The sequence below is a fragment of the Caretta caretta genome, chromosome 13 (assembly GCF_965140235.1).
Source record: "Caretta caretta isolate rCarCar2 chromosome 13, rCarCar1.hap1, whole genome shotgun sequence".
Taxonomy (NCBI): Eukaryota; Metazoa; Chordata; order Testudines; family Cheloniidae; genus Caretta; species Caretta caretta.
Genome location: NC_134218.1, coordinates 4,316,755 through 4,379,958, shown reverse-complemented (window position 1 = coordinate 4,379,958; position 63,204 = coordinate 4,316,755). Strand labels below are relative to the sequence as shown.

The following is a 63,204-nucleotide window of genomic DNA, read 5'->3' as shown; positions in this document are numbered from 1 at the left end:
GTTGCCTCCCACCCAGGTTTCCTCATGGGCCCTCCTTCCCTGCAGTGAGACTTGCAGGTCACTCTTCCGTTACCACGTGGGTCAGTCTTTCCCCCGCACTGTAGGTGCTGCACAGAAATAGTCTCCTGGAGCGCCCCAAAGCCAAGAGCCAGGCCTTGAGCTCAAAAGTTAGGGAATGCCAGAGTTAAGGCAACATGGGCAACCTCAGTCTGGCCCCCTTGTGTACTTGCATTGTGGTACAGTCTGTAATTACGTGCTGTTTTTCCCACAGGAACCCTGCTGCCTCTAGGGCTTCTCACCCTTGTACTTTGAGGCCCCCCCAACATGCTATAAAAACTCCACGGCCCACCTGTGTCTCAACAACTGGTTTTCTGCATAGAAAAGCCAGAGCCAGTGTTACGGGGTAGCAAGCAGGGCAATTGCCTGGGGCCTCGTGCCACAGGGGCAAAGCTACATTGCTTAGGCTTTGGCTTCAGCTCTGGGTGGTGTGGGGCTTAGGGCCTGGGCTTCAACCCCACGCGGCAGGGCTTCGGCTTTCTGCCCTGGGCCCCAGAAAGTCTAGTGCTGGCCCTGTTGGTGGCCCTTCCAAAACCTGCTCGCAGCCCTCCAGGGGGCCTCTGACCCCTGGTTAAGAACCACTGCTCTCGTGGACAGGACAGATGGACGTGGAGTCTGGATTAAGGGGGCATGGGCAGTTGTAAATCTAGAATTCCCTAAATGTTGGGGACTTGGGTTTACAGCCGAAACATTCTTCATGGAGTTTGTGTGTGTGTGATGTGAGACCTGTAGCCTGGAGTTTAGAGGGCCGGGCACTTGCTGCTATCCTCGATCGGTGAGCAGTGGAAAGTGGCCCAGAGCTGCTTGAGAATGCCAGATGGGCAGAAGCTCCGCAGGGTAAAGAGCTCTCTGCTGCCATCTACTGGTGAACGGGGAGAAGAGACTGAATTAGCCAGGCCTCATTTGCATTTTTGTTATGTGAAAGTTTTAGTGGTGGTGGTGAAAATTGTTTTTTGGGTGAAAGGATAATGAAATGTTGTTATCCTTGCTGGGTGACAGAAGGCAAAAGAACTACACCAAATGTGCCCTGGGTGAGCGGTCACCCTAACCAATCCTCTGTCTGGTATGGCTGGATAGTGAAATATGGACAGAAACCAAAAGGGCAAGTTTGTTCCCTACTATACTGAAATTATCACAGTTGAATTAAATGATGAAGACTCAGGACCAGACTGCATAGTGTTTCCCCTAGGGGTTGGAGATAGGCCTGCTGAATTCTGGACTTTGCTAACCAGGGATAATCAATGATAAGTGGAGTGCAGTAGCAGAGGGGGAAGGTGACTGTGACAACCAATCAACAATGAGAGGGTGTAATGGAAGAAGGAGAAGGGGATAGAAATTGTTAAAGGGACATTTTCTTATCCTGTAACACACCAGCCTTTTGGGAACTGAGCTGAACGTCTGCCAAAGATACCATGGGCGTGGGTGATTTATTTTATACGTACACACACATGTTGTTACGGTTCCTGATTCTGCATCCCCTTTTCCTTGAATACAGTTTTCTTTGTTTCCTACTCAGACTCCATGCTTGCGAGTGGGGAAGTATTGCCTGTTAAAGATGCCCAGGGAAGGCATTTAGTTTTCCCAGGTTTCTGGGAAGGGGCTTAAGCTGGTATATGTTTAATTCTAAAAGGAACCCCTAGATATTTGAATTGGTTATCTGTGCTGCTGACTACTCCTGGCAGAAGGGGTACACTAACATAGTCTAGAGTAGACTTTACCCTTTTTCATGTCAGTATAATTTCAAGTACCAGTTCTCCTCCACTGCCTGGATTCGGAAGTGTGGTTTGGTACATTTTAAAGCTGGTAAGCATTTTATTGTATGTTAAAAAGTGGCTCTAATCTAACAAAACATGGAGAACACCCTGAGCAAGCAAAGGAAGTGACAGTATAGTGCCTGCAAGTCTGTCTTTAAATACATTTGGGGCTAGGTTTTGCCCGCTCATTACTGCTGTGAAGTGTGTTCCCTCCTGTACGGGGGACACATACCCTGACCCCATCTAGATACAATACACACAGTAGGTAAAATGCGCAAGAACCCCACCAGCTCGTCCTTCGAGCTGAACCCTTAGTTGCCTGGTGTAGCGGTACCTGCCGCTCTCTAGGAGGTTTGGCTGCTGCTGCTCCAGATTCAGGGTGGTGGAAGTGGGCCGAGGGAGAGGAGCCCTCACGCTGCCGTAGCTGGGGGGAAATACACAATCTCCTACGTGGAATGAACAGAGGGTGCAAAGGGGCCCAACATCCTGCTCCTGGAGTGAGCAGTACCCTGGGTCTCGCGGCAGCCACATGCACAGATGACTGGGGCTTTGGCAGGCGTGCATCCCCAGATGCAGTGACGGTGTAAGGGAACAAATGGGTACAGCATGCTGCACTGCTGGGCCCATCTGGCTGGGGCCCATGCCCAATCAGGCATTCACCCCCATCCCTTTCCCCACTCAACCATGGGCAGCTGTCTCCTATCATGCCTAGCTGCTCACCTGGCCGCTTGCACGCCATCACTGCTTCAGCATAGCTGCCACAGGCTCGCATGGTGGTATACACTGGGACACGGAGGGAATGAGCAGCCTGAGACGGGGGCAGGATGAATATCCCCCGACCACCACCCGTTTGCTCTCACTAGGTCTTGGCAGGATCCTGTTCACCAACAATGCTCCAACTGAGAAGGGTGACATTATTTTCCCAAAGGGAAAACAGGACACAGCACAAGCCTGCAGCCCACAGCTTCCCCCCCCTACACGCATGAGCCTGCCCTCCCTGCCTTCTGCTGGCACGGGTCTGGCCTGAGGGCCCCCCGCCCTTCCTCTCCCCACACGTGAGGCTGGCACGAGGCCCTGCTCCCACCCAGTCAGCCCAAGCCACCATGCCACCCACATGGGGCTGACCCAAAGGCCCCCATCGACCCACCACCACCTGCATGGGTCTGGCTCAAGACCCCTCCCCCCCGCTGCCTGCCCATGCACGGCTGGCTTCGCCCAAGCCGCTCTCCCTCCGATGCTGCCGCTTGCCCCCCCCCGGTCCTCTGTGCCCCACAGGCCGGGGGGGTCACACCCCACCCCACTTTTTTGGCAAAACTGCATTTGGCCCGTTTGCTCTTGCCAGCTGGTGAGCAGTTGGCTGGGACAAATGCCCAGTTTTGCCAAACAAGGCGGGCCAGCCAGGACAGGGCTTAAAAAAGGGACTGTCCCAGCCAAAATGGGCCATATGGTCACCCTACAACAGAGGTGCGTTTGCAGGGGAGTGCGAGTATGCGTGTGCGCACATCAACACCCCCCCCGCCCCCCCCCTTGCACCCACAGGGCTGGAGCGAGGCCTGCGGTACAGGAGACCAGCTGGGCCAGGCCTGCTGTTGGCCCAGGAGTACCCCTGAGGCTGCTGTTGGCCCAGGAGTACTCGGGGAGGGGGGAGAGAGTTTACGCTTATGCCTGCGGGGGGGAGGGCCTGCAGCCTTGCTGTGCATTTCCTCCATCCAGGAAGCGTTTGTACCACGCCCCCCCCCCCTGCCCCCCCACCCCAAGGCCGAGCCCGCCTTGCTCTGGTGAGGAGCGGAGGGTGGCCTGCTGTGGCTCGAGCTGCAGTATCGGGTGATGGGCAGCAGGGGGAGCCCGCACGCCACCTGGTCTTGTAGCAACACGCGTGGCCGTGGCAGGGCAGCTGAGCCCTGTGGACACGCGTGGGGCCAGGGCCAGCTGAGCCACATGCACAGCAGGGCTCCCACGTGCACCAAGGGGGCAGCATGTCAGGGCTTGGGGGAGGGGAATTGGGCCTGGCTCTGCCCCATGCAGAGCCAGCCTCGCCCTGGCAGTTTGCTTTGGCTTGTGCCCAGCAGCAAGCGGTGCCCGCTGTCTTCCTGCTCGGGTTGCTGTCAGCCATGGCGGGGAGGGGTTGCCACAGCCGGCACCTCCCCTGTCGGGGTGCTGCACTGGACGAAGAGGCTAGGGTGGCCCACTTTCTGCTTGCAGAAAACTGAACCCCGTCCCCTGCCCTGAGGCGAGACCCCCCCCATCCCCCCCAGCATTTTCACCAGAATGGAGCGGGTGGGGGCTCTGATTGGGGGGGTGCAGGCTCTGGGGTGGGGCCGGGGATGAGGGGGCGCCGAGCTGAGGGCAAGGGGTTCAGAGTGCGGCCCGGGGGAGGGGGTAATGTGGGCTCTGGGAGGGAGTTTGGGGGTGCAGACTCCAAGTGGTGATTACCTCAGGTGACTCCCGGAAGCAGCCGGTAAGTCCCTGCAGCACCTAGGCAAAGGGGTGGCCAGGGTGCTCCATGCGTCGTCCTCGCCTGCAGGCGCTGCCCACGCAGCTCCCATTGGCCACGGTCCCAGCCAATGGGAGCTGCGGAGCCGGCACTCAGGGCAGGCCCAGAGCACGGAGACTCCTTGGCCACCCCTGCACGTAGGGGGCCGCAGGGACATAGGAGCTGCAGGGTTACTGCCTTAGCCCCGCTACCCCGCCGACTGGACTTTTAGTAGGCGGTGCTGGGTATTCCAGCCAAAAACCGGATGCCTGGCAACCCTAGAAGAGGCTCAAACTGGAGGCCCAGCTGCTGTGTTCGAGGGGGGAGCTGTGTACGTGCCTGACGGGTTAAAGGGAGAGAGTGCTGTGCCCCCAGAGCGGCTGACCCTTGCGCTGCTGTTCAGGAAGCGGGAGGGGAGGAGGGGGAGTCTCTGAGCCTTCTGCACCACAACCCCGTCACCTCGGGGGCTGTTGGAACGCGCTGTCTGGGGCGGGAGCAAGGGGCGGCTTACAGCCCGCTGCCCCCGGCTGGGATGAGAACGGCTCCAAGTGGTGGGGGCACTGGTTGAGGGGCAGCGTCATGTCCCAGTCTGAGCCAGGCTGCCATTGTTACGCAGCATCAGTTAGCACAAGCCCCTCTCGCCTGTTGCTGGGACCCCTGTGCAGACCCCTAGCCTGGTATCTGGTGGGGCAGCAGTTCCCTTTGACTAAGTTACATCGGTTTTCAACCCGCGCTCCTCCCCGGACCGCTGGGGCTGGCAGGCAGCGGGGGCAGCTGAGAATCTGGTCCCACTTGTGGGAGAGCCCCTGGGGAGCTGGCCCACAGCACTGGCTGCTCCTCCTTGTTCCCAGTCCCTCAGTTCCACCTGTAACTAGCCCTGCAGAGACTTTGCCAGGGTTCCTTCTCCTTGGTAGCTAGTGCCAGGGTTACAAGCAGGGGATTGGGGGACCCTGACAGGTGGGGATACAAGGAGATAATCCTGGCACTGAGAATTTGACAGCGCCCCAATGCAGAAGAGCCGTGGGTTTGCTTATGGGGCCTTTCTGCGACCCCATCCTGCCCCAGGTAGAACGTGGCCACAACTCACCCATGTCAGGGCCTGATTAAGACAGAAGAGGCGGTGGCAGCTGTAGGAAAAGATGGGTTATAGAGCAGCAAGCTCAAGGGGCACGAGCTGGCAGCGCTCCGTCCGGCCACGGTGGGATTTGTGATAGACAGAGCTGGCGGCACCAGCCTGCAGCGTAGGCAGAGCTAGCCCAGCAGAGCTGCGCGGTTGGCACCATGTTCCTTGGAATAAGCCGCGCTGGCAGTTCTGTAAGCCGTGTCCACACCAGGAGTGCGTGGTCCGTGGCACATAGTGCTTTAGCCACGCAGGCAGAGCTCTCCTCAGGACCTGCTCCCGGTTCTCCGCTGTGGGGCAGCCAGCTGCAAGCTGAGTTTTCAAACTAAACAGCTGCATGTCTGCCGGGGGCCTGGCTGCACTGGTCCAACAGCCAGGTGCAGGCTCCTACCACGGCTGGATGGAAGCTTCAGCAGCTCAGGGAGCAAGCCCCACTTGTTCCATTCCCCATGCTCCGTTTTCCTTGGGACTGCAAGCGGGGACGATGCTGGAAGCACCCAAGGGGCCATGGCTGCAAGTACAGTTTACCCCAGAGGCACTACGTTCCGTGTTTCACAACCCTTTCGATCCCAGGGCCTGGCTTGCTGCCTTCCTAAACTGTCAGGGAAACCTCTGGGACCGGCGCCGACCTGCAGACCCGGCCTTGAGAAACACTGCACTAGCCAGGCCTGGCAAATGCAACAAGCTGGTTCAGTGCATCACGTGGCCCCTGGTGGCGGCGGCTCCAGCCACACGTTTACGACTCTGCAAGTTGACGGAGTCACTCCATCGGTGGCAGGAGTGGAGGCCGCAGCCCCTAGGCACCGATCCAGGAAAGGATTTGTGTACACGCCTGACTCCAAGCACATGAGCAGTCACCAGCTCCCATGTTCCATTCCCCGCTGGTGAGTACTGGGAATGGGTCATTACACACCCAGCTCCCAGCAGCCCCACGATCCAGCAGCCAGGGCTGCCGCCCAGCCGCCCCACCCAAACTCTCCCCCGAGCCGGGCACAAAAGGAGACGGAGAGGAACGACTGAAAAACACAAATCTTTTATTTTTTTTGTGTGTCTGACAAACCCTCCCTTCCATGGGCACATGATTCCGGGCACAAGAGGGGCCTGAGCGAAGCACACGTGTGACAGATAGCATCGGCCCAAATTCCACTTGCAAAATCCTGGAAGAAAATTTTAAAAAGGGGCAACCCCAGCAGTGCCCACTCCAGCCGCACCCCTCCTGCCAGGAAGAGCCACAATCCCGGGTCACAGAGTGCAATTCCCTGGCGGGTTTTGTACATTCTAGCCCAAGTAATTCAAAGCCGGTTCCACTCGTTCCGTTTTGTTTTTTAATTGCCACTTACAAACACCCTTTTACACATTGATTTTCCTTTTCAAAGCGCTGTTTGGCTTCGTTACTTTTCCCCGACCTAGCCTGGGATCCCCAAAGGCCATGCTTCCTCTTCGTCTCAGTCTGCATGGAGCCAGCAAGCTGGGCCGGTTTGTGCAGTTGCGGGAGAGATGGCATGGCCTCTTACTGCCTTCCCCACCAACTGAGCACAGCCTAGCGCACGTCCCCCAGCTCTGGTCCTGATTGACGTGAGCAGGAGCCTCACCGGTGGTAGGAGTGCAGGAGGACTGCCTAGGCTGCAGGGCTCCTACAAAGTGCATGACCATACCTTCCCCTTCACCAGTGGGGCACCGGGGGCCCTGGCACGTGGTGCCTCACCCCCCCCCTTTGCGATACACTCTGCCCTCTTTGGAAGGAAGTGCTGGCTCAGCTAATGCACGGGCACTGGTGATTCTTCCACCGCAGAGCGGCTTTCTGCCAGGGCACTGGGGCTAGTTTGCAATGCAGAGGCTCAGTACCAGTAATCAGCAGTGGACAGGGTAGATGACAAGGGCTGGTCCGACAACTGTTCCTGCCCAAGCTTTGTGTTATTAGCCAGGACCTCAGGTTCCTAGAGGGACCAGCGCAGGCCAGACAAGGGACAGGAAATCCAAGCAGAGAGACCCTCATCCCAACCCAGCTTCAGTGCAGCTGCAGAAAGCATCAGTACCTACAAAGATCCCTAGTGCATGAACCTGTCAGAGTCCCACAAGGTCAGAGAAATGGGTAACATCACACAGCTCAGGGAAACAAACAAGCTACATTCATTGCCTGATGGCCAGCAGGTTCACAGGTCAGAACTAAATTCACCTCTGGAGAGGGGGGTGGCTCAATTCCCCTGAATTGTGACTGCCTGTACGGAGGGCATGCGGGAGTTCGGAGTGTGGCTAGGGCATAGCACATCTTTGGTCCACCCAGATATCTCTTGTGCATTCCCTGTCCATCTGGCTTTAATCCTCAAAGAACGTGTCCATTGCACTAGGAAACCACACGCATGCACACGCCACTCACTGCAACCAGTTACCTTCCCCCCTTGCACAAAGCCCGAGGCGACACCTCTGTGAGCAGCACCAGCGAGGCCAGAATTGGTGAAGGGGCCCAGCAGGGCAGGGAGCTGGTGGCCAATCTCTGGGGTGAGGGAGGCACTGCCAGCCAAAGCCGTTCAAAACCATGAAGGAGCAGCAACTTGTCTGTATCAAGTGCAGCTCGTCTGTATCAAGTGCAGCCAGAGAAAGGAAAAAGGCCACCAGGATTCCTTGGGCAGCCACCTGCACCAACCCTCCCAGTGCAGGGACCCCACTGGTGCTGCAACAACCTGGAGCCGAGAGCAATTCCAGCCAGATGCATCTCACAGCCCAAAACCCCATCGCACCCATGGCCCTGCCAGCAGGGCCCCATCGCCACTTGATCCCATCACAGGCTGCACGCAAGGAGCCAGGGAAACCACGGGCTCAGCCCCCTGCACAGCAAACCAGAGGGGTTTTCCCACTCGGCAGGGAAGAGACTCTTCTCTGCTTTATAGCTTAGGAGCACCATCAGCAGCCATGGGATGACCCTGCTCCCTCCGGCCGGGGCCGACCTGCCCCCTGCAGGCCGTTCCCATGCTCAGTACATTCGCTTTGGGCAACGTTCCTGCCACTTCTCCTGAAATACTATTCCCAGCGTCCAGTGGACGCACCCGTTGGACCTTTAAAAGACACCAGCGGAGATGGAATCTGCTGCTTCTGAGCCGCCGGCCAGCATCTGGGGATGTAGGATTGTCATATCGCTGAGACCTGCCACACACTCGGACTGCAATCCCACCAGAACCAGCCCGAGGCCCAGACAAGCTCCCCTGGACCACAGCCGGGAGAAATCCTCAGGTGCAGAGCTGTCACCCCGGGCACTGCTGGGATCCCACCCTGCTGCCATCGGGCTGGGAAAGCAGGAACTGAGCCCTACAAGAGGAGGTCCTGGGAATTTGTGGGGAAATCTTACAGCAAAAGGGGATTAACATGCTGAAGAAAGCAATGAAATGGTCATTAACGCAACAGGCCTAGCGGTGCCAGCAGGACCGACCCTGCTGTTTGGGCAGCCCCTTCCCTGGGATTACACTTCTCCGCTTTGCCCATGGCTGCAAGGGGTGCACCCCTCCCCTCCCCCAATCATTTGCCTGGGGAAATCACAGTGCAAATTTGCTTTCTTAAGAAAAGTGAGTTGTGTGCTAGTGAGCAGGGCCAGCCCCAGGCCCCGAACTCCCTGATTTACCCTCAGAATTGGCACACCACAGGTAGGGCACGTCCCTTCACACTCCACCCCTTCCCCACAACAGAGCTCAACCCTGAGGGTGGGGGCACCATTTCCATGCTTGTTCGGGCCCTTACCACGGGGGAAGCTGCCAGTATTTGCAGAGGGTTAGACCCTGCAGTCCCTTCTAACCCTCTGACTCTATGGGACACCAACCACCAGGAACCAGACTTGGGTCCCAGGCCACTGGCCAGCCCTCAGAGACTTCTGGTGACTACAGACCAGCGCCAGCTTCGAACCCGTGCCCCTGGCAGTGGACAAGGGTTAGTGCTGGCAGGTCCTCGCTATGCCATGCTGTGTTCTACCCTGAGAGAAGCCTGGGACATGCGACCCTCCAGCCTCCCCTTGGTGCTCCCCCAGAGACAGCGGGTTCTGCAGGATCCCGTAGCTCTGAGTGGCTGGGAAGCTCAGTAATGGTGGAGCAAGGGGCGAATATGGACCCCTGGAGCTTGAGAGGGAGGAAAAAGGCTTTAGGAGGAAAATAGCCCAGAACAGCAGAGCTCAGAATGATGCGTCCTAAAGCGCGGGTGGCTGAGCTCCGTTCTATAGAACTGTGCTGGGATACTGCCCCCCACAGCGCCAAGAGGGGGGGCTCTCACTGCCCCACAGAATGGGGCCCACTGCATCAAGCCCCACATCACCTTGCTCTGAGTCTGAGCACCGGAGCTGGCCAAGGAGGCACCTGGCCAGGCGTTCCAGCTGGGGATAAATAGGGGAATTCTCAGAAGGGCTTTGAAATGCTGGAAGTGGCGGGAGATTCCTATGATCCTGCACGACCCCCGATCGGCTGAGAAATACAGCGGGCACCAGCTAGATCTGGGGTTTGCATCTCAACCCCTCTCCCCTGGAAGGATCCAGCGTAGGCCCATGGCTAGTCAGAGGCCCCGCTACAAAGCCACCATAACACTACCTCTATGAGCTACTGCCCCCTCTCCACATGGTCTGAGTCAGGAGATCAAGAACAACTGGACCAAACTGCTATGAGCAGTCTGAAAAGAACCATGGACAGCAACAGCTGAGCAACCAGCAGAGAGCTGCAGACATTGAAGTCTCTCCGGCCATCTTGGGGAAGTCTTCAGGGGCAGTAAAAGATGGCGGCAATTCTGAAATCGGGCTTTCCCAGCCCTCCCCTCAGACTGTTGGACAGCAGAACGGGCAAAACTTCCAACCGAGTTTTCGGCAACGTTTTTCAACAATGGGAAAATACCACCGAACGTTCAGAGAACCATTAAAATGCTTTAAAAAATTCTCAGGATTATTGGTTTTTACTTAAAAATAAACTGAAAACCCAAAAAACAGATCACGTGGGTACTGTAGCATCACCAGGCTAGGAATTCCTACAGCTCACCCCCTGCTCAGTCACCCCTCCACACGGACAGCAGGCCAGGAATCATTGGGCTAGGTACTCCCACCCCACAACCCTCCCACCAGTTTTCTTCCTGTGTTTAGGACTAATCAGAGCTATATTACTGCTTGGGGGTGGGGTGGGGCCTGTTGGTTTTAAACACACCTAAACAGGGCAGGTTTGTGCAGGTGATTTCTACACCCCAGATCCTAGAGTTCCTCCATGGAGACAGGCTTAGGGTCACTTCCCAGCCAGATACATGAAACTAACACTCCCAAACTACGGCCCTGACTCCCAGTACCTTTCACATTCAGGAGCTCCCCCCACCCAGGGGCATTCACACCAATACACACCTGGCCCAGGCTCCCTTTCCCCCACCTTAGTTACAAACACACACGGCCTGTCACCACTCCTAGCCAAGTCTTCAAGCACCATACACCCACCTGTGAATTAAGTCTCATGTTACCCTGGAGGTAGGCCAGCATTATCCTTGTTTTACACAGGGGTGAGGTGCACTGTATCCTGCTCCCACTGAAAAAGATGCAGTAGGATCAAGCCCCATGTTAATTGCCTAAAGCCATGCAGCAAGTCCGTGGGTGTGGCAGGAAAACAACCCCGAACAGTGCCCCCCATCAGACCATCCTCCCTGGTTACAAAAGGCCCATTCCCAGCCCAGCACTATGCCAGGCCAAGCCCTCACCTCGCTGGAAACAATCAACCTGCTGAAGCAGGCCTGCGGCTGGCAGCTTTGAAAGCCCAGTCCGAGGCAGGGACAGGCCTCGCACTGCACAGAAGGGAGGCGGCGCCCTGGGCGACAGAGCAGTCTCCAGGCATCGCAGTCCCAGGCAGAAGGTGGCAAAGTCCCTTCACTTCGGTCTGTTCCAAGAGACCTCGAGACGCTTGGTGTTTCGGCAGGGCCTTTGCCCCGGGGCCCTCAGTGCCACCATGAATGACCCAATTCATGCCTGGCACGTGGCACTGGCCCAGTTCCACAGCAGGGCGGAAAGCACAGAGACCAGCCAAGAGCACAGAGCAAGCCTGGGGGCAGGGAAGGGGAGAGCAAACGTTTTTGAAAATTACACAAAGTTCCCACAATTTAATCGGTCAATGATTCACCCACAGCCTAGCACCAAGGGCTAGTGGCCATGATCAACTTACAAGTGGAGGGGGGAAAAGGGGGACGGGGGGGATGGACAGATGGGGCGTGTGGGGGTATTCAAAAGGGAGAATATAACCTGTGTCATGAGTGTGAAAAAGCCCTCATCACCTGCCCTGGCGAGGCAATATGGATTGTGCCCAAAGGGAAACTGTCAAATCATTTCTCATTCAAATACCAGGAGAGAGCCCATTATGAAAATTATTCAAAGCCTAGAAAGGCCAGGGGCCAACGTGAGCTACCTCAAGAGGGGCCTGGGTTTTCAGTGCTGAAAAAGGGCCCAGGAAGGCAGCTCCGGTCAGATACCCAAAAATTGCGGGTTACTCTCAAAAGCCTTGTCCTTGCGATTATCACTCTGCCAGCCTGAGTCACAGCCCAAGTGCGTGGCCACACTAGGAAGAGAAGCGGGAAAACCTGCCTCCCCGGGCTGTACAACAAGTCTCTGCAGGTGCACACGTTTAAGCAAGAGTGGCTGTTTGGACACCACCCAAGTCCCACCTACACTGTGGGCATACGTGGGATTTCAGTGATCTCCTTAGTGCCACTTACGTACTTAAATTAGACACCTGCCGAAGCACCCTGCCGAGGACCATAACCGGAGTATTCCCCCTGGCATGGACCGTACTGCTCAGGCACAAAAGGCAGCAGAGGAGTATTCATTATACATTCATAATAGGGAGCTTTTTCCATTCAAATCTGCCTTAGTAGGGCCACTTGGTGCACAGACAATTGGTTTTGTTTACAAAAAAACCAACAACAACTTACATAGAATTGAGCCAGGCTACAAACATTGAAAAAACAATCTTACAAAATACGGCTTCGTAAACACACGCACACACACGTGCATGCACACAGGGACTCGTGTCTTTGCATCCAGCAAATGGATTTTGGGGTGGGGGGTGAGATTATCTCAGACATTAACGATCCAGGCAAATTCCAATGGACGTTACCCGGGTTGTTGCAGTCAAGACTGCAGGACGCACAAAAAATGCACAAAGGGAAAACTACATTTCCCAGCAACCAGTGCTGCTTGCTTATAAACAGGGTGTTCAAAGGGATGGGGGGGTGATGGGAGAGAGAAAGGATTCTGGGAAATATAGTCCCTACAGACACAAATCTGGAGACGTGCTTTTGGAAAGCAAGGAGATGAGGGTTTTCTCCATCTCTCTCTCTCTCTCGTGCCCAGGGAGGGAATATTTAAAATACGACCTTTAATATATTTTATTAAAAAAAAAACCACACACACAAAGAAAAGAATAAAGAAAACTCTTTGTGCAGTTTGGCTTAGTGCAAATGGGCGCGTTGACGCAGGCACTTCCGGGCGCTCTCGTTGCCACGGGAGCGGGTTTTTTTTTTTTCCTTTATAAAAAAAAAAAACAACAACAAAACACTTGAATCCCTCATCCTGGGTGGACGCATGTCCCCCGTCTCTGCCCTCTGCACCCAGGGAGCCGGGCTCCACCCACAGAGAGGCAACAGAACAGGTGCAGCTGGGGGGAGGGGCAGGTAGCGAGCCACATTTTCCACACGGAAAAGAACGACCAAGAGATGCCGCATTTTCCAGGCACAGCTTATTCTTCGGCATCGTTACCCCCACCGCCGCTTTCCCCCCACCCCGTGTCCATCCCGGACACAGAGCTCACAGATCTGACCACACACGCGTTTTCAAACAGTTGAGGCATCTGTTGCTGAGTCCATCTCCCTCCCCCTCTGCCGTCCCAAAATCGAGAATTCCCTGGAGGAGATAACAAACAGCACCGTCCCCCCTTGCCCCAGGGACGCTGGGTGTTTTAGCCCACCAGAGTCAGGACGCAGATCGGACGTAGCACTTTAAAACCAAGAGATAAAAAAGAAGGGTAGAAAACAGCTGCTCGGAACCTCGTCACATCCCCGTGGGCTGCACCGGCAGGCCGGGTTGGGTCCTTTTCTTGGTCTGAAGTCCATTTCGGTGGCGAACTGTGGTCGGTGAGATTCCAAAGCAAAAACCAAAAGGGAAAGGAGCTCGCGGCTTCCTGTGCAAGCACAGTACCAGGTCCGCTCCCCTCCTTTCCCACAGCGCGAGACGGAGCTGGCGGTTGATACTGGCCTCCCACTGCTGGATCCCAGCGCACAGACATCCCTGGCTTGGCCGGATCCCTGACGGCAGTCAGACAGCGGGAGGGAGGGGAGAGGAACGTAGTGAAGGAAGAGAAAATAGCTTATTTCCAAAAGAGAGTGATCAGAAAAGCTCCGTGCGTACGTGTGCGTAAAGTGTAAAGCTTCCAAGAGACAAGAGCATGACGCTGGCGGGGAGGAGACAGGATGAGGCGCCGCAAAAAACAAAAATACAGCGCCAGACGAATGGCTCTCAGGGGCCGGATCCTGGAGGGACCCGGATGTAAGATGGTGTAGGGAGCCGTGTTGCACCAATGGGGGTGGAGGAGGGGGAATGAGTTTTTCCTTTTCAAGGACAGCCCCTTCCTTTCCCCCCCCACGCCTAGAATCACCGCCCTACAATTCCTCAGAGCAATTGCAGGCCAAGGGGCTCCTTTTTCCTGAGTCTGAGGCAGTTTCCGGCTAGCCGCAGCTGAGTCCCTGGGGGCCCGGAGGTGGGGTCGGGGCTCGAAGGCACCTGAAGTGCAAAACGTGCAAGAAGGAAGCGTTGATGCTGACTTTCCAGAGCTGGGAAGTTCCAGTGGAGCCAGAGGGGCCCGGGCAGCGGGGCCAGGCGCGGGGGGAAGGAGGCGCTCAGTCGACGAACCTCTGACAAGCTTTCTTCCACCGGCAGGCTGTGCACCACATGTCCCGGTTCTCCATCCCATACACTTTGCGGCACTTCTTGGCCTCGCCACGGGGCTTCCTAGGGGAGAAGAGCAGATGGGCCCGTCAGAGCGGGGCTCTGCCTCGGAGAAGGGAGCGCGAGCAGCACCCTCAGCGCAGGAGACAGGGCTCAGCGGGGACGGAGGCCGATGCACTCCCGGGGCGCTGCTGTACCAGCGGAGCCAAGGCCTCTGGCCGGGAGAGGCGTGGCCGGGCTCCCTGAGACCCGACGGGGTAGGACTGATTGTGGAGTGTTAGCACGAGCCCACGGGCTCCCAGCACAGGGAGTTTCTGCATCTTTAGAAGCAGTTAACTGGCACGGTCCTGCCCCGACACGCGTTCCCCCCCCCAAGTTGTGCGGCAGGTGAAAGGGGCGAGGAGACGGTTAGACACCAGGCCTCGGAACGTGGTATCCATTCAGTGGGGTGAGACGACTATCTAAGGCCTTCCCCAGCTGGTGGCTCGTCCTCACATGCCCCCTACCTCCCCTGTCCCAGAGATGCCTTCGCTGGGCACGCTCACGGCACAAGCCGCACATTAACCTGGTGTCACGATCCCTTGAGCTGCCAAGAGCACTCCTCGTCCCGGGACTGGGCCGGAGCACCGCTGGGCTGCCTCCCCGGGCAGCACACAGCCACACTCGAGACATGGGTCCCTGTACCTGGGCCCCCAGGGACTCCCTCCCCTCCCCTCCTGGCCTGCGAAGAATGGGGAGACAGGCAGCTAATGGAGCTGGGGAGGGATCTGGCTCCCAGAGCAGCCCCAGGTGGCCTTTTCTCTCCACCTATGAGATTAAATGCTCACGCACCTGAAGTGTCCAGCTGCCCCTGAGCCTGGCTCCTTCCCAGGCTGGCAGCACGGCTGGAGGGGATGGCTCAGGTGTCTATGCATCAGGGACAACTTCTCCCTAAAGCCCAAGGTTCCAGCCCCAGGAGGATCGAGTCGGGCTGTGGTCGGGCAGGAATGGGCTGTTAGCACCGCCCCAACTCACCTGGTGCCCGCAGCCAGCTTTGGCACAGAGGGGGGCGCTGCGGTGATGGGCGGGTGAGGGATCTGCGGCCGCTTCTCTCCCACGCCAACGGGGCGGAGCGCCGTCAGGCAGCCCTGGGGACGACACAGACCACTGTGAGACCCTCCTGTCCCAGCCAGCACTCACGGGCCTAGCAACCACGACCCCGCCAAGGCAGAGCGAGCATGGGGGCGAGAGCAGACCTGCACCCTCTGGGATCTGCCCTCTGGAGATACTAGCCAATGGGAGGACAAGGAGTCTTCAGCCCACGGTCCCCACGCTGAGACCTGGGAGCCGAGATCTGGGTGGCAGGCACCAGAATGCACCCTATGCCCTTCCACCTGGCATGGCCGAGGAGGCCTCACAGGGCTAGATGGAAGCAGTGACTGTCCATTTCAGCCTATGGCTGATGCTGCAGCTCCCCTGGTTCTGCAGGTCTCACAACCTACTTGTGTCCTGCCAAGCGGAAACAGCAGCTGAAGAGAACGGGAAGAGTGAGCCAGAGCCAGAGAAGAGTTAACGCTTGGGGTGGGGGAACCTGGCTCTGCCTCAAGGGTCTGGAAAAGAAGACCAGTTCCCCTCTTGTGGTTAGGTGAAAATCGCCACCACCTGTTTCGTGGCCTAGTGATTAGAGCTAAACCCAGGGTTGTGAGTTCAATCCTTGAGGGGGCCATTTAGGGATCTGGGGCAAAAATTGGGGATTGGTCCTGCTTTGAGCAGGGGGTTAGACCAGATCACCTCCTGAGGTCCCTTCCAACCTTGATATTCTATGATTCTAGTTCTGCCACAGACTGAGCGAGCTTGTGAAACTCACGGTGCCTCTGTGCCTCAGTTTCCCCATACGTAAAAGGAAAACACCACCCGACCTCAAATGGGGCTCAGGCAGCTTAGCATGTGTGTGTGAAGTGTTCTGCAGTCCCTAGGCAGGAGGCACCAGGCAAGCCCAAACATGATAACTGAAGATCTAGGAAAACAGGGAACTTTTCTACCAGGGACCATTTCACAGCCCAAAGTTTTCCACTTTTCACACCACACCCTGAAAGGCAGAAGCTTGCTCCAGTGGCAGCTGGAGTCTCTGCTCTAAATGCAACCAGGTCCCAATTTCCTGCAAAACCAGCCCACGTTCGAGCCAAAAACATCCTGTCAAAGGCCACAGGCTTGTCATGAAACAGAGTTTGTTTTTCAAAATGGAGACAAGACCGATGCAAACCCCTGCAGCGCACAGCATTCCAGATCAGAAGCCAGCCTGCATGGCACACGCACTTCCACTGTCTCTGCTGAATTCTAGCCAGGAAATTGCTCTGTGCCTCCCTCCTTTCCCTCTTCTGATGGACTTGGAGCATCCCTCCTCTCAGAGAGCGTATTGTGCTTGGCACCTCAGGGACAGGGACCCGTAGACGGGACGGGTTTGGGGAATGATCTGGGCTGTTTTAGCACAGTCATACGTCCCATTGAGGTACCAATATGGGCCATTCTAGGACTCCAGCTGCCTCTCTCCTGCCAGCCAACACAGAGGGTGGGGGGACTGTCTGGTTACTCACCGGGGACCCTTTAAAAACAACTGGTGACTGTGGCGCTGGGGGCGGCTGCCAGGAGATGCTGAAGCCCATCCCGCCAGGCAGGGTTTTCGAAGCAGCTGAGATGCTGATGGGAGCCATCGCCTGAAAGCCACAAATGTAACCAGGAGAGGATGAGACGCATCTGGGCACGAGCACGGGGGGGCGGCCAGGAGAGCTGGGGAGGGAGCTGGCTCCCGTCGCCCCAAAGTGGCAGCAAAGCCCGGTGAGACCTCCCCGGCGTGGGGCCCAGCTCCGGCTAACACTATGCCTGCATTGCCCAGACGGGGCAGAGCTCTGGACAGGCCTGACAGAGAGCAACAGTGCCGAGAAATGTCACAGGCATCCGAACAAGCCCCTGCCGGGCCCCCACCTGCCCATCTGGCAGGCGTCGTCTGCCCAGCTGGGCAGGGCCACCACTTCATCAGAACGCTCCAGCGGAACGGGGGGGTGGGGATCGTCAGGAGAGATGAGCAGAGGGAGTCCAAGTCCAGCACGGTTTTGGCATTAAATACGCTCTCAGAACCTTCCTGCCACGGGATGGTTCGGCTCCCAGGTCTGCGTGGGGCTTTCGCACTGTGTGTACGAACATAAGGGCTGCCCATTCACTCCAGTGTACTGCCTCCCACTGGCCCATGCCACACACTTGAGAGCCCCCCAAATACCACCCGGGGTGGGCAAGGAGGGACCATCCCCAAAGCCCAGCTGCTGAGAATTTCTGCCCCAAAACACGAGGCACGACAGCCCTGGAGCATTTCTATCCTGCAACTGCAGCTGCTGCTCTCGTCTTTTGTCCTCCCTGAAATTTCCCAGATCTTCAGCTGGCCTCAGGCTGGACTCTGACTTTACCCCCATTTTCACACGCATCCCTGGCTGCGCCTGCAGAAGTGTCCAGGCCCCCACTCAGTGCATCCAGATCAGGCAACCTGGCTCCAACTGCCTGACTCACACAAAACGAGCAAACACACTTCTGGGAGCACTGCCAGTCATGCGAGCAAAGATCAGAGGCCAGACTGTCCCCCTAGGCAAACCTGACTCCTGCAGCGGTGAGTTCCACAGGCTCGCGGCAGCATTTCCCTCCCGACATGGCGAGGGCCATGCTCCAAAGGCACCTCCTATACCCCAGCCACTGCCTCTTCCACAAGCACCATCTGGGAGCCTTGTTTGAAAACATTTGCTGCACAGTCTGAGGCTGCAGCATGGCCAGGGCAGCAAAGATGCACCCTGTTCTAGGGACACTCGTCAGGGCGGACGTGGGAGACGTCAATGGATTTGCACTGGGCTGAGCCTGGTATGGTTTTAGCTCAGGGACTGAGGAGCCCACATGTCCCAGCATGCATTACTCCACCATTTGTGTCCTCCTTCCCCACCAATGCGGTCTCACCTGCTTTTCCACATGGCCCACCTGATAGGCGTGGTCGGTGTGGACATGGCACAGGCTCGTTGGAGCTGAATGACTCAGAGGAGACTCCACGGAGTCCTCAGGCTTCACCAGCACCGGCGGGGTTCGCTGCACCTCCAGAACAGGGAAGGCCGGGGGCACCGAAGAAGTGGGTGACACAGGGGTCAGGCTGGACAGTCCATCCGTCAGGGAGTCCACGTTGACGTCCAGCTCCGTGTAGTAAAAGTCCTCCTCGCCGTCACTCTGATCCAGGTCGGCTTTCCTGCTGCACAGGGAAAACGGAGTCAGGCGCTGGAGACATTTCCAGCCCTGACCCAGCCACGGGGGCAAGGACAAGGGTCCTCCCTACCACCTGAGAGCATTCCACATGCGATTGTGCTGAGTGATCACAGCACCTGGAGCGGTTTGCTGCTGGTCACTAGCAAGGCATTGAGAGAGACAGCCCAGGCTGGAGAGAGCTAAGGGGGCACAGTGGTCCCAGGCTGCACCCCAGGGATCCCGTCACAGTGGCGCAGCGAGCAGGGTGAAATACACAGCTTGTTGTGCTGAGCAAGATTTGCACTTCATACACTGGTGTAAAGATTTTAAGTGAGGCTTTAAGTGTGGGTGCTAAGAACAGTCAGGAGGAGGCTACCGGTTTGTTATTTTCTGTTTGCTTATTTCGGGAAAGGGAAATAAGGATGGAAAACGAGTGCACGCAGTGAAGCTACTGCGAAGTTGGAATTTTTTAGACTGCAGGTTGCAGAAAAAGAAAGAACACGAGAGAGTCTTGGTACTAAAAAAACTGGCCACGGAGAAGACGGAAAGAGAGAAAACATGAACTGGACCTTCTAGAGAAGCAGAACCAGAAACCACCGACTCCAATCATTGCCATCACTCCAAAAACCCACAACTGGGACCACCTATGGCCTGTATACAACAAGGACCCTGCTCGCTGCGGCACACCCATCCTATCCAACAACCCTGGAGGGCCAGCAAGGGAGCAAGAGGGATTCCACGCCTGGCTCATCCCACCGATAGGGGCTGGGAGGGGATTGCTCAGTGATCTCTTGGGCTGGTTAAGGGAAGCGATGGAGTGGATGGACTCCAAGACAGGAGGCTGTAATGAGAGGCTTCCTGAATGGCAGACGTAAAGGCAGGAGCACGGGGAGGCGAGGAAGAGAGAAGTAACCTGGAAGCAACCAAACACGGCTGCAAGAGATGTTGGGGAAAAAATTGGGGGAGGAGCTTTGGCAGAGCCTGCCCTGCCCGTAGGACGTAATTCCTTCCTTCCCGGCCCTCATCCTACAGCGCAGGCTGCCTAGTACCACCCAGAGCACTGCAGGACCCAGCGCACCCTCATGCCTACCCGAGGTGGACGGTTCGGATGTGCTTCTGCATCCCCGAGGAGCTGCTCAGAACCTTGCCACAGCTTTTCCACAAGCACTTGAACATCACCTTGGTGGAGTTCTTGGGGAGGGGAGAGAGAGAATGAGAAAGAGAATGAATGAGGCCCAAAGCTCCCACTCGGGCACAGGCAGCCCCACTCCATGGGGCTCAGATCTCCACCTGGAAAGGGGGCCAAGGCTCTTAATCCCACAGGCTGGGCCGAGTGTGCGTGGGGAGGGAACATGGTCCAGTGGTTGGAGCAGGGAACAGTGAGACTTGCCCGTGTCACCACGTCCCTCTGACTTGGGTGAGCTCCTGAACTGCTCCCCCAACTGTAACATGGGCCCAGAGGTGCCGGGAGGCTCTGAACTGCCAGGCCCAGAGGTGCCAGGGGGCTCTGAGCTGGCATAAATTAATCACTAGTGCTAGAAGAGGGGCTGCAGACCATTCTGCAGTGGGGAAAGCCCTGCTCGCTGCAGGGACGCAGCTCAAACTCCTCGGGCTTCCTGTTCACACCCGCGTGCCATGCGGGGCACTGGACTCTGAAGTTCAGGCCTGGCTGGAGAGTCAGAGGCCCCTCACTGTTACTGTAATTCAGCCCCCACCGGGAGCGCCCCTCGGCCCTGCAACCCGCTCCCCAAGCCCGTCCCGAAAAGCGAGTACCGTCAGCCTTGAAGGCACAGCACAATGCCCAGCTCTCCTCTCCAGCCTGGCAGGGAGGGCATGTGGACGAGGAGCAGAGGGGGAGCAAGTTGATTATTTGGGGGAGGAGACAAGTCTTTTTCTCCTGCCTGCAGAGAGGCCCCTTTCTCGTCATTTTGATGAGTCCGCTTCGCCCCCAGCACTGCTCCGGCCCCACCCCCAGGGACGGCCCCGAGCCTCGGTCCCCCTTACCCCTGTCCATGCCCTCCCACCCGTCCCTTGAGCTGCGGCCCCACTCCCAGCCTGTTTCCTGGGGTGGGGCGCAGACCATGAAAAGTTTGGGGACCACTGCTCTGCCGGACCCCCGGGACTCTCCCCCCCCCAACCACCTTCCTCACTGCGCTGCTTTTGGACCGGCCCTGCAGCCCCATCGTTCCAGCTCCCATCCTCCGCACCTTCCTCTTCCTGGGAATGGGGTCCCCGAAGAGGAAGTGGGTCGCTTCAGTCTCCTCGCTGCCGTCGTCCAGCTGGGGGGCCGGCAGGAAGCTCTTGGCCACGTCGGTGGAGAGCGGTGGCGACGGGGTGGAAGGGGTGGAGCGGTCGCTCGGCAGGTCCCAGCTCCAGTCCCCGCTGTTGTTGCTACTGCTGCTGTAGCTGGAGGACATGGCAGGACCCTCCTTCCAGGCCTCGCAGCTGGGCTCTGCTGCGGGGGCGGGCGGGCAAGAGAAGAAGAGGAATTCAGTCACCCACTGGTCACAGGGGTCAGCCCCAGGACACGCAGACGTCAGCCCCTTCCAGTGCTCTGGCAGATAAGGCACCTGCTGAGCGGAGCTCTGGGAATCCCACAGGCAGAGCCAGCCCAGGGGGGCATCCGGGTGAACCCCCCAGGCAGCAAGCGCCGTGCCCAGCCTGAGCTCTCATGCGCCATCAGGGCAGGTTTCTCCCCCGGCACAACTCCTGCAGCAGTGGGCTTTGTACAGCAAGGGCTGCCACGCTGGATGGGAACCTCAAACCATACAGGCCTCAACACTGCCCGCCCCCCGCCCTCCAGGTCCTTTGTTACGTGTGGTGTGGTGATGGAGGGGGTGTCCCAGAGCGCTAGCTGGGAACAATGCCTCTAGTGGTAGTGCCGCCAGGGCCCCTCATCAGCAGATCTCAGAGTCCTTGACAAAGAGGCCAGTATCGGTATCCCCATTTAACAAATGGGGAAACTGAGGCAGGGGGAGGGCAGTGACTTGCCCAAGGTCCCCCGGCAGGCCAGTGGCTGAGCCAGGAATAGAACGTGTGTCTCTTGAGTCCAGTGCTCTAGCCCTAGGCCATGCTGCCTCCCATTATTAAGCCAATCTCTATTGGAGACGAGGATGGGATTTCATGGAGGGGGGCAGATTATCGCCTATCTGCTGTGGCAGGGTTCTTACGCCTTCCTCTGAAGCATCTGTCCCTGACAGCCACCAGCACTGGGACACAGGGCTAGATGGACCTCAGGGCTGACCCAGTCTGCCAGTTCCTATGCTCCTACAAGTGGACTCGGGGGCCTGAATTCCGCTCCTGGCTCTGGAGGAATTCCCTACATCACACAGGATTTACAGAGGTGTAACCGAGAGCAGCACGTGGCACGACACCCCCGCTAGCAATTCCGCCTTGCCCATCTCGGGGCTCAGCATCCCATCAGTACCTGGGCTGAGGGTGCCAGGCGGGTTGCCAAGCACTAGAGGGCTAGTGGACAGGCTGGTGAGAACTGCGGCTGCCATGACCTCATCTATCCCCGCCTTGCCCGATAGCTTTCTGCAAGACAGAAAAACGGAGAACACAGCAGTTAGATCCAGCTTAGAAATTCTCTGGCCATAACCCCGCCAAGCGCCCCAGAGCTACCCCGCAGCAGCGGGGCAAGCAGATGCCCACACACCACCCTGACATCAGGTCCCAGTCCCAGGGCGCAACGAACCAACGTTCAGTCCACCAAGAAGCCTACTGAGACACCCCATGAGGGCAGACACCCGTCTGCAGGCCCCTCCCAATACCATGGAGCGCTGCGCGCCGAGCACCTGGCAACCATCTCCAGTTACTGCTGGCTGAACCAGCCACCTGGAGGGCAAAGGCGCTTTTACACCGCATAGGATTCCCACTTCCAATCCGGGCTTGTGTGGCTCCTACTAGCGACATGCAGGGGACAGGGGCAAGACAGTGACTGCCATGGTCATTCCGCTTCAGGTCTTTTCAAGCCACGCCGGCCGCGCAGGCTGGATCGTATCATACCCAGAAGAGCCACTTTGGGCAGGGGGGCTCCCACCCAACCCTCTGTCCGACGCCCCTTCATCCTGCTGAAGGCGTGGCTCATTCCCTCCACGTGGCCTACCCCAAGCACAGTGCTCCAGAGTGGTCACCCCTGGGGCAGGGCTGCTCTCAGCACCGTATCCACCCTGGTAATCATGAGCTGGATCTAAACCTGCCCTGGGCAGCAAAACCAAGGCCGCTGCCGTGGCGTGCTCTGCACCTGGGCACAGACACTGGCCTTTACACATGCACACATACAGGAGGGACAGCTGCCACCGGGGGAAGAGACCATCCCTAAGCCATTAACATAAAACCAAAGGGACGAAAGAAGAGTCCCAAGTCAACTGGATTCCTGCAGTCAACAGCTTCCAATGAACAGGACAGGCTGTCGCCCCCTCGACGCTGCATCCTCCAACACTTCCGAGCCAAGCAGCGTGTTACACTGGGCACGCTCCCCGGCTGGGAGACAAGCTGCGGGAGCCTCTCCCCAAGCCTGAGATGAGCGCGGCAGCGGGAGGACAAGGCATAATTGCTCATCCCTCTAAGGAAGGGTGTAGATCGCTGGATAGCGCAGAACAGCGAAGCGCACCGTAGGTTGCAGGCCAGCCTTGTGGCATGACCAGCTGCCGTGTGGAAGGGGCAAGCCACAGGTTTGTGCATCCAGCCCCTCGCTCCTGGGCCAGCAGGAGCGGACGTGCCCCAGAGGGCAAAGAGCGCTTGGACGATACCTTGGGCAGGCCCCCCACCACCTAGCAGAGCGGCAGCCTTAGGGTGCAGGACAGGGAAACCAAAGATCTAGAGCAGCCAGTGGGTCTGGCAGCGAGCAAAGCACGTTTCTCAGTCATAGGCAGGTCAACAGTGGAAGGAAGGGAAAGGAAAAGAAATGAGCCCTAATGCAAAGAGGGGTATCACAGGCAGCTGTACACTGCAGGGCGAGAGACCCCCTTAGTAGAAATCCCCAGCACCAGCCTGCCCCCACCACCCACACACCTCAGAAGCTGCAGTCCCTTTAAAAGCCAGCATGATTCATCCTCTTCCCCCGCCTCCCCAGTCTGCATCACATGATCCACCAGACCCAGGCAGCAGCCCAGAGCTGGGGGGGCGGGGGGGGGAGGAGAGAAGGGTTGCGCACAGGGCCTCTGACTGCCAAGTGCTTTATCTGGGTCAATGTCTAACCGAGAAAACCACGGGCGGGGGCTGGCCATGCCGAATGAGCAGAGCCGGGAAGAGAGGCTCCCGGCTGCGGAAGGGAGCAAGGGCTTTTGGTTCTGCATGTTCACGGAGGGCAGGGAAGCAGCATCTTGGGAGAGGCTGTAAGGGGGGAGTCGCTCCCCCTCTGGGGTCACTTAAAACACCTGGTTCTCCTCCGTGCAGGACAATGCTCTGCCAGCCAGCGAATTATCCTCACAACTCCCCTCCTCAGCTTAGGCAGGCAGCCATCCTTCTACCCCTCTAGCTGGGGAAACTAAGGCACGGAGTGGTTAAGAGACTAGCCCCCCCCCCCGAGACACACTGAGCCAGTGACAGAGCCATGATGAATACCCAGGAGCCCTGGTGCTGGGTCACACTCCTCCCCTCCCCCCGCTATACTGACTGGCAGCCCAGCACTGGCTTGGCGAGTGTACCCTGCCGCCCGAGGGCCTGGCTCTCTGCGAAGGGACAAGGGGTTTTCAGCCCAGAGACCGACGGGAGGCTGGCAGGGGCTGCCGAGCTCCTGCAGCAAGGGTGGGTCGTGGACTCTAGTCCATACATGCCGAGTGCAAGCCAGCAACCTCTGCCGGGCATCACCTGCCGAAAGCCAGAAGTGGCATCACGGGGCGACAGAGCAGCTAGAGAGCTCTGGCCTCTGCTTGTCGAGGGCTGGAAATGTCACGCACAGGCCCTGTGTACATGGCACACGCGACAGAACACAACGTACGGCAAAACAAAGCACTCGCCCTGCAGCGGCGTCCCCCTTCCCATGGGGCTAGGGCTGGCTCCTCGCTCCAGGCGCCAGAGGTCACAACCAAGCTGGGCCCAGCCCAGTGGGACAGGAGCTGCGGGGCAGCCTTGCCCTGGAAAACCCACCCCATGGCCTCCCCCCGCCCAATGACCCCCACCCTGCCAGTACCTCTCTCCCCCCAGGAGAGATGGGCAGGTGGAGGGGGGACTCAAGGGGGCGGAGGGGAAGGGGAATATAGATGGGGGAAATGGGGCACCCAGGGAGGAGTCCCTGGAGCTATGGGTGGGGGGTGGGAGGGAGTTTAAAGAAGGAAGCAGCAGGGACTGGGACAATCCATAGGGTTTGTGTTACTGAGTGGCAATGGAGAAGTGGAGGTTAGATGAGGGCTGCAGTACTGGGTACATTTCAAGGGGGGAACCCTAAGGAGCTGTCCAGGTTGTTTTGGAGTGCCTAACTGTGGTGGGAACTGGTGAGTGTCTCAAGGCAAGGAATAAAGCCTAATCAATAATATGGTACAGGATCTATAGACAGAGACGAGTACTGGAGGTATTTTATTAGCGTAAAAGAAATAAAGCAACATTTTAATGGCTAAAACAAAACCATGAAATTCCCCAAAAATAAAACGAAAATTAAATCACACTCTCTAAAGCTTTCTGCTGGAGATGGCGCCTCCTGCTGGTCAGCGCCTTCCTTCCCCGCCATTCGTCAGCCCAGGAGGCCACCCTGCAGCTCTGACACCGCTCAGCAAGTGGGGTTCCCTCCCCGCCAGGGGCCCGATTACTCTCAAGCCTGCCAGCCCGCCTGGCCCACGGCCATCACCTGCTCTCTCTACACCAGAGCTCTGCCTACGAAGGGGTCGGACTCCTTTGGCAGAGCGGGGTAGGATCCATAGTCCAGCACACTCCCGTGGACGCACTCTGCCTCCCCGACCTGTGTATAGAGATGCTGGCTCGTTCCTGCGCTCCAGGAGAGCGCCAAGCCTACGCCGCCCGGCTGAGTGCTGCAGGTTACCTTTTCAGTGCTTAGCCAACAGCGTCTCCCAGGACCCCCCATGCCACTGCCCACTTCCCAGGGCCCTCTGGGGGGAAAGCAGCTTGGGGAAACACAAACACAAAAAAAAAACCCCCGAACACCACAGAGCACCCTCCCCATGTCTCCCAGTCATTAATGTCCTGCAAACCCACTCCAAGAGCAGGAATCAGCCAGACTGGTGTATTTATAGCACATGTGGGGGTCCAGAATTTCTTGGGTAGCTTTTTCTGTGCCAAATGGTGCATTCCCTCACTCAGCCCCCAGCGTCCCCCTCACCCTGTAGGCTCCTTCTGAATTCCAGCAAGGAGCTCCAGGCTCGATTGATCCCTGGGGTGTAACTATTTACCCAGCCCGTCTTATGGCTTCCCTACAACGGAGCAACTGTCTTTGGTACACACCAGTGACGTGCTGGAGCACGGCTCACCAGCACAAACCACCACCAGGATCAACCTTGCCCTTATCTTCAGCTACTTAGATTTCCTAGCCTTCAACTCCAAGGGAGAGAGCATTCCCCGAGTACCCTGGTGCCTGACACAATTAAACCAGGTTTTCACAGCCCTCCACTATCACCAGAAGCCACTTCTGTTCCAGATACACGCACGAGGCTTACACCAGAACATCGGCGTCCTAGCGTACAAAGAGGGCCCTGAATGGGCATTTAGGGTCAGAATTAAGGGCAGCAGGGACCACCTGATCATCGAGGCTGACCTCCTGCACACCACAGTGCCCTGCACTGAGCCCAATAACCAAGAATAGGCTAGAGTGCAACATCCCCCCCAGAAACAAAACGATCATGCGCCACAGGCGGGATGGAGGTGCACTAATGGCTCAGGCCCTGCACTGGTAGGGAATGGTGTTGGTCAGACGCTCGCCAAGATGGTCCGGATGGATCTCTAGGGACTGCCTAGGAGGCAAAGCTGCTGGAATTGTGATGTCCCACATGTTGGATCCCTGTGACCACCTGCTAAGCTTTGATATCCTTGGCATTCAAGTGGTAACTGCCTGGCTGGCTATTGCCTTCCCTGTGCCACGGGTTAACATGGCCTAGACAGTCAGGGCGTTCTTGTCTCCCCACAAGACTTGCGTCATTCCGCTACTCCACCTCCGCTATCTCCAGTGGATTCGGCCACTTGCTGCCACCAAGAAAGAGTAGATGGGGAGCACAGAATTCATTGAACCAGCAGCGTTTCAACCCAACACTTCCAGGGCCGCTACCGGCCTCTGGGTTGTCCTGGGTTTCGAGTCACAGTGCAGAGAGCGGGGCCCTGGCATGCAAGAGGCAGCGAACCTCAATGAGCCTTCTAGGCTTCACCAAACCCACCCCACCCACTCCCTCAAACCCTGAGCACAAATATAAACGTTCAACGCTGGCTGCTGCATGGCCCAGACTATTGGGTAACCTACATGGCACAGAAAGCCAGCAGCGTCCCACCTCCCTCCCACAGTGCCGGTATCAGCTCCAACTTCTGGCGGTGAAGCGGAGATCGGCTTTCCCAGCCAGAGACGGCCTTGATTGTGCAATCACTACCTTGGCCTTACATTTGCACACCTGCCCCTCCTCAGCCTGCCACTGGCCCCAGAGCCCGCGTCTGGCAATTTGACTTTGCGCAGGGAGCAACACCGCTTTGTCCTCCTGCTGCAGGAAGTCGGACGGGTACGCTGGAGCCCCGGTGGGGCAGAGGCATTCAGCCTGACACACAAAAGGCATAAAACAGGGGGAAAGGGGAGGAATGAGAGAAGTCACCATTCTTCAGCCCCCTCCCACCAGGCACACACCCCTCCTCTCCTTGCACCAATGACCACTAGGAGTTTAAATGAACATGGTGGTCAATGAATCATTCCCCAAGGTGGGGGACTGCTTTACGGGGGGGGGGGGGGGGCGGGGGGGGGGGGGGGCGTGGTGACTGGATGGCACAGTGCCAGGCCAGCCAATTGTGGCAGCAAAAACAGCAAGAGAGATGGGCAGCTTCTCCTAAAGAGCCACTTTAAAATGGTTTCTTCCTGTCTTTAAATAAACCAGAGGTTGGGGGAAGGAGGAGGCGGGGGGAAAGAGAGGAGGAACAAAGAGCCAGCAAGACAAACGAAAAAAACGAAAATCTTTTACTGCGTGTCAGGCCAAGACAAGAAAACAAGAGGGCCTTCGCTCAGGGGCCTGAATCTGCCTTGCTGGATTTTTTGGGAAGCAAGATCGCAAAGCTGAACTGAATCCAGCGCTTGGCCATAAGTCTGGAGTGCAGGACAGGACAGACCTCAGGGGGTGTAAGGGAAGAGACTTGGAGAGCTGGAGGCTCCAAGGTTTGTTATTTTCTATTTTCCCCAGTGAATGCAGAGCGCCTGAGACGCCCCGGAGCCCTACAAGCTGCAGCCCTGTCTACACAAAGCTTCCCCCCTTTCCCAGTCACGCAGAATCCCTGTATGCCGCTGTTTCATACAGCGGCTGTGACTCGTTGAGGCACTTGGCTTCACTGCAGCCCTGCCAGCGTGCCCGCCAGGCAAGCGGCGCTCATTTGCAACGACAGTCACACTGGCCCCCGCTGGTACTCTCACTCGGCACTCAGAACCAGGGCTGCAGACAGAGGGCAAGGCTTCCCCGGCAGCTCCTCCTCCCAGAGGCCATGAGCAGGCAGCCAAGGGTCCCCTCCCCTTCTCATTGCCCCCTGCAGCAAAGCACGCCGGGGAATGGCTAGAGGGGCAGCTAGCCAGCAGTGCTGTGCCCTGGACTGCAGGAGCACATGCCACTCCTAGGAGGCAGCTGTGATGTTAGGGAGGCCAGGCCAGAGCAGGGGAGAAAGACATTCAGGGAAAGGAAGGACAGAGGAGATGGGCATGGCAAACTGGCTGATGGGGGCAGTGGGCTAGAGGAGAGCAAAGCAAACAGGACAGGGATAGTTTTGGGGCTCCAGCACAGGCCAGGGCTCTCCCCAGCCTGAATCCGCGTGATGAACAGTGCAGCATTTTCTGCTCCTGGGTTAATATTTAACAGGGTTGCTCCGGTTTCCCAATCCCCAACGTTTGCCAGACCGCTGCCAAGTACGCACAGAGTTTGCTGCTGCCTGCCATCCTGTCCCTCCCACAGCACTGCAAGCTTCCCACCTCCAGGGTGTCATGGGTCTGGTGCTCTCCAACCGGGAGCTGGACATACACGGATGGCACCGGCTGGCTAGGCACCCATAGGGAGAAAGGAGAGCGCTGGGAAGCTTTACGGCACTGCCATCTGATGTACTCATCCCCCACAACCCCCATCTCGATCCCATTACCAACCCCCCGGTCCCAGCTCCTATCAGTCCATCGCAGGCTCCCTCTCAGGAATCCAGGGGTTCTGGGCAGGGGTGGCCAGTGGATGCTGGAACAGCATGAAGACACTGCAGCTACTATAATCCAAGTGTTCCTTGTGTAGGACACTAGTAGACCTTTCTGTTCTCTCTAGTGTTTTCACCTGTGGCCTGTTATCCTTGTATGTAAGCACGGAGCTGCCCTCCTGGGGAAGCCAACTGGGAATCTGATCTGATTAATATACAAGAGCCAGCTCAAATCTGTGCCATCAGGTTACGAGAAATGTTACAACCCAGCTCCCGGGATCATGGTAGCCCCCATTCATGTGACTCTCCCCCCGCCCTTCATCAGTGGGTTTCCACACAATAAGGCCTGGATACCAATGCCTAGGTAGCACCTCAGAACCCTTAGGTGGGGAGAGTCTATTCAAGCCTCCTTAGCACCAAGAGCATCTCTTTCCACCATCGCCTCAGCCAACAGCAAGGAGGATGGGAGAGGCCTAGGAAGGGATTTATGACCTCTCTAGAGTTCTGTTGGGAAAACACAAGCATAGCATCAAGAGTCCCAACAGCCAGGGCTCTGGGCTAATGTTTCCAGTGCCCCACGTTCACCGAGCAGATGTACAGACCATTGGAGAGGAGAATCTGGCCAATCAGAGCAGCGTGTTGGAACAGGATTAATAGTTTGACCACAGAATTGTGCAATGCTACCGATTGGATCGATGAGCAGTTGGATGGTGGTGTTACAGCTGCAGGGAGCTTGGTGGGGGAGGGAAAAGACTGCATGGTGGAGCTCCATCACACATCTCTGGCTAAACAGAACAAGCCTAGGAAGATACCCCTTACTTGTGATAGCTGTTTAGAGCCCAGCTCAGTTACTGGTTGGGGCAAAGGGATACAGCTATATACAGAGCCTACTCAGAGATCAATCTCACCCAAAAATAAACTAGAGACCATTTTAATCAAATATACTAAACTAAAATGATATACAACAGCCAGTGGTTTGCCAATAGGCATCTCAAGCTAAGCAGCATATGCCTGGTTCAGTATTAGGAGGGGTGACCCACCTGCACACTCCAGAAGAAACAGTGTGGGTGACTCAGTAGGAGGTACTCTTCAATTATAGGTGGTATTGAACCAGCGGCAGAAGGTGCTGTGCTGCTGAGGATAACCCTCTTTCAGCTGAGACTTAAAAAACACAAAGTCCTGATCATTGGTGGCCATATAAAATCCAAAAGGACGCACCCTGGACTGGCAGCATTCCAGCTTTAGCAATCACAATCCCCCTGCAGGGTCAATAAATGCAGCATCTCCCTGTACTATTTCTTAGTGATGCTGGGTACTGCTGAACTTACTGTAGTTCACACCAGAGATGGCAGCACTTCCATGGTGGGAAAGCCCTTCTCTCTCTCCCGCCCCGGAAGAACTCACAGTTCAGGGCACTCAGCCATTTCAGCATCCCTAAACACAGCACCCTGCTCATTCAGACTCCCCCTCTCTCATGAGCCCTACCCTGCAAGTAATTTACTTACGACTAGGACTGTCTGAAGCCAGAAAGAGATTGGAAATTAAAGGCAGATGGGATCTTTAGTAAAAAAAAAAAATAAAATAAAATATAAATAAAAACACTCTCCTCCATATGGATGCATTCACTGGCTGCACCCCAGAGATGGCTACATTTTGACAGTCATGTCTGTATGTGAAGTGCTTTGGGGTGAAGTGGACTGGATACATGCATGGCCATGATTAATCAGTAACTAAGTCTGAAAAGTCCCCAGAATACCACTGCAAGAATAGTGCGTGTTTCTCATTAGCTGTAAGATTTCAGACATGGGCTACATTATGGGAGGAAGGGTACAGCTCTGACAGTCAGAATATAAAATCCTGAGGACAAGTGGATTTAGTTTATTTCTTAAAGCAACTGTCCCTTGAGTGAGAGAGTTTGCATAGAATTCTGCTCTCGAAGCAGGGCTGATGGGTGTTCAGGAGAGAGAGAGAAAGAAGTGAGACAGTGGGGGAGGTTATGCAAAAGCAGATGCAAAGTCTTGAAGTTTAAAGGTGAGCTGCGTGGGGAGAGATTAGACTCATGCTTCCAGGCAGTGCTAAGAATATAGGGGAAAAAAATGCCTTTTAATTTTTAATTTTTTTTTTTAATTCAGATCGTCGAGCCTGGAAGAGGGTCTGAGAAGAAGTAGATGTTTTAGTTCAACCACAAGTTGTTGGGCTCCATACAAGAATCAATGGGTGAAGTTCTCTGGCCTGTGGTACGCAGGTCAGTCTAGATCAGGTATGCAAAAAAAGGGGTAAGATTTTGGTTTCAAACCAACAGTTGTCATATGCGCTGCAGTGCATCAGAAAGTACCTGAGCCGTAAAATGCTCTTTCCCCTTTTCAGCCAGGACGGGGTACAAACACTCTGGGACCAGGCTGGCACAGTAATTTTATTTAGCAGTGCGCTATGCAATGTGACCGTACTGTACCCTTAAGCAGGGCACAGCTGGCTACAGCTGGCTCCAAGTCACACAGCTCCAGCCACTGAAGCGAAACGGTGACGTTCCGTATCACGCCAACACAGTTCCTCTCCTCCAAAGAGAGGCACATTCATACAGGGTCTGGTCACAGTGTCTGAAGAGTCAGCAGCGCCAGGGAGCCCCGAGATCAACAGGCCACCATACAGGAAACTGCTGTCAAGCAGGAACTCCCTCTGCACTCCCAGATCTGCAGAGACTGCAGCCTAGACCCTGCAAGGCTAGGAGGCAGGGGGAGCATGGAGAAATTGGCTCTGCAAGGAAATCGTAGGGGACGAGGGTGCCCAGTCAGGCCCACTGGATAAAAGCCTAGCTATGTGACAGAGAGCCTCCTGGCTCTATCTGTGGGGCAACCGGCTGCTTGCTATTTAGGTCTCCTCCCAGCAGGGAAGCGACAGTTCAGTTTGCCCAGCATTGGAGTATCCAGGGTCTGGAACCACGAAGGAGCAAGAAGCTGCCTGATGAAGCCCCCACTTTCAGCCAAGATTCACCCACTTCCTTGAGCCCCTGCCCTATCATACATACCTTTTGCAGAACGGCACTTGTTTTCCCATGTTTGTCCTCAAAACACCCAGCCCTTTTAAATGCAAGTTTTGTGAGAAAAGAAGCAAAGCGCCCTTTGGCTCATGTCCAGCGTGACTAGGCCAGATAAGAATGAGCAGCAACGGCAAAATTAAAAATCAAACAAATTAACAAGTCAAGCCACAGAGCGTAGCTCAGGAGCATACACCAACACATCACGAGATGTCATGATGTAGGTAAATTGTTTCTTGCAATCCGAGTAGCTCAAAAGAAATAATCAGAGCGGTTTCATTCTGGGTTTTTGATACATTGTCTAAAACCATGATGTTTAAAAAGGATGCTATAATCTAACCTTTTAGGCTTCCTTAGGCATTTCTTTTACTATGGAGTCCAGAAATACTTAAATTATACATATTAAGGCTTAAAATAAAATGGGCACAAAAAGGAGAAATTTGCATGCTTCAAACTTTTTTTTTTTTAAGATAGTTGTAAATGAATCAATAAAGGTTTGGAAATTGCTGGTCTAGATTATCACAATAGCCCCTTTTATGGCCCTGGAATCTGTGAAACACTGTCATTCCAAGAAATTGGAACACCCTTCTGCTCTCTACAGCTGGTCAGATGAGTTAAGGCCAGTCTATATTAGTAAAGTTTTCACCAGTCTATCATTATCAACTTAGGTGCTTAGCCTAAAGACTTCATTTTTGTTTACAGCAATTAAGATACATCTGGGAGAAAGGATGTCTGTGTTAAAGATTCAACATCCCAGGTTTCATGGAAAACCAAAGAGGCCATGGACAAGACCATCAAGAAGTTCCCCAGCAGAGCCAGGAATGAGCAGATCTGACAATCCAAACGCTCACAATACAGTCTTCCTTAGCCATCACAGAAAGGCAAAAAATCTGATCTCTACCAACTCCTTTGCAGGTCACCTCCACAAAGGGACCCGGCCAGTTTGAAGCACACATATGAAGCAAGCAGTCTCCTTCCCTCTCTATCCAACAGATCAGCAAGTGGGGGGGAAAAAAATTCTTTTTAAGGTCAACTTTTCACTAGTTATGCTGTTTGTTCCCCCCGCCCCGATCCCTCCTGCGACTCTTTCAACGCCAATAAGTTTTGTTTATAGCCAGTTTCTCCATCAGACACTGGGTGCCGCAGCGTTTGGGTTACAAACAGCACAGCGGAACGGTTATTTGTTTAAAAAAGAAAACCACAACTCCTCACCCGCCTGCTGGACTAAAATGATACGTCTACATAAAGATCCATGCCGAGGGGGCCGGGTCACAGTTGGTGACTAGATCTAGATTTGGGGCCAAATTGAATTATTGGCCTCCTCGGAAACGCTGCTGCACTTGTTCTGGCTGGGGAGGGAGGCAACGAGCTTTATTTACACAAGCCGCAAGGCCCCCAGCCGCGCGGCTGCTGGTTATCAGAAAACATGCAGTGCACAGGGCTGGAGGGTTTTTTTTTTTTTTTTTTAAATATAAACAAACAATTGCACTTAAGGCAGGCCCCTCCCTCTCAAACACACACATGGCCAATCGCCATCTCCATGGCGACAGAGGAGCCAATGGGAAGGCAGTTGCCAACTGGTTTGGCAGCTTAGTGCCAGGAGGCCCACCCCCTGGTCCAGCCCCTTGCTAGCCGCCACCCCCGACTCCTCCTCCTCTTCCTGTGGCTGCTCTTGGCCCAGAGATCAGGGAGCCAGAATTAGTCAACTCGGCTGCACGAGCGCGGGAACGAAGCCCCAGCAGCATAGCTTGCTGTCCTGCCTGGGAGGGAAGCAGTTGGCAGGCTCGGCTGCGAGGTCCTGGGGGTGCCGGCCTAGGGGGAAACCACCCTGCTTGTGCCACTCCAGCCAGCACGCCAGGGCTGGAGTCACTGTCTAGCTGGGGATCTCTGCCCTGCCAAGGCTGCTCCTGGGCTCCTCACCCCACCAAGGGCCAGACGTGCTCTCTACCCCTCCCTCCCGCGGCTCACGCCCCCAGCACTGCTCTGTACAGCCCTCCCCATCTGATCAGGGCGTCTCCATCGGACTGACCCAGCAGAGGACGAGTAGGAGGTGGAGACAGATGGGGTAGGAGGAGAGATTTAACTTATCCCCACTCCAGACCCCTTCTCTGAGACAGGAGCATGCAGCCGCGTGAGCAACCCAAGGGCTAAGCTACGTCACGATCAGTAGGGCTGCATCTGAGGCATTGAAGTCCCAGCGAAGAGAATGGCACCCTACTCTTCACAGAAGCAGAAGCCAACAGCTACATGGTGCTGAAGGCAAACCTCCACTTCCTTGCTAGGAGCCACACATCTGGGCACAGCAGGGCTTCCAGCAAGTCAGCACCAAAAATCACAGCTCCTTTGAGAGCAACAAAATAGTACAGCCTGAGAGGAAGTGCAGTCTAATAGACAGAGCACGGGACTGAGGGTCAGGAAATTGGGTTCCATTCCTGCCACTGACCTGCTGTACGGCCCTGGGCAAGTCACTTTGCTCTCCATTTCCCCCTCATATCCTTTGTTCAGACTGTGAGCTCTTGGACTCTTACTAGGTGTTTATACAGTGCCTAGCACAGCGGAGGCCAGATCTCAGTGGGGGCCACTAGCGCAATAAAAACCTCTCAGCCAACAATTAGATCATTTCCGTCAGAGTTCGGACACCAAGGGACTAACTACCCAACAACTTGCCCAGTGTTGCTTTCCTTCTGAACAGCATATTCCCACTGCCAGTGTGGGGAGAAGCGGTACTGTCTAGAGCACAGGGGGCACCAGTATCCTGACCCCAACTTGCCGCATGGCTCTTGAGGAGTCATTTAACTTCTGTGTCCGAGCCTCCCTAGTGGAATGGGGATATTTGGGAGAGGAGGATATTCCTTCTCACTGGGGTGAGAATTTCTGTTAATGGGGTAAAATCCTCTGCTGAACTGGCTGAAAGACTGTTCACCTGTAGCTCCTACAAGTGCCTGTCTAGCCACGCCTAAAACACCAAGAACCATATTCTGTGCTCAGGTACATCTCACACAACCCCATGAGGTCAACAGAGCAGAAGGCTGTTCCTGAGTTTTTAACTCCTTGCTGCAACAGGCAGTGAATAATGTCAGATATCCTTATGGTTCCTGCTGGGACAGCATAAATGGGGGATTACTGCTCATCCTTCAGCCGCATAAATAGAGCGCAGCTTCGGAAGGCTGTTTTGATCATAAGTGGAACCTTCTCTTGGAGACAATACAGCCTATGAGTTAGGACTTTTAACTTGACTCCTGTTTTGATTCCTCTCGCTTGCATCCGTCTTGGTCTGGCAAACCTAGAGCTAATTTCCACATAAGGCTGCATCATTTAACTGAAGATGTGATGTTAAATTGATTTACTTCAAGCCAGTGCAAAAGACTGTGTGGACATACATATTTTGATTTAAAGCAGGTTTATTGCAGTTTAGCGTAAGTTGACAGGAACAGGTTTTAGGTGAACTGAAATGAGGGGCTTGCACTGGTTTAATTTAAATCAGGGCAAGTTTGCGCCTAGACACTCATAATTGTACCTCTTAAAACAAAAAGCACAAAACCACCATGGCAAGTAGGATTGCCAACTTGGTAATATTTAAAAACTGGACACTCCAGCAGGAGTGCGGGAACCTCCCCATCCGACCTCTTCCCCCTGAGACCTCCACCCTCTCCCCCCATCGCTCACTGCTTTTCCCCTCACATCCCCCTGACCCGGGACAGGAGGGACTTGCCTGTGGAGCCAGGGCTGGGAGCTGCAGCCACCCGAGGCAGGTAGGAGGCAGCCCCGGCTGAGTAGGAGCTGGCATGGGTGATGGCCCAGTGCCTTCCCACCTCCCCCGCCTGCAGTGACCGGACACTGTCAGGTCTTCTTTTCGATAGGACTGTCCGGTTAAAAGCCAGGCACCTGGCCACCCTAATATTGGCACGGTAGCATTTACTTCTTTGCGAACGAGCTCTCCACTGATGGCAGTAATGGAGATAGGCCTTGTTAATTCATATGGGTGCCCTCTGCTAGCTGGATTCTGCTTCTGAAGGGGGGAGGAGCCAGTGGCTACTAGACTGCTCAGCTTGTGTTTTGGGGCCCCCCCCAAACAAACAAAATATTTAAAGGGAACAGAGCAACTGATTTAAAAGGAGATATATTTAGCATGCAGGGGCCATTCCACAGCTGCATGAAGTAGATCAGAGCTATGGTCACATTTCAGGTTTAAAGTCCTAAGGAGCATTCCTTTAGGAGTGTCACTTTGGATGAGCTATTGCCAGCGGGATAGTGAGTTTGTGTGTGTGGTTTTTGGGAGGGGAGTGGGGGGGTGAGAGAACCTGGATTTGTGCAGGAAATGGTCCAACTTGATTGTCATGCACATTGTGTGGAGAGTTGTCACTTTGGATGGGCTATCACCAGCAGGAGAGTGAATTTGTGTGGGGGGGTGGAGGGCGAGAAAACCTGGATTTGTGCTGGAAATGGCCCAACTTGATGATCACTTTAGATAAGCTATTACCAGCAGGACAGTGGGGTGGGAGGAGGTATTGTTTCATATTCTCTGTGTATATATAAAGTCTGCTGCAGTTTCCACGGTATGCATCCGATGAAGTGAGCTGTAGCTCATGAAAGCTCATGCTCAAATAAATTGGTTAGTCTCTAAGGTGCCACAAGTACTCCTTTTCTTTTAGGCTTAAAATGGTAACATTTAGGCAGCTCAGATACAAGGCTGCCTATGCCTCCAGCTAGGACGGGGATGTGGTAGACAATGGGTTTGATACCAGGAAAGACAGGAGGACACTCAGGGTGGCGGTTGAGCGAGGACCTAGAACAGAGATCGGCAACCTTTGGCATGGGGCCTACCAGGGAAAGCCCCTGGCAGGCCGGGATGGTTTGTTTACCTGTTGCGTCCACAGGTTTGGCCGATCGCAGCTCCCACTGGCCGTGGTTTGCCGCTTCAGGCCAATGGGGGCTGCGGGAAGTGGCGCAGGCCAAGGGACGTGCTAGCTGTCCTTCCCGCAGCCCCCATTGGCCTGGGACGGCAAACCGGGGCCAGTGGGAGCCGCGATCGGCCGGACCTGTGGACGCGGCAGGTAAACAAACCATCCCGGCCTGCCAGGGGCTTTCCCTGGAAGGCCACGTGCCAAAGGTTGCCAATCCCTGACCTAGAAAGTGGGGAGGCCCAGGTTCCAGCAGTGATGTGTTTAAAGTGTGCAGAGGGTTGGTGGAAACATGGCACAGCTGATGAGATCCACCAGTCTGGGAGGGAGAGAGGAAGGAGAGGGGGATGCTTTCTAGTTCAAGGACAGCCCCCACTGTAGTCAGTAGAGATAGACCAGCTTTGAATAGAGCTCAGAATATGGCTCTAATAACGCTACCCCCAGGGAGTCAGTGACAAAGGGATCAGGAGGACCAGGTATTCCTTTCCCAGACACAACCGGAGGCGGGAAATGCGATGAATGGATCCACCCTGTGGCAGGCAAGGCACTCAGGCACTCCCCATGGGCTGGGCTGAAACCACGATGGCCCCAGAAGGCCGAAGCCAAGCTGAGCTACTGCTATTAGTCACCAGTGCTTGTGTGTGTCCAGTGAGCTTCCCACCCACCCTCAACCTCAACACATCACTGCTCCAATGGCCTGGAAAACTCCAACCCTCGCCAGAGCCACCAGAAGAAAGCAACTGCCAAGACCAAGTGCTCCCAAGGAGAGAAAGTCTTTTTCAAAGCAAGAAATCAGGACTAGGACAGCATGGAAGGGGGCCACAGCATGAAACAACACAGCCCTGGAAACCTAACAGCCTCGCTGCCCTCTGCTCCCACCTGACTCGTGCACACCTACGCACGCAGCACCCTATTACCCACCAGCCTACCTTCCCACTTCAGAAGCGCACAACAATGATCATAGGTAACGACAGCACCAGAGAAGAGCATCTGCACCTCAAGCAGAATGCAGGTACACAGAGGAGAGAGGAAGCCCCGAAGGCAGAACCACAACCCCTATGAGGCCCACATTGTGTCATACAAAACCAATCAGCCTCGTGACTTCCTCCGAGACGCAGCCGCTTTGCAAGCTGCCTGGACCCACTCACCGGCAAGGTGGAACAGTGACAACAGCTGGTGTAATCATAGCCTAGGCAGTGGGCTCAGCCATCCCTCAACACCCACTCGAGGGAGCAAGACGCTACCTGAATTTAGACACAAGCCTTCTTGAATTCCATCCTCTATCACCCCTTCCACATCTCACCTTTTGTACTCAAGCATCCAACCCTTAGCACCAGTATGAGTCAGCACCTGGGCTCCAGCAAACACCTTGCTCCTAAGAGACACTCCAAGGCATTTTGGGACATGTGGCCCCACATCCACACTGACCACAAGGAGGGAGGAACAGTTGGAACTGGAAGGACATCCATGCTTCAGATACCCAGACAGCAAGGGGAGACCAGGCAGCCTGCAGATCCTAGAGCACCAGCAGTGGGAATGACAGATGATGGGCAGCAAGGAAGAAATCCAAAGAGAATGAGGGAAGAAAGCAAGACACCACAAAAATCCCTTCTAGGAAGCTACGCATCTATAAACAAATGGCTTCATTTATTATAAATCCCACTGGAAAGCAATATGAACTGACAATTCATGCTAATTTTTGTAAATATATACAGATTAGACACTGCCCCAGGATTCGGGCAAGCTTCCTACATGGACTGCAGAGTTGGGGTCTCTCTGCTTTAGCTCTTCCAAATATACTTGGGAGTCACTCTCCCACGGAGGCAGTGAAAGCACTTTTAAAATATATAGCACTGGGCTCCGGGATGAATCCTAGCTGTTAAGTAACAGTCCAGAAGACACTTCACTGCTTTCGCTTTCTTTCCAGGAGTAATAGGTGCAGAGTGCCTTGGAACAGGGACCGCCACCACCCAGCTTCCAGGACTGGAAAAGGATCAGGCCCTTTAAACAGAATCAGCAGCCAATGCTTACAGATGGGGAAGAGTCTGGATTGGTCTAGATTCCAAGACATGCAGCTGCAAATCCCAAGTGGCTAGAACATCCCACCTCTGGTCATTAGAAAGCAGTCAGCAGCCTTCACACCACCACACGTGTATTTGTCCGAGGAGCTCACCCATGCATGCAAAAGGAGAGAACACACATGAGCAAAGTTCTGGGCCTGTGCAGTCTGCTCAGCTAAACAGCTGGGCTGGAAAAACACGGATGGGCAGCATGCAAGGCCGAGAGGAGCCAAGTGGGCACAAAGCCAACCAAAGCTGTTTACTACTAAAGCGATTCCTTAACAGGCCCTCATTAGACTATCCTCCTTCTCCGCCCCCTCTGCACACTTCCCACAGACACAAAATGGGATGATTAAGTTCAGAGACACCCAACACACGCGGCCATTGTGCAAGGAGTGGACTGGCACTGTGTCCCCCACAGGGGCATGCATGTGTGTGCATGCTGCATTCGAGGAATGCAGAGTGCCCGAGACAGGAAACAACCTCCTGCAAAAGGCTGGTAACAGCAGGAACCATTTTTCAATCAGCTCCCAAACCTCCGGCCTGGAAAAAAAAACAAAAAAACAAAAAACCCTCCCTTGTTTTCCAGGAAGGAAACACACACAGCACATGTTCCAAACTCCACTGCCTTCTCCCCCACACCACTCAAAGCACCTCCCAGCCCTTCCCTGCAACAGACACCAGAACTGCAACCAAACTAGCATTTTCACTGTAGCGTGGTAGGTAAGTAAAGAGGGCAGAAGGAGGTGTAGGGGTCCCTACCTTGGAGCTCGGCTAGGTGGTGTTAGTCACACAGAGTACGGTGGGGAGGGCAGGGGGAATCCTGACCTCAATTCCTATTGGGGAAAAACTGAAGCAAGGGAATATGATGTGCCCCCGTGATGGAAATGGGAGAGAGGAAAAAGTTCTAGGCATATGATATAAAGAGAACAGGAGCAAAGAGTGAGCACGTTCTCCAGGAGAAACAGCAGCTACTGGAAGGATGCTACCAAGGCTGTATCCATCACTCGAACCCCACACCTTGGGCTACCAAAAGGACGCTGAGCTGGGAGCCACCTTTTCTATTTCAGCCTCTGCACTCGCTGTGCCAGCATCCAGAACGGCCTGGTGTCCGGCCAAACATGTGTTCTAGTTTTAGGAGTTGGATGAGATAGGTCTCAAATGGCCAGGAGTCAGCATGCAGGCTGCCAGTCTCAATGCAATAACCCAGCGTCCCTTCACAAGCATCTCTCTCTTTTCAACCTTCCCTGCTGCAATACGCCTCCTCAAACCCATCATCTTCTGCACAAAGAACCGGAAGGAGGGGGCTTGGAGTCTGATCCCACAACTAGCCAGAGGAGGATTGCTCTGCAGAGGTTATACAAGCTGAATCTCTGCCTATCCCCACCCACACTGCCCTCCCACCTAGGACAACCCCAGCCCTTGCACATCTGGTGGTCAAAGGACACCTTCCCCAGATAGCAGCATCCATGCGTGTGTTCCTGGGCTGCAAGAAATGGGGGTTTACGTAAATGCCCTGAACATAGAACTGATTAACATTTGGCATCTACCCCACATAGGGGGAAAAGGGCTTTCTGAAGTGAACAGAAAGATTCCTGTGGGTAAGTCTTGCATGTGTATCTAGGAGAAATAAGATAGATCCCTTTCCAGTAGGCAGAGGAGACATGCATCTGTGTAGCAAAGAATTGTAAACCAAGGAAGAGCAGATCCAGGTATTCAGATGAACTGGAATCAAGTTAGTCTGGGTCATCAGAACTCACTGCTTCCCACCCAGGCTGGTTGTGATCTGACTCTCCTCACACTTTGCCACTTTACACATCACTCATGCAATTAGCTGCTCTGCGTAAGAGCTGATGCTGTAATATTCCCTCTCGCAAGGTGGAACCTACTGTACTACCCATTGGGGGGGGGGGGGGGGGAAATGGAGATCTCTGTTCTATTCTGTTCAGGTGTCATACCAGGCTCATCACTGTAGTATATGGCAGGTGCTCAGATACAATAGCTGTCTTGTCCCTTGATGGAAGGTTCATAGAATCAGTCACTGGGACCCTCCTCTATTCCTCAAAGGATGAGCCCTGGGTGCTCCCTGCCTGTAAGAGGTCACAGCTCCCGTCTCAATCAATGATGTAGAACGGGGGGTGGAAGAGTTTTCTTTATAACCAAATTGCTTTGCAAACACTCCGCACACCCAGTTTGTTTGGAGAGTATCTGAACATCAGAAGGCACTTTCTGGGAGCCAGAACGTGCTGCCATGAAGCCTTCTCTCTCCCAGGCTTCTGCTAACTCCGAATATCCATGCTATTGTCCGCTGGAGGCTGCCTCTCCTTCCTTACCTCACCGTGTTGGGACACAGCTATTTCAGTACCCAAGGTATGTGAAATCAGCCACTGTTCCCAGAGCGACTTGGCACAGCCATGGGGCAGAGTAGCAGCATTAAGTCTTTACTGTAACACTGTGTACTCCATTCACATAAGACACAGGAAACAGCCAGCAGCAGTTGCTGTTCAGCACAAAAATCCAGGTCAGGATTTCTCCATTGCAGCCTATTCCAGGTGATGAGGGTTTTCATGCTATTAACACTGTATTAGAGCTGCACAGATACCATGCTTCAGCAGACAGCTAGTTCCCTTGCAATGAGCCGGAGGGAAAAAAAACAAACAAAAAAACCTCAATAGGAACAGACTTGAGGAAAATGGGAGATGAACTGAATTTTCCACGCCTAACTGGGACAGGCCCCATTACAACCTGACAGCACCAAGCCTGCTATTATCCAAACCATCCTGGCAAGGGTGCCAAACCCTTCTTTAAAGGGTCAACTAAATAAAACTCTGAAAGCCAAGTCCCGTCAGCCCATGCCAAGCAGCTGTTGCAAAAAACACACAAGTTCCCCCTGCTGCCACCACCATCATCATTTTCTGGATTGGTGTCAGAACTTGTAACATACTACTAGACAGCTCCAGAGACCATCCCCCCCGCTCCGAGTGTGACAGGCCTCAACTGGGCCAGGCTATGGACACTGATCCAGTTACAGAATAGGGCTCCTCCCTTCTCTCTACCCACTCCCGAGTGCTTCTTCCAAATACTCCCCCTAGCAACAGCATTCCACACTGGAGCTACCTAGGCAGCTCCTGGAAGTGGTCTCTGCACCCAGTGCCTGATCCCAAGAGGTGGCGAGCATGTCCAATTCCCACTGAAGTTAGTGTGCTTCCAGAGCAGCAGTGAGCTGAGCTGTAAGGTCAGGCCTGGACCTTGCTGCGCTCAGAAGTGTGTGGCAAGTTACAGCAGAAATCCAGGCTAAGGTAGGGGAGGAGAAGAGAAAAGCAGGGCAGTATTTTAGGACATGCTTTAGCGCATCAGCACTCTTTTGGAATCTCTCCCTGCCTGCTCTGCATCACCTGTAGAAGGAACCTCCTCTTTGATTCCTGTCTGGGCAAGGAGACAAACCCTGTTTGCCTACAGCTCCGAGTGGCAGAGATAGGCCCACGTCTGGGAACTGCCCCGCTTGGAAGCGACTGGAGAGTTCGGCCCAGTATAAGGCTGGGAGAGGGGAATACAAGACCAAGAGTGGAAGGGAGGAGAGATGGTGGGAGGCTGCAGCACCATCATGATAAGGAGGTGTTTGCAATCAGCCCCTCACGAGCCCCTCGTTGCCTGCTGTAGCAGAGTGAGCTGCATCCTCCCTGTGCTAGCTGCCCAGTGAAAAACTGAACTTCAAAGGCAAAGTTATCAGGACAGCTGGGGGGGGGGGGGGGAAGGGAAGGAGGACAAATGGAACAAACTGACTCTGTAAGGCACTACTGATGAGTATTTCCAACAGACAGGCTCACAACTTCCCAGTCACACCAGGAGATGCAATTACTAAGAAGAGGGCTTGAAAAGCACCCACGTGACCAACACTTCCAGATTTCCTCTTAGATGGCCTGGGTATGGTGCATCCCTGCATTACCTTGGTGGCACCCTAATACTGTGGGGCCCTTTGTCCCCAGCTAGTGGCTTGACTGCCTAAAAGAGTTTGCAACTACGTATGAGCTAATGGACCCGGTTTTTTAGCATAAACAGCAGATGCTCCTGTTTTTCAGATGCAGAGGAAAGGAGTTCAATCCCCACACAAGACCCATCCAGGGCTGTCATACAGGAAAATTGAAGTATTCATCCAAAATGATGGGTCTCTACAGCCTTCGAAAATACTGGTCAGTCCCAGGTGGTGGGATGGCTGCTTCCTCTTATTAAGCTGCACACGCATCGCAATTATTACTTATGTGCACCAAGACCCCCACTGCTAATTGCCTTTACCTATAAGAGGACAACGTGCCCTTCCACACGCTACGTTTGACCAAGGATGCCACTGGGATTAGGGATCTCCCTTCACACCCTGAACAGTAGATGCCTATAACGAGGAGGCTGGAACTACGATCTTATTAATAACTCGTCTGGAAGCAAGCCTCCTTGGTGGTGGATTCTGTGAGCAAGGCAGAACCTACCTCACCCTCACCTGATATGAATCAGGCAATGTTTTTTAAAATTTAAAGTTTAGAGATGGTATTAAAAAAAAAAATCTTTTGGAGCTGCCCATCTGCAGTCAGTTCCGTAAGCACAGCAAGAACTGGTCTCCCCATTGTGTTCGCACAGGCCTCTGGAGTGCCATGTCAGGGAATTCAGAAAGGGATATGCAAACTTTAAAAACAAACCAGCCCAAAAAGCTTATTTTAATGAACACCTCTCCAAAGCTCATCCCCTTAGCAATATGGCCTACTGCTGCTCCCTTTGGTAAATGCCCTACTGCTCACCCCCTGCCTTCTGTGCCTAAGGGATGCCCACAGAGGTAAGCCATTATTTCAATTCAACAAGACTGAGGGATTTAAAGTCTCCTCAGAAAGAATTAACACTGTCCCCAAGTCAGCCTGCTTGATGCCCACCAAAGGGGACCAGGAAGCGGAATGAGGGAAACGGACTGGACTGAAGAACTCAACGATCTGAATGTACACGAATGGAGTTCGTTTCTGCAGCTTTGACTTAAAGCATCTGAAGCCTACATCCCACCTCACCCCACACACCTTGCTTGGGGAAGTGTGTAGAGAAGGGCTGCAGACCAAACTGGATGAACAAGCATCTCAAAACAGGTTAAGAGACAGCAGAGAGCCTACACGGAATGGAAGATGGGATGGATCAGAAAGGAAAGCTACCTCTGGGAGGTCAGAAAGTGCAGGGAAAAAGTAAGAACTGCTAACAGCCAAGCAGAGCTGGACCTTGCAAAGGAAATTAAAACCAATAGTAAAAGGTTCTTTAGCCATATAAATAAAAAGAAAACTAGGAAAGAAGTGGGACTGCTAAACACTGAGGAGGGGGTGAAGATTAGAGATAATCTAGGCGTGGCCCTACACCTAAATGAATACTTTGCTTGAGGTTTAAAAAAAAAAGTAATTAGGAGCTTGGAGGCAGTGGCAGGGTGGCTACTGGGAACAAGGATATGGAAGAAGAAATTACCATTTTCAAAAGTGGAAGCCAAATTCAAACGGCTTAATGTCACCAAATCAGGGGCATGGATAATCTCCATACAAGAATATTAAAGGAAATGGCATATGAAATTGCAAACCCAATAGCAAGGATTTTTAATGAATCCGTAAATTCAGGGAGTTATACCCTGACTGGAGAACCTTAAATATAGGTACTATATTTGCTAAAGAAAAAAGTGATACAGGAAACTACCGGCCTATTAGTTTGACCTCAGTTGTGTGCAAAGTTCTAGAACAAATTTGAAACTAAGTAGTTAAGGACAGAGGTAAATGGGAATTGGGATAAAACACAACCTTGTTTTATAAAAGGTAGATCATAGCAGATCAATCTGACCTCTTTGAGAAGATATGGATTTTCTAGACAAAGGAAATGCAGGAGACCTAATCTACCTGAATGTCAGTAAAGCATTTGATACAGTTCTGCATGGGAAATTATTCGTTAAATTGGAGAAGTCAGGGATTAATATGAGAATTGAAAGGTGGTGAGGGAATTGGTTAAAGAGAAGAGTATAGCGGGTCATGCTGAGGTGAACTCTCTCAGGCTGGAGGGTGGTTACTAGTGGAATTCCTCAAAAATAAGTCTTGGGACCAATCTTATTTAACATTTTCATTAATGACTTTGGGAGCGTACTAATAATATCTGGTTTCAGAGTAACAGACGTGTTAGTCTGTATTCGTAAAAAGAAAAGGAGTACTTGTAGCACCTTAGAGACTAACCAATTTATTTGAGCATGAGCTTTCGTGAGTGGATGATAAAGTTGGGAGGTATTGCCAATATGGAGGAAGACCAGAATATACAAGATTTAGATGACCTTGAAACCTGGAGTAATAGAAATGGGATGAAATTTAGTAGTGCAAAGTCATGTACTTAGGGACTAACAACAAGAATTTTTGCTACAAGCTGAGGACCTACCAGTTGGAAGTGACAGAGGAGAAAAACCTGGGTATCAGTTGATCAGAGAAGGACTATGAGCTGCCATTGTAACATGGCCATGAAAAAGGCTAATGTAATCCTAGGATACTTCAGGTGAGGTATTTTCAGTAGAGATAGGAAAGTGTTATTACCATTATACAAGGCACTGATGAGACCTCATCTGGAATACTGTGTGCAATTCCGGTCTTCTGTGTTTAAGAAAGATTAATTCAAACTGGAATGGTGCAGAGAAGGGCTACCAGGATGATCAGAGGAATAGAGAACCTACAGTATAAGAGGAGACTCATGGAGCTTGGTTTGTTCAGCCTAACAAAATGAAGGCTATGGGGAGATATACTTGCTCTCTATAAATGCATCAGAGGAATAAACACCAGAAAGGGAGAGGCGTTATTTAAGTTAAGGGCCAATGTTGGCACCAAAAAAAAAAAATATGGATATAAACTGGCTATCAATAGGTTGCTAGCCATCAGAAGAGTGAAATTTTGGAACAGCCCTCTAAGGGGAGTAGGGCAAAAGACCTAACTTGTTTTAAGGCGAAGCTTGATAAATTTAAGGAGGGGATGGTATGATGAGATTAACTACAATGGCATAAGGCCCATCCGCAACTATTAGCAGAAAATATCTTCATTGGCTGAAAGCGGGACACTAGATGGGAAGGGCTGTGTTACTATGGAGAATTCTTTTCCAGGTGTCTGGCTGGTGGGTCTTGCCCACATGCTCAGGGTTTAACTGACTGCCATGTTTGGAATCAGGAAGGAATTTCCCCCCAGGTCATATTGGCAGAGATCCTGGGGGCTTTTCATCTTCCTCTGCAGCATGGGGCACAGGTCACTTGCTGGTCAGAATTAGAGTAAATAGTGGATTCTCTGTAACTTCTGGAGTCTTTAAATCAAGATTTGAGGACTTCAGTAACTCAGCCAGACCTACTATTATGGGCCTACAACAGGAGCGGGTGGGTGGGTGAGGTTCTGTGACCTGCACCATGCAGGAGGTCTGACTAGATGATCATGAACAAATTAGAGAAAGTCCAGAGAAAAGCAACAAAAATCATTAAAGGTCTAGAAAACATGACCTATAAAGGAAGATTGAAAAAACTGGGTTTATTTACTCTGGAGAAGAGAAGACTGAGGGGGACACACAATAAGTTTTAAAGTACAGAAAAGGTTGTTACAAGGAGGAAGGAGATAAATTGGTTTTTGTTAACCTCTGAGAACAGGTCAAGAAGAAATGGGCTTAAATTGCAGCACGGGCTGTTTAGGTTGGACAGTAGGAAGAACTTCCTAACTGTCAGGGTGGTTAAGCACTGGAATAAATTGCCTAGGGAGGTGGTGGAATCTCCATCATTGTAGATTTTTAAGAGCAGGACAGACAGACAGACACCTGTCAGGGACAGGCTAGATAATACTTAGTCTTGCCATGAGTGCGGGAGACTGGACTAGATGATCTCTTGAGGTCCCTTCCTGTCCTACGATGGTCCTTTCTGGTCTTAAAGTCTATGAGAAGGCCAGATCCCTCCAGGACAAACCAACTGGAAAACAGACGAGCTATTTTGGCTGGTGTTAGACACCCATCTGCTACAGATCTGACATCCCATCTTTAGGGTCAGCTCAAACACACAATTCACCCTTTCAGGGTTGATGTGGAAAGGGAAATGAGAGCTTGCCTGTAGTGATGGCTTCTATTCTGAAGAAGACAGAAAAGCATAGGCCAAGTACCCAGAAAGGATTTTGTCTCGAGTGCCTTGTTACATGGAGTTTCCTTGCCCTCACTTCATAACTTGGGGTCCAGGAATCCGAGTTTTCCCTTTCTTCCAACACCATCCATGGTTTAAAAGTCTTCAGTCGCATAGATTATGGAGCCAGAAGGGACCACTAGTCTAACCGCCTGTATAGCACAGGACTTCCCTCAATTAATTCCTGTTTGAACCAGAGCAGATCTTTTAGAAAAGCATCAGTCTTGATTTTAAAATAGAGACTCCAGCATAACCCTTGTTGAGCTGTTCCAAGGGCTAATTACTCTCACTGTTAAAAATGTATGCCTTATTTCCCGACTGAATTGGTCGAGCTTCAGCTACCTGCCACTGGATCTTTTTAAACCTTTGTCTGCTAGACTGAAGAGCCAACGATCAATTTTTTGTTCCCCATGTAGGTACTTACAGGCTGTGATCAAGTCCTCCCTTAACCTTCTCTTTGTTAAGCAAAAGAGATTAAGCTCTTGGAATCTCTCATTATTCGGCATGTTTCCCAATCCTTTGATCATTCTTGTGGCTCTTCTCTGAACCGTCTCACATTTATCAACATCCTTCTTGAACTGGACACATCAGAACTGGATACAGCATTCTAGAAGCGGTCGTTCCAGATCCAGAGGTAGCATAACCTCTCTAGTACTCGATATCCCCCTGTTTATACATCAAAGGATCTCACTAGCTCTTTTGGCCACCGCATCACACTGGGTGCTCATGTTGCACTGATTATTCAGGACCCTCCCCAACTTCCCCACCTCACCCCCAGAGTCATGCTTCCCAAGACAGAGTCCCCCATCCTCTAAGTTTGTTTCTGGATGTATAAATTTAGATACGGCCATATTAAAACATAGTTTGCTTGCACTGAGCTTAAAGAGCAATTCAAACTGCTCTTTAATAGTGACTTGTCTTCTTCACAGTTTACCACTCCACCAACCTGTGCGTTGTTTATCAGTGTTATCAATGATGATTTTATGTTTTCTTCCAGGTCATTCATTAAAATTTGTATCAGGACTGATCCCTGCAGGGCCCCACCAGAAACACACCCGCTCTACGAGGATTCCACATTTACAATTACATTTTGAGACTTCGCACATGTCCAATGGACTAAAACTGGCTAGCTGATATGCTTCTTTTTTTAATCATTCTAGTTTGTTTAAAAATCAAAATGCTGTGCAGTACCAAGTCAAATGCCTTACAAAAGTCTAAAATTATATCAACACTATTGCCTTTATCAACCTAACTTGTAATCTCATTCAAAAAAAATCACTTTAGTTTAATAGGATCTTTTTTCCATAAAGCCATGTTGACTGGTGTTATTCTTCCCTCCTTTATTAACAAGGCCCAAATCAGCTGTCCCCACGATCAATGTCAGGCCTATAATTATTTGGGTCATTCTGTTTACACATTTTAAAGAATAGCACAATAGCTTCCCTCCAATCTTCGGGAAGTTCCCCAGCATTCCAAGAATTATTGAAGAAGAGAGGGGACAGGAGCAGGGGGTGCGGGGGAGGAGGAGGAGACAGGGGACAACCAAAAAAAAAAAAAAAAAGCCATTGGTGACCCAGGAAGCTCCTCAGCCACTGCTTTTAAAACTCTTGGATGCCAGTTATCCAGACCTGAATCCTCTAAATTTCCCCACTCCGATAAATCACAACTGCAGGCTCCCTGGGCCAGAACAGCAACATCTGGTTTATTCTGTCCTCTCCACTAGGCATCACTCTGCCTGCATCCGCCTTACAGAACTAGTAGCAGATCCCTGCCCAAGGAGGGAAGCCGATTCCGCCCCTTCCATTGCCTTTTCAAATGCAGGCAGAGCACAGGCAGACAGAGAGCCTCTATCCTGAAATCTAAGAAGATTATAAATACATAATTGCCTCACCATTTGGTTTATTTTTAGCCTGGTGTTTCCCCAGCACAGATGCTGTGTGGAGTTAAGTAGCATGTCAACATGCTGCATGCCTGACTCAGAGAGTCAAGCGCTGCTAGGAGGCTTGCCCACATCAGGCTAACGCCTCCAGGCGATACAGTAGCTGCCTACGGATAGGACCAGGACAGAAGGAGAAGGGACACACTGCACTAGATCCATACTGGTGCTAGAGTGCAAGGATCCACAACTGGTGGATCGGTTTGTGCCAGTACCCAAGTGCCCTGCCCAAGCCAGTAAACGCATCAAGCTAAATAATTACCTTTTCCCAAGGAATGACATCTGCCGCTTTGCTCAAATCAGGTCAGAAACATACTGGCTTCAGCCTCCTCTCCTGGCCTCACTCACCCCCATTTCCACTCTCCCACCTCCTGCTGCACAAAACCCGTCCTGGGCACAATGAGCACAAACCCTGGCACCAAAACATTCCAATGCTACTTTCTCCAGAGAAGCTGGTGCCCCCCACAGGGACAGAGACTCCAGCAAGTCCAAGGGACTCCCATGGGAAAACATGTCACCATGTGGCAGAGAGAAGGGTCATTCATGTACAGTTTCATCACTACGGCAACTCTGTTTCAGGGACCACAGCAAGGCGGGCCATCCAGGTACCCAAGACAGCGTGATTTAGCTAAGGAGGAACAGATGGGCTTCCATCCTGAACCTACCAACCCCCAACACTTAGGGTGCCCCTGCTGCCCTCCCAGCGCTTGGATTCTGAGCTCCCCAATGCAGCACAAACAAATCACCCCACACCATTAGACCAGCCAGGACTGATCATTAGGGATATGCCTTCCCATGGTTCAAGCCTGTGCCAATAAAACCCAACCCCTCAAAGAGAGGATCTGCCCTGCAGGTTCTGCTCTCCCCAGCCACAACATCCAATGCAGCAGGGTCTTGGCATCTCAGGTTTACCCTTGCAGGGGAAGAAAAAAAAGCTATTTGTCAGTAGAATCTTTAAATCAACGTTCCTGGAAGATTTCCCCACTGCCCAAGCCAAGCCACGTTGGGCAGACATCCCAGCACTTTTAGCAGAGGAGGCGGCAACGAGGCGGGATTCGGTCAAGTTCCCTACCCAGGGAGCACAATCCCCCGGGGTGGGGAGAACATGTGGGTTTTGGTGCATCACACGAAGATGGATGCTCTCAGTGATCAAGCAGAGAATTAGAGAGCGACTCAGTCCCTTGTTGCTTGAGGCACAAGCAGCCCCTGGAAGGTCAGGAGAGGGCAGAGCTCCCTGCAGGCTGGGCTGGGCATAGCACGAGGGGAAGGAGCAGCTCCCCCTCACTTGCTAGCAGCTCCTCCAGGGCAGCCCTGACTGCCCCAAAGCCCAAGGGTACACCTTGCCCAGCCCTTACTCTGATAGGGGGCAGTAGGACTTGCACTCATCCCCTGCATGAGGCTGGGAGACACCAAGTTACTCACCTTCTAGGCCCCCCCCCCCCCCCCCCGCAACCCCTCCCCAACCCAGCAGCAAAGCTCCTACCTCTGCCTGGGCACTGGGATGTAGGCCGAATGCAGGGGGGGGCGCTGCTCCGGCCCCACGCTGATGAGTCGCAGCGCTGCCTCCTTGTTTGATCCCTCCAGCTGGCTGTGGGTCACGGCAGGCAGGCCCTGCCGCTCATCCACCTTCCTGCCATTCAGCACCAGAGCGTCCGTCAGGCCCCTCGGCTCAGCTTCTTCGAGCAGCACATTGCCATTACAGCTCTGCAAGACATGACACAGGGACAGAGCTCTCATCACGGGCGTCAGGGCGTGCAGCGGGGTTATAAGATTTAGGGGTCCAATGCAGCATAACCCTAGTCATCCCAGAGACACCCTGAATCAGCCCTAGCAAGCTTTGAAGCCTGCATCCAGAGTCACCCCAGAGCAGAGAGCACTCTGGTGCTCCTCTCACAGGAGCCCTGGCAGGCTGAGAACTTGAGTCAAACCTTGGAGGATGGATGCAGTTTCAAAACAGAGCACGTTAGGGTTTAAAGAGAAGCCAGGTTAGTCTGCAAGTCAGGGACCCCACAGTTGGTTCTGCAGTAAACAAAGGCGCTTCATTAGCAACAGCTGGAGCCCATTTTCCCCCTTTCTGAAAAGGCAACTGCTTCAAATAGCCCCTTCCCTCAACTGCAAACTCCCTCCCTCCAAGGGACAGACACACATTTCATACACAGACACCCCATCCAAACTAAGGAGCAGTGGGGGGGGGTGAAGAGTTGGCTCTCCTGCTGTTCTGCATATAACTAAAGGACTTTGGTCCCCAGGGCCACCAAGCCAATACCTCACTCCAGGGTTAGATTTGGCCTATAACATACAAGAAAACCCAAAACCCACCACAAGAGATTTTTTTGCACATGTTGGATTACCTGCTGCATAACCCCCATCTGGAGAGGGACTTTGCTGGCTCTTTCATATCTCACCATCAGGCCTCCATGTCTGCAGAGAATCAGCCAGGTCTGGCTTCCGCAAACAGGGCAGCAGCAAGGCTCCCAGGCCCATCAAGTTTTCTTACACAAACACAGCAGGTGTGAATCAAGGCAGCTCAAGTCACCCCTCCCGCTTGTGCGAGAGCCGATGGCAAACGTCCGCAAAACCCCTTCATTTTTCTGTTGCAGTTTTCTGTGATGGGCCCCACCCCCCTCCACCCAACTGTGCGACACTTACTTACACCAAGCAGCACTTCCACGCAGGAGCAGTCCAAATGACTTCAATGGGATGGCTCCCACACGTTGCCCTGGGTAATGGTTGCAAAGTTTGGCCACAGCGAGAGGAAGCAGACTCGCCATGGCACACTCCTCCAGGAGGGAGGGTTTGAAACCTATGGCTGAACTCCATCTGCACAGACTACTCCACAGCGGCTTGACTACAAACAGCTAACCCCTCCAGAAAGAAAGCTAAACAGAACAGAACGCATCTGCTTACTCCTCAGATGTGGCCCAGAGAGCCAAGCTCACCCCACTCCTAACCCTACCAGGGTAACTCAGAGGCTCCGTCTACACTAGGACGGTTTTAAAGATGACCTTTCACATTCAGTTCCCACCCATCCTTTTTGCCTAGCCACTCAGGCTGGCAGCGTGGAGAGCCGGGGACGACTTAAGTACCCAGTGAGGATTTGGGGGGGGTAGTTATTGAGCAACCAATGCTCTGAGAATGCAAGCTACCAATCATTAAAGTGTTCTCTCACTGCCAAGAACTATCACTTCCCACTGACGGCAGTGCCATCTTCTGGAGAGGTCAGAGCTGATCAAGGCCCCTTCCAGCCACACAGAACCCAACTAAAGCCAGCTGTGCATGTCGTCTGCATCTCTCTTTGATAAGGCCAGATAGACAGAAAATGGAGTCCAGTTGCTCAGAGACAGGTATTGTCAGTGATCCTTTTAAACAGGAACAGTGTCACAAAACACTGAAAATACCTTTCTTGATTCTACTCACGATTGATGTTTTGTTTACTTATTACTAGTGTTACAATAGTGCAATAGCAGCATATCTAGTCACGTCTGGTTTAAAACAAACAGAAAACACGAAATTTCTGTCCTGACACCTTTCAGTGTCCCACTGCAGTTTAATATCCACTTGCGCCCCCACCTCTGTAACATGCACCTTTCTGCCCAAACCATTCTGTTACAGGCCTTCGGAGACCAAAAAAAACAAAAAAACCCCAGCATTTGCTCCCCCTCTTCCTAAACAAACGAGCACAGGAATCAGGCCAATTTTAAACAGTGACTGTGGTGTGAATAAGGAGTTACCAATTTAAGAGGTCAAATGTATTAGGTAGTACTATGCTTTAATAGCCATTGTTACTGGAACTGGTCTTTTTCAAACAGTGGGGTGGAAACCTTTGCAGACTAAACAAAATTACTCAGAATAATTAGATCCAAAGTTGACTAAGAAGAGTTATAAAGGGATTTCACAAAACTGGGTCACTAGGCAAGAAAATGGCAGATAAAATTCAATGTAGATAGAAACAGTAATGCACATTGGCAACAAGTAATACAGACCCCATCATTCTGTATGTATAGTTGGCATTATGTTTTTCCACTCAAGAAACAGGTCTTGGTGTTATTGCGGATAGTTCTCTGCAAATATCGAGTTAAAATGCAGCAGCAGTCAATGAAGCTAACAGAATGCTAGGAACCATTAGGAAAGATAGACAGTAACACAGAAAATATCAAAGCCACCATATAAATCCATGGTATGCCGACCTCTTGAATACTGTGTACAATTCTGGTTGCAGTAGTCTCAAAAAATTATTATAATTGGAAAATGTGCAGAGAAGAGCAACAAAAAATCATTAGGGGTATGGAACAGTTTCCATACGAGGAAAGGTTTAAAAGACTAAAAGAGACACCTAAAGGGAGATAGGATAGAGGTCTATAAAATCATGAATGGCATGGAGAAAGTGAATAGCAAAGTGTGTTATGTGAAAAAGTAAACAAGAAACAGGGTTAATCCAATGAAATTAATAAGCAGCAGGTTTAAAAAAAACAAACAAAAGTATTTCTTCACACAACACACAGCCAACCTGTGGAACTTGTTCCCAGGGGATGTTGTGAAGGCCAAAAGTATAATTGGGTTCAAAAAAGAATTAGGTAAGTTCGTGGAGGATAGGTCCATCGGTGGGGCTAATAGCCAGGATGGTCCGGGACGCAACCCCATGCTCTGGGTATCCCCAAGCCTGACAGCCAGAAGCGGAGACTGGACAGGGGATGGAACACTCGATAACTGCCCTGTTCTGAAGCATCTGGCACGGGCCACTGAGGGAAGTCAGGACACTGGGTTAGAGGGACCCAATATTGGTCTGACCCAGACTGGTCATTCTTATGCAACTCCTAAAATGAATTACCTTCATTCACATTCAGTTCCCACCCATCCTTTTTGCCTAGCCACTCAGGCTGGCAGCGTGGTACCACATACAGCAACTGCTGCCGTACTGTACTCTGGGCCTAAAGAAGTCCACTAAAAAGCCTCAACAGCAACATTACTTTTGGAAAAAAAAAAAACCCACACCAAAAAACAGGTGGGTGGGGAAATTGAGCCTCTAACAGTAGCTATCCCCACACTTGATTAAAACAAGTGTACTTGTTTGGGAAGGGGGGGCAGACACCCCATCGAGTAAGCTCTTAGTCTTTTTACAAAAATCCTAGAAGTTAATAGGAAAGCTGCTGTTGCTACAGTATCAGAAGTGCAGAGGAGTTCGTGGTGATTAGTATCTCCCCCTCCTGCTCCACTCTGAGCAGCCTGCCCACGAAGACATAAGAACCAGAAAAGCCTGCAGCTGGCGGAAAGTACAAGTGGTTAGAATCATCTTCTTCTTACAGCAGGGAACTTACATCTGCATAGCTACGGCTCTCCGGGGGTGTGAAAATTCACACCCCTGAGGTATGCCGTTAAGCCAACCTCACCCTCATGTAGGTGGACAGTAAGACTCTTCCAGGGACCTGGCTACGGCCTCTCAGGGAGGCGGATTAACTACAGCCCCGGGGGAAAACCCGTCCCACCGCCACAGCGAGTGCCTACACTGAAGCACGACAGCGGTGCCGCCGCCGCAGCAGCCTGAGTGTAAACATACCCGTGGCATTTACTAGATCTGGTCTCAAAGCAAGCGACCCTGCTCCGGCAAGTCTCCCCGCCTGCAGGATCCATGCGGATCTGCCAGGTCCTGGGGCTAGCTCACGAAGAGGGATCTGCACAGAACTGGTGGGGCGGCGGGACGGATCCGCACAGAGCCTCGGGAGGCTGGGGCGGATCCCACAGAGGCTGGAAGATCCCTCCTCCCCCATGATCTACGCCCCACCCCCAGGAGCCAGCGCTTTCCCTCCCTCCGCCCCGGGCCATGCAGCCCCCACCCCCTAGCCCGGGGCCCGGCAGCCCCCTCCCCCGGCCCCGCCCCCGGGGCTGGCTGTCCGCGCGCGGGGTGATTGATGGCCCGTGCATTCCAGCAGCGCCGGGCGGGCGGGCGGGCCGGCGCTAGGGGGTGGGGGGCCGGCCCCGCTCGGCCCAGGCCCGCTTCCCTCTAAACTTTCCGCACGGCCACTTCTACCGAGCGGCGCCATCTTTAGCGAGGGAAACTTTCCCGGCGCCGCGGAGCCGGCGGCCGCCCCCCGCCCCCGCGATCGCGCCGCAGCGGCCCGGCCTCCGCGGCGGGCGGGAAAGAAAGAGGCTTGGCAAGCCCGGGCAGGACCGAGCTGTCACGTACCCCCGCTGACCCCCCCCCCCCCAAAAAATTACAACGGCGCCTTCAGCAGACTCGCACCCCCAGCGGGGAGCGACACGTCCCTCCGTGCAACCCCCCTCGGAGAACTCCCTCCGCCCCATGCACCCCCCCCGAACTCCCCTCCCTCCGCCCCAGCTGCCCCATGCACCCCCCCCAGAGGAGCCCCCCGGCCCAGGCAACCAGCCTTCCAGGAGGAGCGCCACACTTATCGAGGCGCGACACCCCCAACAGGCAGCTGCCTCCGCGCACATGCAAGCCCCGGAGGCAGCCGTACCAGGCCACGGGACACACCCACCCCGCCGGTGCCGCGCTCAGCCCCGCTCCCCCTTTGCGGGCGCCGGGGGAGGGTCGGGCCTCCCGTACCTTCTGCAAATGCTTCACCCGGCCCTTGCCAGGGCTCTTCCCCTCGAGCCCGTTGGCCACCGACGCGTCCTCGCTACTTTTCCGCCGCCGCCGCCGCAGCAGGGCATCTTCCACCAGCACCGTGTAGACGGCGTTGCTGGCCGCGGAGGACGGGGCTTTGCACGCCTGGATCACCCCGCAGTACAGCCCGTGGCGGTGGGCAGCCGACGGGGGGCTGCAGTCGGGGCAGCAGGGCCCGGCCGCTGTTAAGCCGGGCGGAGGGGAGCAGATCCTGCTGTCCGGGGCAGCTCTCTTGGGGAGGCGCTTGGGATCCATGGCCCCTGCGAGAGGGACCGAGCCCCCTCCCGGCGAGGGGGAGGTGGGGGGCGCCGTGCGGGCGGAGGCTGGAGCCCGGCCGGTGGCTTCGGGTCGCTCCCTCCACACCGAGCTCCCCCGGTCTCTGCACCCGCCGACCACGCCCCCAGCCCGCGCTCTCCCCCTCTCGCGGCTCGTGCGAGCCGGGGAACCATTCTCCACTCCCCGCCCTTCGCCATTGGCCCGCTCGCTGTATCAACATTCCGAAATGGAATATGGGCCCGGGCCCGGAGCCGGCTCGCACGCCCATTGGCCCCGCCGTGTTGCCAATTAGCGTGGGGGCGTTCCATTCGCCCCGCCTCACTCCCCAGCCCGGCTGCTGCTTGACTTTGATTTCAGACAGGGAGGGAGATTGGGGTTGGGGAGGGAGCCGGGGTTTGCTGCTGGGTTTAGCGGCCATCTTCAGGGGCTTGGGTGGGGAGCGAAGGAGCCCTTTTGCCTTGACGCTTTGGGGTGAGGCGAGAAAGCAAAGCCTCCAACGAGCAAAAGTGGCTCATCAGTTAAAAGCTGCATGTGTTGTGGGTTTTTCCTAAATGTAACCACTTGGAGATGGACCCCAACTAGGGCGACCAGACAGCAAATGTGAAAAATCGGGGCAGGGGGTGGGGGGTAATAGGAGCCTATATAAGAAAAAGACCCAAAAATCAGGACTGTCCCTATAAAATCAGGACATCTGGTCACCCTAACCCCAACCGAACCCCCTGGCTCTGAACTTTGGGGAAGTTGGATTAAGATCCAGCCTTTAGTTGGGATTCTGTACTTTGTAGCTGGGGCCTGTCTTTACTGACCATTAATAGGCTCACAAAAGCTGTTTGGGGAAATGATTAAGCCAGTAACAGTACTTTTCACAACTCAAGCACCCACTGTCTGAGCATCTCAAAATACTTATCAATGTTTATTATTTGTTTAGAGTCCAAGCTACCTGATCTGAAGAGACTAATATCTTAAAACTCAAAAGCAGATACTGACATGGGCAAGGTATACACTATACAAAGTCTTTGTCATATGAAGTCTTCTATGTATCTCGTTAGTTCCAACTTTAAAAAAAAAAATCAACTTTTTCCATCTTCCAGTCAGTCCTGGTGCCCGGCTCACCCACTCCCACATCACCAGGCTTGTTTAAAACAAAAGGCAGTATTTCTTCATACAATGCAGAGTCAACCTGTGGAACTCTTTGCCAGAGGATGTTGTGAAGGCCAAGACTAGAGCAGGGTTCAAAAAAGTGCTAGATAAATTCATGGAGGGTAGGTCTATCAATGGCTATGAGCCAGGATGGGCAGGGATGGGTGACTATCTGTTCTGTTCATTCCCTCTGGGGCACATGGCATTAGCCACTGTCAGAAGATAAGATACCGGGCTAGATGGACCTTTGGACTGACCCAGTATGGCTGTTATGTTCACCACCGTATGTTAATGATACTTTGCAAATATATATGGGAAAGACCTTCTCATGCTACCAGGTGTGCAAGCACAGACCTCTGCAGATGTGTGGAGCCCCCCTTAAGTTAATGGTTTCCCCAAGGGTGCAGGAATCCACTCTAGAAGATCTGATTGCTGGATCAGAGCCTGGGGCTTGGTCTACACTACCAACTTATGTTAGTATAAGGTCCATCTAGCCCAGTATCCTGTCTTCTGACAGTGGCCAATGCCAGGTGCCCCAGAGGGAATGAACAGAACCGGTAATCATCAAATTGGGGGGAGGGATAGCTCAGTGGTTTGAGCATTGGCCTGCTAAACAAACCCAGGGTTGTGAGTTCAATCCTTGAGGGGGCCATTTAGGGATCTGGGGAAAAAATTGGGGATTGGTCCTGCTTTGAGCAGGGGTTGGACTAGATGATCTCCTGAGGTCCCTTCCAACTCTGATATTCTATGATTCTAAATGATCCTGGTAGCTCCTGGCAGACAGAGGCTAGGGACACCATCCCTGCCCAGCCTGGCTAATAGCCATTGATGGACCTATCCTCCACAAACTTATCTAATACTTTTTTGAATCCTGTTATAGTCTTGGCCTTCACAACATCCTCTGGCAAAGAGTTCCACAGACTGATGGTGCGTTGTGTGAAAAAATACTTCCTTTTGCTTGTTTTAAACCTGCTGTCTATTAATTTCATTTGGTGACTCCTAGTTCTTGTGTTATGAGAAAGAGTAAATAACACTTCCTTATTTACTTTCTCCACACCAGGCATGATTTTATAGACTTCAATCATATCCCCCCTTAGTCGTCTCTTTTCCAAGCTGAAAAGTCCAAGTCTTATTAATCTCTCCTCATACGGAAGCTATTCCATACCTCTAATAATTTTTGTTGCCCTTTTCTGAACCTTTTCCAATTCAAATATGTTTTTTGAGATAGGGCAGCCACCTGTGCACGCAGTACTCAAGATGTGGGTGTATCATGGATTTATATAGAGGCAATATATTTTCTGTCTTATTATCTATCCCTTTCTTAATGATTCCCAACATTCTGTTCCCTTTTTTGACTGCCACTGCACATTGAGTGGATGTTATCAGAGAACTATCCACAATGACTCCAAGATCTCTTTCTTGAGGGGTAACAGCTAATTTAGACCCCATCATTTTATATGTATAGTTGGGTTTATGTTTTCCAATGTGCATTACATTGCATTTATCAACATTGAATTTCATCTGCCATTTTGTTGCCCCGTCTCCCAGTTTTGAGGGATCCTTTGTAGCTCTTCGCAGTCTGCCTGGGACTTAACTATCTTGAGTAGTTTTGTATCATCTGCAAATTCTGCCACCTCACTGTTTGCCACTTTTTCCAGATCATTTATGAATATGTTGAATAGGACTGGTCTCATTACAGACCCCTGGGGGACACCACTATTTACCTCCTTCCATTCTGAAAACTGACTATTCCTACCCTTTGTTTCCTATCTTTTAACCAGTTACCTGTCCATAAGAGGACCTTCCCTCTTATCCCATGACTGCTTACTTTGCTTAAGAGCCTTTGGTGAGGGACCTTATTAAAGGCTTTCTGAAAATCTAAGTATACTATATCTACTGGATCCCCATTGTCCACATGCTTATTGCCCCCCTCAAAGAATTCTAGTAGATTGGTGAGGTATGATTTCCCTTTTCAAAAACCGTATTGACTCTTCCCCAGCAAATAATGTTCATCTATATGTCTGACAAATTTGTTCTTTACTATAGTTTCAACCAGTTTGCCTGGTACTGAAGTCAGGCTTACCAGCCTGAAATTGCCGGGATCACCTCTGGAGCCCTTTTTAAAAATTGGCATCACATTAGCTATCCTCCAGTCATTTGGTACAGAAGCAGATTACAGTTAGTAGTTCTACAATTTCACATTTGAGTTCCTTCAGAACTTTTGGGTGGATACCATCTGGTCCTGGTGACTTATTACTGTTTAGTTTATCAGTTTGTTCCAAAACCTCCTCTAATGACACTTCAATCTGGGACAGTTCCTCAGATTTGTCACCTAAAAAGAATGGCTCAGGTTTTGGACTATCCCTCACATCCTCAGCCATGAAGACTGAGGCAAAGAATTAATTTAGTTTCTCTGCAATGGCTTTATTGTCCTTGAGTGCTCCTTTAGCATCTCGATTGTCCAATGGTCCCACTGTTTGTTTAGCAGGCTTCCTGCTTCTGATGTACTTAAAAGTTTTTTTGCTATTACTTTTTGAGTCTTTGGCTAGCTGTTCTTCAAATTCTTTTTTGGCCTTCCTCATTATATTTTTACACTTCATACCAACCTAGCCCCCAGTGTACACAGCGTTATGTAGACAGGAGGGCTTCTCAGGGAGTTGGAGTATCTACGCCAATGGGCGAAGCTCTCTCATTGGCGTAGGTAGCATCTTCACTAAGGGCAAGTCTACACTAAATTGACCTACGTTATTTCGACATTCAGCCACCACGGTAGTTGAATCGCTTTTGCATGTCCACACTACATTCCTTGTGTCGGCGGTGCGTGCCCTCACCAGGAGCACTTGCACCTATTTAACTGTCAGTGTGGGACAGCCAGTGCTCAATTTGTGCCAGGGCTTGCCACATCAATTATGAAAGTAAAACAATTGGTTAAGCCCCAGCATCTCTTTCATTACAAATTTAACACTGGGGCCAACTTCTGAAAGGCAGCAACAGTCAGCGTAATCAACGCAGTGTCTACACAGACACCGCATCAACCTGACTACATTGACCTCAGCACTATGCCTCTCATGAAGGTGGAGTTATTGAGTGGATGTAGTGAGCAAGTTACATTAGTGGGATCTATATTTTAGTGTCGACACTTACAGAGTTAGGTTGACATAAGCTGCCTTACATCAACTTAACCCTGTGGTGTAGACCAGGCCTTACAGTAGACAAGCCCGAACTCTCATAGCATCCTTGTGAGATAAATATTACTCCTTTTATAGATGGGTAAAATGAGATAAAGCAGGTTTAACTGGCGTATTGTTGGAGCCTCCCGTTGAAGTACACATATGAGAGTCAGTTTGTTCCAGGGCGTCTTCTTGTGCGAATGTAAACCAATGAGGGATCTGCAGATGCGTCCACGCGTCAGGCAGACGTGGCCATGTTTTTACCACTGGTTTCTTCACTCACACGTCTCTTTGGCTTTTTCTGTTCTGTTGTTCTCGATGGCTTTAACTGCAGGCCAGCAGGTCTGCTGCCGTCCTGATCTATCGGCAGCAGCAGCTTCCCATGTGTTCGGGTCAAGTTGGCCAGCTTTTAGGGGAGCTTTGAAGAGTGTCCTTATTTTCATTTTCATTGGCCTCTCCATTTTCAACTGTTGATAAAATATGGCTTTGAGGAGGCTTGCATCATCCATACGTACAAGATAATCAGTCTAGCCATGTTGCACCTGTATGGTTAGGAATTCAATGCTGGTCATGCAGCACTGGTCCAGGACTTTGATGTTTGGTATCCTGTCCGACCACTTGATGTTACAGATGAAACACAGACAGCGCACGTGAAAGTGCTATCGTTGTTTTAGAGCGTCTGTGTTTCACAGCCATATAGAAGAGTGCTCAACACAACGGCACGATAAACACTGTTCTTGGTGTGAAATCGAATGCCACTTGCATTCCACAGGCAGTGACAAAGTCAGCCATAGGCAGAACTGGCTTTAGAAATGCTCTGCATTGATTTCATCATCGACCATGGAATTATTAGACAAAATGGCTTACTAAGACCACAGTGGTCAGTAGTACACCTGGAATAGGATCCAAATCCCCTGACTACCAATCTAGTTCTTTCTTAGTATTTGAATGGAAGTAGCCCCAATCGCAACCAGGGACTTGTTGTGCTAGGCACTGTACATACACATAGTAAAAGACAGTCCCTGCCCCAAAGAGTTTACAGTCTAAATAGACAAGACAGACAAAGGAAGTTGTATTATCCCCTTTTTACAGATGGGGAGCTGTGACACAGAGAAATTAGGTGACTTGCCCAAAGCCACATAGGGAATTGTGATTGAACTCAGTTCTCTTAAATCCTAGTCCAGTATCTGAACTGCACCATCATCCTTCCTCTCAAGCCAAAACTACATCTTACTCCTAAATAATAACTAATTCATTTTATTGCAAGTATTAAAAATAATATTTACCTATTTAACAAGGGTATTGTGAGGATTCACATGTATGCACAGCACCTTGAAAATGCAAAGCACTATTATACAATTATACAATGTTTTGCACTTCTACAGTGCCACATTTTAACCAAGGTTCTCAAATATATCATAAGCACTATCTGTTTCTACTGAATGCAGCCAAAGGCATCCCAAAGCATTTCATAGAGCTAAATGATAGTTAAAGAGGAAGAGAGAAATAAGGAGACATCGGCAAGGGAGAAAATGGAATTTCTCATCTGAGATTTGAAATGAATTAGAGTCAACAAAGTAGAGGGTCTTCCCAGAAAGAACTGCAGAAAAGTCTCTCACACTAACAGTGGCAAAATTATGTGAAGGCGTAGAAATGAGGCTGGTGCTAAATCAGCAGAAGGAATAGGAAGGGAAAGAAAGGGAGACAAGATCCATTAATTAATGAAGTCCCAAGATAATATACATTCTAACGTACAGGGGCCTGTGTCCAAAAGGTACTGGGCATCTTAACAGGAAACCAAATGACATAGAGAATCCAATATGATCAAAACATCTAAGATCTTTGTGAGCACTCAGAAGTCTGCCCAATACACAGTGCCAGGTCACATATACACAAGCAGTTACAGTAACTAGTCATCCTTGGAACCTCTAAATATTATAGATGACAATTTCCTAACTCAAAAAGTGTTGCATCCAGCAAGGGGAGAATTCTATATTAGATCTCGTCTTGACAGATAAAGAGTAACTGATCACAGAGCTAAAAATTAGTAACTTAAGTACAAGTTATCACAACTTGATAACATTTATAATGTGCAAACAGAATAAAGTCCAGACCAGTGATATATATATCTATATATCACTCACACACACATGGTGCTTTTAAAGGGCCAATTTCACAAAAATGAAAATAATTATAAGCCACATCAGCTGGCAGGAAGAATTTAATCAGAAAAATGTGACTGATAACTGGGAATTGTTTAAGAACACTTTGCCAGCCCAAAAAGCACAAGTGAGAAAGAAAACCATATCGATTAAAAAAGCCAGCCTGGTTTAGAGGGAAAGTGAGGGCTGCTATAAAAATAATATATAATAAATGGAAGAAAGGGTAAGTTGATAGCAATGAATATAAATAAGAAACTAATTGTAGAAAATTGATAAGGGAAGCAAAGGGACACAAGGCAAAATCTATGGCTGGCAGAGTTAAGGACAATAAGAAGGAATTTTTAAAGTATATTAGGAATAAAAAGAATCCTAAAAATTTTATTTATCTATTACTAGATGAAAATGGTAGAATTATCAATCATAATGCAGAAAAGGCAGAAGTATTAAATAAATATTTCTGTTCTGTATCTGAAGAAACAGAAGATGTAGTCATATGCTATGATAACACTCTTTCCATTCCACTAGTATCTCAGAAGTATGTTAAACAACAGCTACTAAAGTCAGACATTTTAAAATCATCAGACCTGGATAACTTGCATCCAAGAGCTTTAAAAGAACTGGCTGAGGAGCTCACTGGACCATTGATGCTGCTTTTCAATAAATCTTGGAACACTTCAGAAGTTCCAGAAGAGTGGAAGAAAGCTAATGTTGTGCCAATATTTAAAAGGGGTAAACAAGATGACCCAGGTAATTATAGGCCTGTCAGTCTGCCATCAACCCTAGCAAGATAATGGGGCAGCTGATACAGGACTCAATTAATAAAGAATTAAAGGAGAGGAATATA

The 63,204-nt window shown here is 52.5% G+C and overlaps 1 protein-coding gene across 7 annotated transcripts; it reads right to left on the bottom strand.

Moving 5' to 3' along the window:
• Positions 1-6,418: 6,418 nt before the first annotated feature.
• SLC2A4RG (SLC2A4 regulator) lies at positions 6,419-56,032 on the bottom strand. Of its 7 annotated transcripts, none has more exons than XM_075118667.1 (9): positions 55,553-56,032; positions 50,474-50,694; positions 22,009-22,118; positions 20,789-21,033; positions 19,672-19,772; positions 18,306-18,588; positions 16,907-17,026; positions 15,348-15,460; positions 6,419-14,396 (listed from the first exon to the last, which is right to left on the bottom strand). In XM_075118667.1, the coding sequence occupies exons 1-9, from the start codon at positions 55,865-55,867 to the stop codon at positions 14,285-14,287; spliced, it is 1,620 nt and encodes a 539-aa protein (XP_074974768.1). In that variant the 5' UTR covers positions 55,868-56,032; the 3' UTR covers positions 6,419-14,284. The 7 variants fall into 7 exon arrangements, with proteins under 7 accessions (XP_074974768.1, XP_048675708.1, XP_074974769.1 ...); XM_048819751.2 differs by having other exon boundaries at positions 20,789-21,036; positions 55,553-56,031; XM_075118668.1 differs by having other exon boundaries at positions 18,327-18,588; positions 20,789-21,036; positions 55,553-56,031.
• Positions 56,033-63,204: the final 7,172 nt, after the last annotated feature.

Coding starts and splice junctions, on each gene's coding strand:
- SLC2A4RG (XM_048819751.2), bottom strand. CDS start 55,867: ATGGATCCCAAGCGCCTCCCCAAGAGAGCTGCCCCGGACAGCAGGATC. Junction 50,695..55,552: donor GGGTGAAGCATTTGCAGAAG/GTACGGGAGGCC, acceptor CATGTCTTGCAG/AGCTGTAATGGCAATGTGCT. Junction 17,027..18,305: donor TGGGCCATGTGGAAAAGCAG/GTGAGACCGCAT, acceptor TGTGGCTTTCAG/GCGATGGCTCCCATCAGCAT.